General features: G+C 35.4%; 1 protein-coding gene across 1 annotated transcript; it reads right to left on the reverse strand.

Annotated features, from left to right (window-relative positions):
• Window positions 1-7833: 7833 nt before the first annotated feature.
• Window positions 7834-59882, reverse strand: LOC308433271 (solute carrier organic anion transporter family member 6C1-like; the record flags this gene model as incomplete). Its single annotated transcript, XM_080933272.1, has 10 exons — window positions 7834-8025; window positions 14604-14757; window positions 19969-20164; window positions 23079-23223; window positions 32616-32725; window positions 35646-35764; window positions 51969-52065; window positions 53605-53796; window positions 57069-57329; window positions 59558-59882. The coding sequence occupies 10 exons, from the start codon at window positions 59880-59882 to the stop codon at window positions 7834-7836; spliced, it is 1791 nt and encodes a 596-aa protein (XP_080789398.1).
• Between the last annotated feature and the right edge of the window lie 12207 nt (window positions 59883-72089).

The raw sequence follows: 72089 nt of genomic DNA on the forward strand, positions 1-72089 counted from the left end.
TTTGGGCTTTGGATTTTTGATCTTTCTATGAATTTTATCATGAAGGGGTATTAAATTTTTTCAAATGCTTTCTCAGCATCTAGTGAGATTATCATGTGTTTTCTCTGAGTTTGTTTATGTAGTGGATCATGGTGATGGGTTTCTTATATTGAACCATCCCTGCATCCCCGGGATGAAGTCTACTTGATCATGGTAGATGATTATTTTGATGTGTTCTTGGATTCAGTTTTCAAGAACTTTGTTGAGTATTTTTGCATTGATATTCATGAGAAAAATTGGTAATTCCCTTTCTCTTTTCTAATTGTCTTTGTGTGATTTAGGTATGAGTGTAATTGTGGCTTCAAAGAACGACTTGGGCAGTGTTCCTTCTGTTTCTATATTTTGGAATAGTTTGGAGACTATTGGTATTAGGTCTTCTATAAAAGTCTGATTGAATTCTGTACCAAACCCTTCAGGTCCTGGGATATTTTTTTCTTGGAAGGCTTTTGATGACTGGTCCTATTTATGTAGGTATTATGGAACTGTTTAGATGATTTATATAGTCTTGATTTAACTTTATTATCTTGTATCTGACTAGAAATTTGTCCATTTCTCCAGATTTTCCAATTTTGTTTGTAGAGGCTACTATAGTAGAATATGATCAATTCTTGAATTTCCTTAGTTTCTGTTGTAATGTCTTTCTTTTCATTTCTGATTTTGTTAATTTGTGTACTCTCTCTGTGCCCTCCAGTTAATATGGCTAAGGGATTTTCCATCCTGTTGATTTTCCACAAAAAACAAAACAAAACAAAAAAAAAAAAAAAAAAACAGCTTTTGGTTTTGTTGATTCTTTGTATAGTACTTTTTGTCTCTATTTTGTTACTTTCTGTTCTGAGTTTGATTATTTCCTGCTGTCTATTCCTCTTGAGTATATCTACTTCTTTTTGTTCTAGAACTTTCAGCTGTGCTATAAAGCTGTTAGTTTCTTTTGGAGGCACTCAGAGGTATGAGTTTTCCTCTTAGTACTGCTTTCATTGCATCCCATCGGTTTGGATGTGTTGTGCTTTCATTTTTATGAAATTCTAAAAAAAAAAAAATCTTAATTTCTTTATTTCTTCCTTGACTATGTTATCATTGAGTAGCACATTGTTCAGCTTCCATGTATGTGTGGGCTTTTGGTTGTTTTTGTTGTTATTAAAGACCAACCTTCCTGCAGGGTAATATGATAGGATGCATAGTATTATTTCAATCTTCTTATATCTGTTGAGGCCTGTTTTTTGACTGACTATATGGTCAATTTTGGAGAAGGTACTATGATGTGCTGAGGAGAAAATATATTCTTTTGTTTTAGGATGAAATGCCCTATAGGTGTCTGTTAATTTCAATTGGTTTATAACTTTTCCTAGTTTCGCTGTGTCTCTGTTCAGTTTTTGCTCCCATGATCTGTCCATTGATGAAAGTGGGGCATTGAAGTCTCCCACTAGTATTGTGTGTAGTGCAATATATGCTTTGAACTTTAGTAGGATTTCTTTTTTGAATGTGGGTACGTTTGTATTTGGAGGATAGATGTTCAAGTTTGAGAGTTAATCTTGATATATTTTATTGTGTGATGAGTAAAAACTGTCCTTCCATATCTTTTTTGATACCTTTTGGTGGAAAAATCTACATTATTCGATATTAGAAGAGCTATTCCAGCTTGTTTCCTGGGACTATTTTTCTGTAAGTTTTGTTCTCAGCCTTTTACTCTGAGGTGGTGTCTATTTTTGTCTCTGAGATAAATTTCCAGTAGGCAGCAAAATGCTGGATCTTTGTTACCTATCCCATCTAATAGTCTATGTCTTTTTATTGGGGAATCGAGTCCATTGACGTTAAGTTATTAACAAATAGCGATTGTTGTTTCTTGCTATTTTTGTTGTTAGAGGTAAACTTACACTTGTATGCTTTTCTTCTTTTGCTTTTCTTGTATGATTTTACCCCCCTTGGGTGTACTTTACTTCCTTGTGTTGGATTTTTCCATTTATCATCCCTTGTAGGGCTATATTTGTGGACAGATAATGTGTAAATTTGCTTTTGTCTAGGAACATCATGCTTTCTCCACTTATGGCAATTGAGAGTTGTGCTGGATCTAGTAAGTTGCCTGGCATTTCTGTTCTCTTAGGGTCAATATGATGTCTGTCCAGGATCTTCTAGCTTTCATAGACTCTGTTGAGAAGTCTGGTATAATTTTGATTGGTCTGCCTTTATATGTTGCCAGTACTTTTTCCTTTACAGCTTTTAGGATTCTTTCTTTGTTTTGAACATTTGGGTTTTTGACTATTATATGTCAAGAGGAGTTTCTTTTCTGGTCCACTCTATTTGGAGTTCTGTAGGCTTCTTGTACGTTCATGGTCATTTTGTTTTTAAGGGTAAGCAAATTTTCTTCTATGATTTTGTTGAAGATATTGACTGTGCCTTTATTTGGGAGTCTTTGCCCTCTTCTATACCTATTATTCTTAGGTTTCATCTTCCCATTGTTTCCTGGATGTCCTGAATATTTTGGGTCAGGAGGTTTTAAGTTTTTGTATTTTCTCTGACTGTAGTGTCAATGTGTTCTCTGTTGCCTCTGCTCCTGGAATCCTTTCTCTTGTAGTCTGTTGGTGATGCTTTCATCAATGACTCCCAGTTTCTCTCTTAGGTTTTCTATCTCCAGCATTGTCTTTTTTGTGATTTATTTATTGTTCCTATTCCTGTTTTCAATTCTGTCATTTGTTTGGTTGTTTTCTTATAGTTTTTTTTTGAGTGGTTTTTGTGTTTTCTTTTTAAGGGCTTCTTCTTGTTTATGTGTCTTCTCATTGTTCTCCTGTAATTGTTTAAGTGAGTTTTTCATGCTCTTCTCAAAGATGTCCATCATCATCATGAAGTACAATTTTAAATCTAAGTATTGTTTTTCTGGTGTGTTGAGAAATCCACTACTTGCTGTGGTGGGAGGATTGGGTTCTGATGTTGCCAGGTTGTCTTGGTTTCCATTGCTTAGGTTCTTTTGTTTTTCTCTTGCTATCTTGTTATCTGTGATTATAGGTGATCTTGTGTCTCTGTCTGGAGCCTGTCTCTCCTATGGGTCTGAGGTCCTGTCAGCTTATGAGTATTTGGCTCTTTGTGGGCAGGCAGTGAGTTCTCATGGCAGTGACTCTGTTCTATGTCTTTGTACTCAGTGGGAAAGCACTTGAGAAGCTCTTCTGTGAGGTCAGCTGTCTGGGGGCAGGTCCAGAGTCCTGATTGTGGTCACCTAGCCTTCTCTATGGGATGGAAAGAACCTGATCTCAGTGTTCACCAAGCTATCTTGCAAGATTGTTCTGGGGATTCACCTGTCTGCTTGTGGGTCCTGTCTTGATGGTAGTCACACAGCTCTCTCTCTAGATTGGAAAGGCAATTTCAGTCTTCTTTACAGTCAAATAATCCTCTAATGTGTGAACTTTATCTTGGTTATCCATTCTGGGATGTTGTAAACACTGGTGATGTCACAGCACATCTTTCTCTCACAAGACTATTTTTTTCTTAAATGTAGTCTTTCTACTGGAGTAACATGGAATCTGAATGAGTTTTTGTTTTGCATTTAATTTATAATTAAAAATGCTTGAAACTTTTGGATTTTTATTGAATATCTCTACTTTGTATTTATTAGATATTTATATTCCTTTTGTAACATGTCTATATATTACATTTCCCCATTTGTTGAATGAATTATCTGTGCTTCATTTTTCTGACTTCATATATTCCGAGTGTAAGTCCACTGCCAGATGTATAACTAGAAATAATTTTGTCCCAATCTGGTGAATGTTCCTTCTTTCCATTAATCATTTGTTTTATTGTGCAGATTTTTATAATACAAAAAAATCCCACTTGCCACCAATTCCTCTTGGTTGCTGACCTGTTTGGTCCCTTTTCAGAAAGACATTGCCTATGTTTATATTCTGGGATGTCTTTAAAAATGTCTTATTTTATGTCTTACAATGTCATTATTTTTTCTTTTCAATACTTCTCATTGTAGAAGCACTGACTCTTCTCATTCACATATATCTTTGTTGTCTCACTAATTTTGAGGCTACTTTGAATGAGATCATCTCCTTCATATATATTTCATTCACTAACTCTATACAAATTCACAACTTCTTAAGTATCAGCTGCATATTACTGCTCTGCTATTAGTGTTTGGATAAAATACCAAGGGTACCTTGCTATGTAACCCAGTCTAGCTGGAACTAATAATCATTCTGTTTGGCACTTCTAAGTTATAGAAAGATAATTATGCATACACATAGGATCAGATCATCTGTAAATCATGATACTTACTTCTTGTTCATACTCTGTTATTTCTTCTTCAAGTTTTCATGAAAAAAAAAAAAGATTTCTTCTGGCTGAGGTTTCAAGCCTTACATTAAGTACTAACAGAGTTGACACTCTTGCTACTTTCTGAATTGTAATGAAGATAATCTAATAAATTCATTTATACCAATGTTGGTTATTGGCCTGTAATATAAGATTATGCCAGAAAGTTTTCGCTATTTCTAGTTTCTCCGGGATTTTTACAAGAAAATGTTGAATTTTGTCACTAAAATTTCTTTAATTTAATTGATAATTATTATTTTATATTTGTCTCTGTTCTGTTACTATGTTTATGTATTCATAAATGCAAAATCTCCCTTTTACCTTGAAAAGGAAATTGGCTTGAAATAAAATATTGTTGAGGTTTTTGGCTTAGTTGTTTGTTTCATTTTATTTTAAGGAAATATCTTTGCATATACCTAGTCTATGTACTTTCATATATTCTTCCTAATTTTTATAAGTAATATGTAAATTGAAAGGTATCAATTTCCTGTCTTTACTTCCTTGGGCTATAAATATTCAGTATCCTTCTATGATCCTGTGTTATAGTGTATGTTTGTAATGTTGACTTATTTATTGGATATTTTATGTATTGACATTTCAAATCATCTCACCTTTCCATTCCCCTCCAGCTCCTGCTTCTTTTCTCCTTCCTCTGCTTTGTTGAAGATGCTTCCATTCCCACCTAACCATTCCCACCTCAAAATGCTAGTACTCCCCTATACTGGAGAAATGAGCCTTCACAGGACCAAGGGCTTCTCATCCTGTTGATGGCAGACAATACTATCCTCTGCTACATATGCAGCTAGAGCAGTGGGTCCCTATAAGTGTGTCTTTGGTTGGTGGTTTAGTCCCTGGATATCTGCAGGTTTCTGGTTGGTTTATATAGTAGTTCTTCCTATAGGCTTGCAAAAGCCCTCACCTCATTCTGTCCTTTCTCTAACTCCTCCAATGTATTCCTAATGCTCAGTCAAATGGTTAGCTCCATGCCTTCTCATCTGTATCAGTATGGCTCTGACAGAGCTTTTTATAAGAAATCCATATCAGACTCCTATCAACAAGCACTTCTTGGCATCAGTAATAGTAACTGGGTTTGGTGGCTGCATATGGGATGGATCTCCAGGTGTGGGAGTCACTGGATGATTTTTACTTCAGTCCCTGCTTCATAATTTGTCCCTCTATTTCCTCCCATTAGTATTCTGTTTTTCTGTCTAAGATAAACCGAAGCATCCACATTATGGTCTACTTTCTTGAGCTTGATATGGTCGGTGGATTGTTTCATAGGTATCCTGAGCTTTGGAGCTAATAGCCACTAATATCCACCAAGGGTATTTTTTTGTGATTGGGTTACTTCACTCAGGATAATATTTTCTAGTTCCATCTATTTCCTAAAGAATTTCATGTAGTCATTATTTGGAATAGGTAAGTAATTCATTATGAAAATGTACCACATTTTCAGTATCCATTCCTCTGTTGAAGGTCATCTGGGTCTTTTCCATCTCCTAGGTATTATAAATGAGGCTGCTATGAACATAGTACAGCATGTTTTTGTTATATGTTGAAGCATTTTTCAAATAAATGCTTACCAGTGGTATGGCTGGGTCCTCAGGTAGTACCATGTACAATTTTCTGAGGAACTGCCAGACTGATTTCTAGAGTGGTTGTGCCAGATTGCAATCCCACCAACAATGGAGGAGTGTTCCTTTTCTCCACATCTTCACCAGCATCTGCTGTAACCTGAGTTTTTGATCTTATCCATTCTGACTGTTGTGAGGTGAAATCTCAGGCTTGTTTTGATTTGCATTTTCCTGATGACTAAGGATGTTGAACATTTCTTTAGGTTCGTCTTGGTCAGTTGTGTTCCTCTCTCAAGAATTCTTTGTTTAGCCCTGTACCCCAATTTTAATAGAAATATTTAGTTCTCTGGAGTCTAAACTCAGTGCCAGCATGTTTAGGTGGGCATGGTTAGGTAGGAATGGCAGCATCTTCAACGGGAGCAGAGAAAGGAAGAAAGAAGCAGGGGTTGGGGGGGGGAAGGTGAGATAATTTGAAATGTAAATACATTATATATATAAATATGTATATATATAAATGTATGTATGTATATGATATTAGCCATATACCTGATGTAGGATTGGTGAAGATCTTTGCTTAATCTGTTGGTTGCCAGTTGTCCAACTGACAGTGTCCTTTGCCTTATTGAAGAGTTTAGTGCAGAATTCTATCAGACCTTCATATAAAACATAATATGAATACTCTTCAAACTATTCCACAAAATAGAAACAGAAGGAACACTGTCTAACTTATACTTCGAAGCCACAATTACACTCCTCATACCTAAATCACACAAAGACCCTACAAAGAAAAAAACTCCAGACCAATTTCCCTCATGAACATCAATGCAAAAATACTCAATAAAGTTCTTGCAAACTGAATCCAAGAACACATCAAAACAATCATTCGCTGTGATCAATTAGGCTTCATCCATGGGATGCAAGGATGGTTCAATATATGAAAATCCATCAGTGTAAACCACTATATAAACAAAATCAAAGGGAAAAAGAAACACACGATAATCTCTTTAGAGGCTGAGAAAGCATTTGACAAAATTCAACATCCCTCATGTTAAAAGTCTTGGAAAGATCAGGAGTTCAAGAACCATACATAAACATAGTTAAAGCAATATACAGCCAACCTAAAACCAACATCAAACTAAACAATGTGAAACAACAAATATTAGGAAGCAATTCCACTAAAATCATGGACTAGACAAGCCGGCCCCCTCTTCTCCTACCTATTCAATATAGTACAAGAAGTATTAGCCAGAGCCATTAGACAAAGAAAGGACTTCAGAGGGATAGAAATTGGAAAGATAAATGTCAAAATATCACTATTTTCAGGTAATATAATATACGTAAGTGACCCCAAAATTTTCACCAGAGAACTGATAACTTCAGCGAATTGGCTGGATATATAATTAACTCAAACAAATCAGTAGCCTTTCTCTATTCAAAGGATAACAGGTTGAGAACAAAATTAGGAAATCAACACCCTTCACAATAGTCACAAAGAACATAAAATACCTTGGTGTGACCCTAACCAAGCAAGTGAAAGATCTGTATGCCAAGAACTTCAAGTCTCTGACAAAAGAAATTTTAGAAGATTTCAGAAAATGGAAAGATCTCCCACGTTCATGGATTGGCATGGTAAAGGTAGTAAAAATGGCTTTCTTGCCAAAAGCTATCTACAGATTCAATGCAATCCCAATAAAAATTCCAACTCAATCTTCACAGAGTTGAAAAGTGCAATATGCAAATTCATTTGTGATAACAAAAAAAAACCAGGATATATACATAACTTTTAGCAATATAAATATTTTTTCTTTTATATTTCTACTATAAAACAGAAAATTATTTGCTGTAAAGATCTGGTTCGTTTTTAAATATATCATTTTTATGCATTAAGTATTTAATAATTATAAAAATAATATACTTACTTGAGGATAACTAAGGAGACAGGAACACTACACATATTTGAAAAAACAGTTGCAGAAAAGTAAAAGGCAAAAAACAAAGGTAATGTATTACATTGGGTATTACATGTTCCACCATGTGCATCAATAAAATTTCCCTCATCATCTGACGTTGTCAAGCCTTCTTTAATGCAAGAACAATTGAAGTACACCTATTAATATAGAAAACAAAACAGTATTTTAAAAGAGTCAGAAGACAGTAGCCTTATTATGATAAGAATACAAACTAAATAATATCCAACAGAGACATTATAGGGTTTTGTTTGCTTTTATAATATTTTAATGATATTAAAATATAATCATTTCATTTTCCCTTTCCTCTCCTCTTCTCAAAGTCTTCTATGAGTCTCTATTTCCAAATTGAAACCCATTTTTAAAAATTGTTTTATGTATTATTTTACACACACACACACTCACACACACACAAACACATAAGAGCACGTACTTGCAGACATGCACAGCACATGTAAATGCAAATTCCACAGTCTGCATAATATTACCTGTATGTACACTTTGTGTTTGACCATTTGGAATTGGATAAGCAGTTGGTGTGCTCTTCCTGAAGAAACCATTTATTTATTTATTTATTTATTTAGTTAGTTAGTTAGTTAGTTATCTATCTATTTGTTTATTTGTAGTTCAGCATTCCTTTATGAGGGCTTTACTTTGTAGTCTGTAATATAAATCTCTTTGCCTCTGTATCCACAGTATTGGAACTAGGTACATGGCTTCACACCCAGCTTTGAATGCCTGCTTTTAATAATTATTCTCATGCTAAATCTATCACAAATTATTTATAAATGCAAAATTATCTTGAAAATTAAATGTCAGTGAATTACTGTTTATTTAGGTGCTTCTATGTATACAATTACATAAATAAGAAAATTCTCCAAATTTCAGCAATAGTAGTCAAATTATGTTAGCTTTACATTTATTGCACATCAATTTTAATTAACTATAGTGTTATTCATTTTACTACTTTTATCTGAAATTTAAAATTTGGGGAATAATAAGACTATAAAAGATTCTGTAATCATGTTAATAATCTGTTTTGTCATGAACAGAGTTGATTTTTATTAAGCAAAGTTGAAAGATTGAGAGATTAAATTTTTTAAGAGCATACAGAACTGGAGAGGCAGAAACACATACACACTTACCAACACATTGTTAATATGAACTATAAACCACATAACCCATAGTGAAATACAGCAATCATTAAGAGTCTCCCAACCAAAAATAAAGTAAAATAAAAAGAAATAAATACTGATGTATTTAGTGTACCAGACTTTCAAAGAAGAATTATGAAAATACAAAATCCTTAAATTATTTCTCAAAGTAGAAACATAATAAACACTGGTCAATTCACAATTCATTTTGGGGCCAGAGTTACTCTGATACCAAGAGAACAAAACAAAAGAAGACAAATGAAAAAAACCCAAAAAAGTCAAAAAAAAAAATTGGGGACTAATTTTTCTTGTGAAGATAGTCATAAACATATTCAACAAAGAACCTGCAAACCAAATCCAAAACCACATTAAAATGACCATCTATCATGATCAATTAGGCTTCATCCCAGAGAGACATAAAGCAGCTAATGTAATCAACTATATAAATGAAATGAAAGAAAAAACAGACAATATCATCTCGTCACATGCCCAAAACAGTTTGACAAAATCTAACAGCCTTCATAATGAAAGATGCAAAGATACTAAAGACAAAAGGTAGTTAATAAACTTATAGACAACATCAAACTAAATGGAGGAAAACCAAAGCAATTTCATTAAAATCAGGAACCAGATAAGATTTTCCATGTCTATTCCAAAGAATACTTGTACACACACATGGAAGGAGATCAAGGAATTGCAAATTAGAAAGAAAGAGGTCAAAGTATATTTATTTACAAATGATATGATGGTGCTCTCAGTGATCTGAAAAATTCTATAAGAAAACATTTACAGCTGATAAACACTTTCAAAATGTAGCTGGATAGACCCAGGCATATAATCACATAACTATAACCACCTGATTTTTAATAATAATGCCAGCCATAAATGCACACTAAAATGAAGAAAGCAACATCAACAAATGGTGCTGCTCATACTGGATATCTTTAAGTAAATAATGTCAATAGAGGCATATTTATTACCCTGTATGAAACTCAAGTTCAAGTAGATCAGAGACCTCAACATAAAGCAAGACATACTAGACAAACTACATCTTATAGAAGAAATAATGCACTGACACAGGAGACAATTTTCTGTATAGAACACAGTGCAGGCACTAAGATCATCAGTTCATAAGTGGGACCTCATGTAAATTAAAGTTTTCTATAAGAGAAAGAAAACCATCTACTGAATAAAGAGGCAGTCTACAGAATAGGAAAAGATTTTTATAGACTTCATATCTAGTAGAGATCTAGCTGTAAAAAAATTTGAACAACTCAAAATTAAGTATCAAACCCCAAAATAATCCAATTGAAAATGGCTGAGATGCTTTTAATGAAATGTTTGCCATCTTTAGCTATCAAAGAAAAGCAAATCAAAACAACTTTTGACACTTCATCTTATACATGCAAGAGTCGCTAAGATAAATAAGTGACAGCTCATGGTGGTGAGGATGTGGGACAAGGGGAACATTTCCCCATTGCTGATGGGAATGAAAGCTTGTAGAGTCACAAGGGAAACTGTTATGGAAGTTGTACAAAAAAATAGGTAATCGACCTACCTTAAGACACAGCTATACGACTTTTGCCTATTCTCAAAGGATGTTCTATCCTACCACAAGGACAAGTGATCAACTATGTTCATTGGGGTTTTATATATAATAGCTAGAAACTGCAACTATCCTAGCTGTAACAGAATAAAGGGTATGTGGTACATTTATATAACGGAGTGTTACTTAGTTTTTAAAAAGTGTTATAATGAAATTTGTTGTCGAATGGAACTATAACTAAATCATCTTGAATGAGGTAATTTATACTAGAAGGGCAAATAGGGTACTTGTTAATTCTTAAGTGTATATAAACTGCTAAGTATATGATCATCAAACTACAATTCACAGACTCAGAGATGTTAGGTTAAAAGGAAGAATATGGGGTAGATGCATTGACCTCCTTGAGAAGAAGAAATAAAATAAATTTTGTGTTTAGATAGAATGCAGGCAAGAAAGGAGCAGGAGGAATCATGGCTGTGAGAGTGGAAGAAAGAGTGTGGGGAAAGACGGCAGGAATTGGGTCATATTGGGGGGGTGCGTGTTGTAGAAATCTCCAGTAGAGAGTTTCTGAAATCTGTGAGGCTGAACCTACTGAGGACTCCTAGTAATGGAAGTAACGAAGTTTGGACTGGCTTGTAGCCAGGCAATCATTCCAGTGGTGAGACTGACTTGCATTCCTTTGATTTGTTGGCTGAGGGAGTTCCATCTTAATCTCAAACAACACAGGTTAATGCTGGAACAAAAGATCACTCTAAAAACTAACAGTGTGGCCAGTTGCTAAGGAAAAACGCCCACATAGCTCTTTGAATGCAAAGGGATTTACTTCTACCTCTAGTCCAGAATTTCTCAACATATGGGTCACAATCCCTTTTGAGTTGAAAGACCTGTTTATAGGAATTTCGTATTAGCTATCTCTCATACCAAATATTTACATTACTATTTATATCAGTAGCAAAATTACATTTCCAAAGTACAAAGAAAATAATTTTGTGGCTTCAGGGGATCATAATATGAGGAACTGTATTACACAGTTCTTGCATCATGTTATATATTATAGTCTTGCATATTTTGGTCCCTTTTGTACCAGATGATATTTTTGTCAGTTATTGACAAACTGAATTGGGATACAACCCAGCCACAAAGCTCTCAACCTACAATCCTGCCAGCTACCGTGCTGGGGGCAATGATGATGCAGGACTTGTGATAGTAATCCACCAATGTTTGGCTTAACTAGAGGCCCATGGCAGAGGGATATCCATGGGTTACACTGCTGGCATGTCCAAGACATGGAGACTAGCCAGTGACCTAGGCTAGAAACAAGCATGACTGGCAAAAATAAAAAAGTTAGTAAGTAAGTAAGTAAGTAAGTAAGTAAATAAATAAATAAATAAACAAATAAATAAATAAATGATTTAATGAATGAATCCTAATGATATTATGCTATATTCATAGATTAGAGCCATTGTCAGTTATGATCAGAAAGGCCCCCTTCATCTGTAGGTAGGGGTAGCATAGAGAACTTCAGCCAGATATTCTATGGGAGAGAGAGTCTAAATTAAAGGACTCATTAGGGCCCTCCACTGGAATATAGGAAACCACTGCAGTAGAAGGAGAGAAAACAATTGCAGGAGTTTGAGTGGATGGAAGATACCAGGAGAACCTGGACCACTGAGTCTAATGTCCAGGATATATATGATTCCAGAGAAGCTGGAGTGGCAAGCACAGGGTCGGCATGGGTCTGTACCAGGTCCTCTGTGTTTGTTTTACGAGCTAACAAGAACGCATAACAGTGGGAGGTGTGGACCTCCAGTGGTTTTGCCTGCTCTAGGGACTCTTTTCATCCTCTTTGTTTTCTGTGTCCAGAGTGAATATAGAGGATTTTGTCTTATTATATTTTATTTTGTCCTATTTGACTGTTGTCTCTTACCAGTCTGCTCTTTTCTAATGAGGAAACAGAATGGGAATGGATCTGGGGAGTGCAGAAGTGAGGGGAACTGGGAGGAGTAGACGGAAAGGAAACTGGGCAGGATTTACTTTATGAGAAAAAAATATAGGTTTTTTTTTGGAAAAGAGTTGAAAACCTTTTTTAAAATGTCAGAAGCCATAACAGGACAAGCTAATAAACAGCAAGTGATCATCCTGAAGTGGTCTGCCTCGGATTATTATATGATCTGCAACTGATTCACCTTTATTAAACAAGGCTATAAGAGATTCATTTTAGGAAATATTCCTGCTATTAAAATGCTTTTCCTGTTATTATTAAATATATATAACAATAATTAAGTAATATCACACCCCTTTAGAGAATATTTGTGCAGATCTACAAAGATGTACTGTTTTGTAATGATGGTATAGAGACAAATAGATCCTATAAGAATTCCTAAGATTATAACTGATTATTAAGTTCTTTCATAGTGAGACTGCTGTTAGGTTATTTCTAATAGTCAAAATTGCAATGAGAACTGTTGGGATTTTGTAAACCCCACCCTCAATTACCTGGGAATAGCCAGGTATGCTCCTCCCAAGTGACTTGACACTATAAAAGGAGCTGCTTGCCCCCTCCTCTTTCTCTGGCTCTCTCTTGTGCTTTTGCACTTCTCTCTCTCTCTCTCTCTCTCTCTCTCTCTCTCTCTCTGCCTCTACTACCCTATTCATTTCTCCATGACCTGAATAAACTCTAAACTCTCTTCTGTGTTATACCTTCATGTGGCTGGTCCCTTGGGGGGAAGGGATTCCCAACATGGGCCTCCCAGAGGCCTCTCCCTTACCACCAGACCTTACCACCCATCCATAAGCCATATCCCCCCAACTCTCTGCATCCTTTTCCTAACATTGGTGCCTGAAACCCTGGCATCTTTGAACAACAAGAACTCTTCCAGTCTCCCAGGTGTCACCAGTTAATTGCTCTTAAAAAGTAACCAGACTCTTTCCTACTGAGAACACATTCCAAGAGGTTGTAAAACAATTAACCAATGGTCATAGAAAAGAAATTAACAATTTATTATAGGTGCTAGGACGTAGGATAAAATATTGACTGGGTTTATCTATACAAAACTTCACTAATAACTTAGTTATGGTCTTAAACCTTCAGTGAACCTGTGTAGCGGAGACAGGTAATAAATGTTTAGCCAGATAATTACTGCTAATGGATATGTATGTAAACATTCTCTGTTGTAAACTTTTATTTCAATTTATTATTTGTAACATGTAACCATGTATTCTGAAAGATATATAAATACTGAGGTCAAGAGAGAGAAGAGGGGGGGAAGGATGGGGAGAGAGGGAAAGAGGGAGGGAGGGAGGGAGAGTGAGGGCAGTTGTGAGAAGTGGCAGCAGTCCTGGAAGTAGGAACATTCAAGTCACTACCATGAGATTATAAAATAAAATTTTAGCATATTCAATTCGGTTAAGTTATATTGTTCCCATTCATATCAGTTCTCTATAGCTCTTAGTTTTGTAGAATATATATACACATATATTCTACACACACACACACACATACACACACACACACACACACACACACACACACACACATATATATGTCATACATATATAGTGAGATCTGGTACACTACCAAAAACTGGGGACTAGGGATATAGCTCAGTGATAGAGCATTGGTTCAATGCCCCTAGTTTTAATAAATCACATCCATATCTGAATTGATATATAGCAGAAATAGAGAAATATCAGAAAAATACAGAGTAGGCATTTTGAATCTCAGCAGAAAGCACATTTGAAAGAAAGATGACTCAGGCTTGAACTGGGTGGTGCATGTGTGTGTGTGTGTGTGTGTGTGTGTGTGTGTGTGTGTGTGTGTGTGAAAGAATTGTGATCAAAGTACAGTGAGTGCTGCTGAAAAAGAATTTGGTAAACAAAAACTAGGTTTTATTTCCATGTTGTTAATGTTAATTATAGAACATATAAAAGCTAAATTTTGGAAAGGTAAAAGTAAAATCTAGTCCCTATCTACAGATTAAGCACCTTACCAGAGAGGAAGGAGCATAGGGAAATTTACCTTCTCGTTCTGGTATACTTTAGTAGTCTTGCAACCTGCAAAGCAGGGAGAAAAATATTCTTTTTCATCTCTTCCACATATGGAACTGTAGAGGGAAGTTGTGCAGTCACAGTTCTCATTGCACTCAGCAGTGAGGTGTCCAATTTTACCATAGCTGTGAAGTTGAGATTGGGTACAATTAATTCCAGAATTTCAATTGTTAAATAAGTGTATCAGGTACCCAAAAGAACTGTCAATATGCTTATGGAAATATTCTCCACAGATTTGCTAAGGTATGAATGCATAATAAATTGTACATTTAAGAAGGTACCACTCTATAGTCCCAGAGACATGGCTTAGCTATTAAGACCACTTTTTGCTTTTTCAGATGAGCAAAATTTCATCCCCAACATCCACCTGGTTGTTCACAATCATCTGTAGCTCCAGTTCCAGGGAGTCTGATGTCCTCTTATGGTCTTTTCAGGGACAAAGCATGCATATAGTACATAAACCTACGTGTGGGTGAAAACTCAAACACATAAGCCAAATATTTAAAAAATGAAAAAAACCTTTTAAACATACCTTTTGTAGCAGAAGTAGGATATTTAAATTGTATGAAAGTTGTTAATGTAACTACTTCAGAATTGTTTTATATGCAAATACTTTGCTCAGATGTATATATGTATACCCTGTGAATACAGCAGCCAAGGAAGCAAAAGAAAGTCATCGGATCTTTGTAGACTAGAGATAATACCGTTATGATCCTCCATGTGGGTACTGGGCACCAGACCTGGACCTCTGAACGTAGAGCAAGTAGTCTTAAACAGTGAACCACCTCATTAGCTACCTTAAAAAGAAATCTTATAAAGAGGCTGACAGTTTTTTAACATAGGCTTTTGTTGAGCACACAGAGACTCCAGTGACCACAGATAAAATCAGGGAAAACAGACATGTTCAACACAGATTTTTCTCTCAAAGAACCCATGTATATCTGGTCTTTCTACCCAGAAGTCTGCAAATTGGATGGACTGCAGGCATAGTGACTGTGTTATCTGTTGGGGCAGACCATATTAAGCTCTCTCAGCCAGAACTGAAGGTAATCTAAATGCTCCTTACATTACCTGTAAAGATATCAGCTTGACAGAGTTCCCACAGTTAGAACCAGAGGTGACTAATTGCTTATAAAATTTCTACACTATATGTAGGGCCATGACTAGGCCCGATCCTTTCTTCTGTCCTTAAACTACAGCCTATCTCTATAATCAGTTTCTATGTGATCATGCTTCTTTGTGCACTGGGGATCACATTGTACCAGGAAATATTTCCCCCAGATAATTCTGTTGTTTGAGTATACTGATATCAAAGCACCTGGTATCAGACACCCTGAAATTTGATCCAGATTGATGAAGTCAATCAGAACCAAGTTTTCATTCTCATCTCTTAGCAGTTTATTTTTCTTCCTGCTGTGATACCTACAAGAACCTCCCTTTATTGGGCCAAATCTAAAGCACAGGGCCTCTGAGAATGTAAGAACATTTTCTTTAAATGGATATTAGGCTTTAAGGATACTTAGGGCTCTCACAGAAAAGCTTTCTCTACCTTTAGAAGAGTGGTACTAACTTCTCAGTCTTGGTGACAAAACACTTTGTACATTGATTAAAATGTTTGTTAACATCCAGAAAAATACAATATTTATAGTGATAGCTAATATGAAGAGATCCCATTATAAGGGAGATAAAATCCCTGTCAATTGTCCTTGAACAATTCAGAGAGGTAGGAAAATAGGTGGGTGGGTGGGTAGATGTATGAGTAGATGGATGGACGGATGGATAGACAGACAGACAGAGAAATAGACTAATAAATAGAAAGACGATAGACAGACACACAGGTAGAATTTTCCTATCATATCTATAAAAGAGGCAGAATAAACTCCACACCTCCTAAAGTTCCAGGACAGCAACATAGGTTCAGGGCTCACCCTCCTCATGACCTGACCAGACCTCAGAGATCTGCAGTCTGCCTACTGTCAGCCCTTCCTGTCAGAACCCATTAGCTCAGAGCAGCTACACATGAATTACAAGCAATGACAGGTGGAGCTCCAGCACCTGCAACATGAGCTTGTTTTTTTTTGTTTTTTTTTTTTTTTTGTTGTTGTTTTGTTTTTTTTATTTGTTTGTTTTTTTCTCATACCAGGAAAGTATGTCTCTTCATGACAGAAAAAATATCAAAAGAGCCCAGCTTCAAGTACAGTAATGATTACTATTTTAGGAGGTAAAGCACTTAAGCTACTGCTGATTAAATTTCCTGAGGTACTGGTCGTTGGGTTTATTGAGGATATTCTGTCCTCCTGCTCTTCAAATCAGTGTTTCAGTTAGAATTTAGCAGTTATGGTAAATAAACTAAAAGAACAAAATTAAAAATTTGGGGACAAAATCAATTAGATACCATCTTACTGCTAATTCTACTGAAGATTTAAAACCTGCTCTTAGGTTGTTTTCTGGAGACAAGTGATTACAATTTGAAAGAAATGTAACACCTAAAACACAGCAGCCAGACTGAGGCTCTCCATTAACTGACCTCATGTATAAGTTAGCATGTGAAGGGCAGGGATGCACTGAGAACAGAAACCGACCTAAGCTGAGAGAAACACTATTGAAAAGGGTTGGGACTGTAGAACGGGGATAGTGAATGTTGACACTTGGCATGATGTTCTAGAGAATGGAGTTCAGTAAACAGAAGTTGGAAAGGATGGCAAGTGAATAGTTTGGATACAAAAATTCCAAACATACAAAATGGCATCAGGTGCCCTAGCATTTGATACAAGTTGAGGAGATCCACCTGAAGCAAGAAATTTTACTCCAACCTCTTTGTGGTTCATTCCTCTAATTCCATGATACCTGCAGGGATGTCCTCAGTTCATGGTTGAATTTCTACTAGCAATATATAGGAGCTTCAACTGTTAGCTACAATTCCTTGTAAGAGTATGATTTCACTGATCTAGCCATCCGGATATGGGAGAGTTTGCTACTGACTAATGACAGTGAATTCATTGCCATCCGCATATTTTCATGTATGTATAGTTATTATTTGATGGCATTCTGGTTCAAATCCGTTGTCTATCTTGTTATGTTGTTTATTTTCTCATTACTAATGAAACCACTATTAAACGTTGCATATGATCAGAAACAAGTCTTTTTTATATATTGTTTTTAAATGACTCTTGACAATCTGTGGCTTTTTTTTTTTTTAAAGAGTCCTTGAAATCCAGAAGTAGTGGCAACTTTAACTCCAGGATTTGAGAGGTGGCAGCAGGTCCTTAAGCTTGAAACCAGCCTAGTATATGTAGTGAAGTCCAGGGAAGCCAGGTGCACATAGCAAATCCCTGTGTGAACCACGCCCCCTTGAAAATAGAATAGAAAGTCTCTGAAAAGGCAGGTTTCAATTATTATTAAGTCCAATTCACAAGTTTCTTCCTGGATTATTAGTGTTATGTCTTGTGAAAGAAATCCTCACATTCAAGATCAAAAAGATTTTACTCATATTTTCAGAATAAATTGTGCAATATTGTATTCATTCACAAAAGACATTCTACCTAATAAAGCTCATACTCCAGCAGTCCAGTTTCTTATACTGTGGAAGGAAAATCTCTATTGTCTCTAATGTCCCTGTATTCTTCCAGATAGAAACATTTCTATACATTTTTGTATCAAATTAATGGATCATGTTTATATTAATAAAATATAATTTATTAATAAAAATCAACAAATTTAGTCCAAAAAATTAAATAATTTTATCTTCTGTAGTAAATTTTGTCTTACTTTAAGGCAGAGATATAATTTCTATTTTTTTTTTTTTTGTGCTACACAATTGTAAGTCAATGGAGCTCTTACATATTGGATACTTATGTAAAACTAGAAGTGGTGTCTTAGATTCTATTTCCAGCTGTACATGTAATTTTTCCAGGGATATATTTTTAAAGAGTATACGCTCTTCTCAGCTTTACATGGATGACATTTCTTGTATTCATAATGTATCCCTTGGCTACCTGTTCTGCATCTTCTAAAGATCTGTAGTCAATACCATTGAATTTTTTGGCTTCACAATTTTCTTTTTTGTCTCTTGAGCTGAATCTTCCAAATTGTTTTTATTTAGGAAGCATGTATTTTCCACTTATGATGTTTTAGGATTTGCCCTACTAATACATATAGGCACTTTAATGTATGTGAAAATTATTAGGAAAAGAAATGATATCATTCTATTATACTTTAAATGCATTTTTAAAAGATATTTTATAACTGATAAAAATTTTTCAAATGAATTTGAAGAGAAGTGCCATGTTTAAAAAACTTAATATTCGTTTATGTGAATACTTGAAATGCTTTTGCTTAGGCATTAATTTAAATGAGTAATATTTTTCTTTATTCTTAAATGTTTTTTTTTTAACCTTGAATATTTGGGCAATTTATTTGGACATCTTATTTTTTCATCTGCAAATAAATTAATAGAAATGGGATGTTTTTCATTTATTTCCTGCTGAAGAAAAGAAGCAGTTAATTTTTAGTATTTTCTAGTTCAGTGACTGTTCAGTTGACAAGCCATTAATCATCTAGGTCCAGGCTCTCCAAATTTTTATTTTGGAAATATTTCTCTATTGCCCATTATATTCATCCTACAAGATTAACAATTATTTTTGCACAGGTAAATCTTTAATTTGTATATTTTATAAAATGATTATTTTCCACTACAGGTATATCTCATTGCTATGTCTACAAACTCATCACCTTTCTGAAAGTCACATAGATGAATCTGTAAGAGAAGCAGGGTTAGCATCATGTTTTATAGCCTCACGGTCATCTCCAGTGGCATTGACTGAGTCGTAGTTATTCATACGCGATCCCAGTGAAGCTGAAAGTGCTATTATTCCCTTTTATCTTTTCACTTGCTCAGTCCTTTGGTTTTCAGTTGCATTTATCTTATACAATATTTAATATTAACTCATGATGAGCCCTTTGAACTTTGTATATTCAATCTAAAATGTCCATGTTCATGATCAAATATACTTTAAATCTACTCTGATATCTATCAGGTAGAGAAATCAGTTCAAAAACATAACATTAAATCACATTATACATATTCTAGTAACATTTTTTTTACTGCCTACATACATTAATGCAAAGTTTTGATTACAAATGACTAATGAATGCATGATAAATAAATATATATCTATGAGATAAACACATTTAATATGAAAAATAAAAACATATTTTATACTTTGTATAATTAATAATTCCAAAAGTTACATATATTTATACAGTTACTGAAATATCAGTCTGGAAAATATTATTTCAGTACTGATTAAAAATATAATATTCAAATTTATATTTACCCATCATAATCCTCATTGATCCCAGCAAATGTCGTCGTTTCACACTCTACAAAAAAGATTAATAAGAAAAGCAGAATGGAGGTAACAGTTGTCAGTAATGTAAATTTCAACTTGTTTTTGTCAGTCATTTCCAATCTATCAACAATTAAACCTCCAAGAAAATTGCCAAGTACACCTCCTGGAAGTACAAATAGTCCTGAGAAATGAAAACAAAATACTGTTAAACATAATCTGCTGAAAGCACAGAAAAATTACACATAGATGTCATTCCCTCACCTATAGATTTATAAACAAAACAAAAAAAACCTAGATAACATGGTATTTCTACAAGAACACATGCTCCAATATATTTATAACTGCCTTATTCATAATAGTCAGAAGCTAGAAACAACCCTCAACTAAAGCATGAATACAGAAAATACAGTTTGTTTACACAATGAAATACTATGCCTCTATTACAAACAAGGAAACAAGGACATCATAAAGTTTGTAGGCAAATGGATGGAACTAGAAAATATCATTCTGAGCTAGGTAACCCAGACTCAAGTACAGAATACCCATGATACAACCCACAGATTATAAGAAGTTTAAGGAGAAGGTAGGCCAAAGAGAGATATATCAATCTCACTTAGGAAAAGGAACAAAATAATCACAGGAGACTGATGGAAGGAGGTATCTGAGTGGGAGAAGGGGGAGGGGAAAGGAGGATAGAAATAACCAGTATCTAGGGGTTCCCAGGACTCAATGGGGGTGATCTTAGCCAAAATGTACAAGAGTGGAGAGAGAGAACTTTTAGTGACCACCTCAAGTAGCTAGACAAGGCCCCCAGTCGAAGAATGGTGTCACAAACTCACAGTTAAAATTTTTGGTCCTAAATTGTTCTTGTCTAAGAAAAATGCAGGGACAAAATGGAACAGAGACAGAAGGAAAGGCCATCCAGTGACTAGCCTACCTTGTGATTTATAGGTTTATATATTTTATTTTATTTATTTAAAAATTTTATATATTTTATAAGAAACTAAAACTCATATTTGCCACTATTACTGAGAGTAAATCATGTGGTCAAACAGAAAATAATTCCCAGAGAAAAATCTACTATTTTTTAACTAAATGGGTTATACTATTAAATCAAGTTCTAATAATTATTATTATACCAGAGATTAATGCATCTCATAACAATTGCTGAAGAATTTTCTATCTACAGTAGATTGAGACTAACACAGAGGCCCAAAATGGCCAAGATACAGAGAAGGAAACTGAAGAATGCTCAGCTCTGAATGGAACATATGCACAGCAAACCTAAGGTTCAGGGATCACAGAGGAAGAGGAATCAGAAAGAGTGTAAGAAGCCAGAGCAGTGGATAACCACAGAGAAACAGTGTCTTAACATGGAATTAAGAGTTGGGCAAACAAATTCATGCTCTGGCCATAAGCTATTGGCAATTTATAGCTGCTTGGATTAGGAGAGGGTACTCTCTGTTAAGTCTACCTTAAGGTATTGCTAGGTTTCTTTTAAGAGTCTATCTTGAGTTACCACCAGTCAAATAATTTTCTTGAGCTATAGACCTTTGTAATTGGTTGTTTTAGGACACAGTTCTCTGGATAATGGAGAACGTTTCATCCAGGAGACTTCCTCAGCCACATGACAAAATGAAATACTTAGTATGGGATGCTTGACAAAACCAAAGCTTTGGCATAGAACACTGAAAATTTGCAGATGGATAGTCAGTCCCATTTGGGGATGGACAGGAGTCTAAGTCACTGCTGTAGATACCCAAGTTGGCTCAAAGTTCATCCTTACAAGTCAGAATAGAGCATGCGATTGTTAATATTTTATTTTGATCCGATTGCATATACACAAAGAGACTAGTGTATAAACATATGGAGAAGCCAGATAATAAAAAAGAAAATAAAAACAACTTAATAATCTGCTAATGATCAAGACTTCTGCACTTGCTGATACTTGGGTTTTGTTTTGTATTGTTGGTTTTCTGCACATAAGTTATATTTACTCTTTCTTCCCTTTCAATCCTTGTGTTTAAGATTAATGTAAATAGATTAATGTCAATGCACTTTTATTTTTTCACTGGATATACATGCTGTAACATGCCTGATTGACATTTATAGCCTCAAATTAACTATTAGGTTAGTTACATTTCAATTATTTCTAGAACATTTTAATACTTCTATTCACAATGTGTTTTAGAGCCACATTCTCAATATAATTTTAATATTGAAAAAGTATACAATAGCAATTACTGTTTACTGTCGAAACATAGAACAACTTTTACGAGTATGCATAAAAACATATCTGTGAAATTAGGCATTATGATGTTTAGAAGAATTAAGATAAAAGGTAATTCTATATATCATAGTATTATAATAGATGAACAGTGGAATCTCTCTGACAGTAAAAAAAAAAAAAAAAAAAAAAAAAAAAAAAAAAAAAGAATACCACAGCAAAATTACATTGCATCAAGTTTGAACCAGTGTGAATCTGAAAAACAGAGTTTCAGGTTAAAGAAACAGAAGAATCAGTAAGAAATATAAATGTTTAATAAAACATTGAGGACAGACACAGAAACAAAATTGTATAGGAGGACCTAAAAGAATGATACATTATGGCTTGAGTTGTTTCTGAAAGGAGAGGGAAAGGGCCTGGGCATGTGTGGGACTGAGATGGCAGGAAGATGGGAAGCAAAATAGCAAAGTGAAATTTTATTTACTAAAAATATTGATGTAGCATTGAGTACTCATCAAATGATACTCAAGTACACTGCATTACCCATCTTCTGCTTACATGACATTTTTCATACATTTCATAGCCATATCCATATATCCATATATCCATATATCCATATATCCATATATCCATATATCCATATATCCATATATCCATATATCCATATATCCATATATCCATATATCCATATATCCATATATCCATATATCCATATATCCATATATCCATATATCCATATATCCATATATACATATATACATATATACATATATACATATATACTTATATACATATAAACATATATACATATACAAAATATTCATATTGTAAAAAATTTTAAAACATCAGTATAAGAAGAAATATCTACCTGTGAGCACAGAGGCAATTCCAGGCGTTATTAAAAACTGACTTTGTAAATGGTGGGGCAAAAAGAATAAAGATGCATGAAAAGTCAAACTCTGTGAGACTTTGGAGAATGCCTGGGTCATCAACAAAGGGTTCCTCAACATATACTGAAACAGAGAACAGACCATATTACATTGATTTTATCTCATCACATGCAGAACTGTCTTCCTTTAGTCTAAACCTAACATTTCATATTATGAAATTCAAATTATATAATTACTCAATAGACATATTCAATAATAGACATGTAGCTTGATTTCTCTCTAGAGCAAATATACCTTTTAACTATGTATCTGTTTGCTTATTCAAAGTGTTTCTCAGTGCCTTATTAGATACATTCATAGTTCTCATTTCTCTATCTCAGTTAGTGAGTATTACTTTTTCATTAGGTGATTTCACTGTATTTATTGGTTTGAATAAGATTAAACATTTATGTAATATTTAACTCTACAAAGTCACAAAACTCATTACATTAAAAACCTGTATGCATGTACTCTTTTCAACACCTGTGGCAGAATAGCTTTAGAATCGTCTATTCTTGGAAGGGGTTTAGGAATGAGAGGTTAACCGGTAATTCATTTCAAAATTTGGTCCAAAATTTTCTTCAGGTTTTATCTTTATATAACACCTCAATATCAGAGAATTCCATTTCTTAAAGAAAAATCTTATACTCTAAGATTCATCTGAAAAAATTGTAATGTTTGTTAGGCCCTTGTAATAGTCATTAAGTCACTGAGAATGGGAAGACGTTGCAATTGCCATCAGAATACAGCTGAGTATTCAAAAATCTAACCATTAATACAGCTAATATGAGATCAAAAAAGCCTCCAGCTAACTCTGCCCTTCCTTCAGACTGAGCTGTTCAATCATTGCATGTGCAGCTCAGAAGGTTTAGACTTGTCTAAATTTTACACTGATAAGGTAAACAGTTTTGTGTTATGGTACTAAGTTTTGTCGTGCAGCAGTAGCATAGACTGCCATGGATGAGGTAATTTGAAGTATTTGACGATATTTGTCAGATTCTACATCTTCATAAAGACATATGCAAGATAATGTGTTTTGTGTTTCTATGGTTTCACATATAAATGTGAAGTTTGGAGCTCAAGAGATGCCTCAGTTGTTAAAATGCTTCTTTTTCTCAAGGACCTCAACTCAACCCCGATAACTCATATGTAAACGGTGCCAGGCAAAGTGTTACAAACTCATAATATCAGTGCTGAGAGAGGAGGATACAGGGTTAGTCCCACTGAGGCCTATTAGGAAACTAGTTTAGTCTACATAGCAAGCTCTGGGCTGGCACGTTTTACAAAAGAAATTAAAAATGGATAATTCCTGAGGAGGAACACCTGAAGTCATCTGGACAGCACATGTAGGTGTACATATTTCCATGTGAACCTGAACATACATGAACATCTACATACATGCGAATAAACATGAACCATTGTATCTCTCCATATAATTTACATATTCAGTGTGTTTGTGTGTGCTTTTCTATTATATGTCCTTATGGTTTGAGATGATTTGCTAAGAATTCACTATTTATTGTATTATATTCTTACATTTAGGTACACATTACTAATGTACTGAACTGCCTACAAATTAATTCATATATATACAAAATATCCTTTGGGAACACTGAAGAACTGTTTAAATCAGAGTAATACCAAAGAATAATAATCAGCATAAAAATAAATACACATACCCCAAACTATTGCAGTATATTAACAAATGCAATAATATACAATTAACCTACTAACCATAAAATGATAAAATAAATGTGGCAGATGTGTACATACATCTATATGTGTATGTTCATGCACATGCATAAATAAATCCATATGTATATATGTATATACATATATATAATTGAGTATTATTTGCTATATAGATGAATTAAATCTCATCATTCTTAAATGATTAATTATATGTAAGTGAAGTGAAATGCATTATGTTAAGTTTAAGAGAAAGACAAATCCAAAATGCTCCCTGCAGTATCAGGGGCTAAGGAAATAGTTTGTGTATAGAATGCTTATTATAATAGTGGTACAGAAGTAAAACTGGAAAAGATGAAAGGTTGCAGAAAACCATGCTAGCAGTAAGGATTTTTTGTACGGTGGGATCAACATGATCAACAATCATAAGCTATGATGCCTCATTCCCACTTAGAAGGGCAGAAGGAAGTGACCACAAGTGGGGAAGGAGGGATCTAGAGGAAAAGATGATGAGAGGGAGAGTGGAACATGACTTAATCTTGGGTCGGGGGTGGGGGAGGACTCAAGCCCAGAGGGCGAGCAGAAAGAATGGAAACAGGCAACCTCAGGAAGTAGGAGGTTTGAAGGACTCTCAAGAATGTACCAGAGACCTGGGAGGTGAAAGACCCACAGGACCCAAAGGGGGAGCCTAGATGAAATGTCCTACAGTGGGGAGAGGGAACTTGTAGAACCCACCTCCAGCAGAGAGACAAGGCATCAAGTGAGGGATAGGGTGGCTATCCCACAGTCAAAATTCTGACCCATAATTGTTCCTCTTTGAAAAAACTGCAGGGATAGAAATAGAGAAGAGCCTGGGGGGGGGGGGGAGGTCCAGGGACAGGCACAAAAGGTGATCCATCTCAAGGCAAGGCACCAAGACCCGACACCATTACTGAGGCTATAGAGTGCTCCCAAAAAGGGACCTATTATGAATGCCCCCTCACTCCGAAAATATCCTACAAGCAGCTGAAAGAGTCAGATGCAGATATTTGCACTAAACCAATCAACAGAAGCTGCTGACCCCTGTGTTTGAATTAGGAAAAAGCTGGAGGAAGCTGAGGAGGAGTGGCAACCCTGTAGGTCCAGCAGTCTCTAACCTGGACCCCTGGGATCTCTCAGACACTGGATCACCAACCAGACAGCATACACCAACTAATAAGAGGCTCCCAACACATATAAAGCAGAAGACTCTCAAGTCTGGCTTCAGTCAGAGAAGATGCATCTAAACCTCAAGAGACTAGAGGCCCCAAGGAGCTTAGAAGTCTGGCAGGGTGGATAGAGTAGGAATGTTCTTGTGGAGACAGGGGGTGGAGTAAGAAGGAGGTATAGGATGTGGAATAGTCTGAGGGTGGACCGTGAAAAAAATTTTCCTTTTTCAAGGAAAAAAATCTTGATTGTAAAAATTTTTTTTAAATGTAAAAAAAAAAAAAAAATCAAAAGTATTATCTTCAAGATTATACTTTACATAAAAGTTATAAGGGTAGGATGAAAAGACACTAATTTTTCATAATTCAATCAGTGCTTGCAATTTTCAGTAACTGAGATATCATAATGAACTCTATTAATATGAACAGTACACTCATTTTATTCAAAGAAATTTACATACTACAAAACTGAGCACCGATTCTTAGACTTTACAACATATTGCTAAAAATTTGAGCTTAATATTTAACAATGTAAATTATTTATATTTCATTTTTGCATTGTTAAATAATAGGTGTATGTAATATTTATATAAAATTAATATGAAATAATTAATACCTGATACTCTAGAACTGCAAACCTGATACTCTAGAACTACAGTGGCCAAAGGAGGGTTAATGTTCAAGTATAGCCTGACCTGAACAATAGAATGCAACTTCCAAACATGGAATTAAGTGCTTGAGGAAGTGTAATCAGTTATTAAAATAGATAAGTGAGTTCATAAAGATAAGCATTTAGAAAAGAGGAATAGATGAAAATCTTATATAATTTGATATATAAGACAATGAAAGCAGTCCCTGCTGTGACCCTAGCTCCTGTTCAGACAAACCCTGACAATGTCAATTCAGCCCATACAAGAAAGGTAAGCTCAGTTCTGTTCCATTGATCTCCTTGCCTGTCTCTGGACCAATACCATGCAGTTTTTATGACGATTGATCAGTAATACAATTTGTGGTCAGGGATGGTGATTCCCCCTGACATTCTTTTACTTTTGAGAATAGTTTTTGATATCCTGGATTTTTTTGTTATTCCAAATGAATTTGCAAATTGCTTTCTAACTCTATTAAGAATCAAGTTGGAATTTTGATGGGGATTGCAATGAATAAGTAGGTTATTTTGGCAAGAGATCCTTTTTTACTATATTAATCATGCCAATCCATGAGCATGACAGATGTTTCCATTTTCTGAGGTCTTCTTCAATTTTCTTTTACAGAGATTTGAAGTTCTTGTCATACAAATTTTTTACTTTCTTGGTTAGAGTCACAACAAGGTATTTTATATTGTTTATGACTATTTTGAAGGGTGTTGTTTCCCTAATTTTGTTCTCAGTATGTTTATCCTTTGAATAGAAGAAGCCTACTGATTTGAGTTTATTTTATATACAGCCAGTTTACTGAAGTTGTTTATGAGCTCTAGGAGTTCTTTGGTGGAGATGCTGGAGTCACTTAAGTATACTATCATATCATCTGCAAATATTGATATTTTGACTTCTTCCTTTCCAATTTGTATCCCATTGACTTCCTTTTGCTATGTAATTACTCTGGCTCGGACTTCAAGTACTATCCGGAACAGATAGGGGAAAAGTGAGCATCCTTGTCTAGTCCCTGATTTTAGTGGGATTGCTACAATTTTCTCACTGTTTAGTTTGATATTGGCTACTGGTTTGGTGTATATTGCTTTTACTATTTTTAGGTATGAGCCTTGAATTCTTTATCTTTCTAAGACTTTCAACATGAAGAGGTGCTAAATTTTGTCAAATGCTTTCTCAGCATTTAATGAGATGATCATGTGTGGTATTTTTTTCTTTGACTTTGTTTATATAGTGGATACATTGTTGGATTTTGATATATTGAACTATCTTTGCATCACTGGGACAAGCCTAGTTGATTATGGGGGATGATTGTTTTGTGTGTTCTTGGATTCAGTTGGCAAGAATTTTATTGAGTATTTTTGAATTGATGTTCATGAGGAAAATTGGTCTGAAGTTCTCTTTCTTTGTAGTGTCTTTGTGTGGTTTAGATATGAGCATAATTGTGGCATTGAATAATGAGTTGGGTAGTGTTCCTTCTGTTTCTATTTTGTGGAATAGTTTGAAGAGTATTGGTATTAGGTTTTATATGAAGGTCTGATAGAATTCAGCACTGAACCCATCTGATCAGTCCTGGGCTTTTTTAAGTGAGAGGCTTTTGATGATTGCTGATATTTCTTTAGGGGTTATGGGACTTTTTAGATGGTTTATCTGGTCCTGATTTAATGTTGGAACCTAGTATCTGTCTAGAAATCCATTTCCTCTAGATTTTAGAGTTTTGTTTAGTATAAACTTTTGTAGTAGCATCTGATGATTTCTTGAATTTTTTTTTCAGTTTTTGTTATGTCTCCCCTTTCATGTCTGATTTTGTTAATTTGGATACTCTCTCCATGTCCTCTAGTTAGTCTGGCTAAGGATTTAGATTTCTTTTTCTCAAAGAACCAGCTCCTGTTTTTGTTGATTCTTTGTATAGTTCTTGTTTTTTCAACTTCATTAATTTTAGCTCTTTTATGAATGTGGGTGCCCTTTACATGGAGTGTAGATGTTCATATTTGAGAGTTCATATTGATAAATTTTTGTTTTGATGAGTAAAATTGTCCTTTTTATTCTTTATTTTTTGATAATTTTTGGTTCAAAATCTCTTTTACTCCATATTAGAATGGCTACACTAGCTTGTTTCTTGGGACCATTTGCGTGTTTCTTGGGACCATTTCCTAACGTTTCACTCTGACACAGTGTCTATCTTTGTTTCTGAGATGTGTTTCCTGTATGCAATAAAATCCTGAACCTTGTTTATGTGTCCAGCTTGATAGTCTATGTCTTTTTACTGGGAAAGTGAGACAATTGATGTTAAGAGATATTAAAGAATTGTGATTATTTTCTGCTGTTTTTTTTTTTTTTTTTTTTTTTTTTGTTAGAGGTAGAATTATGTTTGTGTTGTTTTCTTCTTTTGGGCTTTTTGCAATGAGATTATTTTTCTTGCTTTTCTTATGGTATAGTTTCCCTCCCTATGTTGGAGTTTTCCATCTATTATCTTTTGTAGTGCTGGATTTGTGGACAGATATTGTATAAATCTGGTTTTCTCTTGGAATACCTTGGTTTCTCCATCTATTGTGATTAAATATTTTTCTGGATAAATTAACCCGGGCTGGCATTTTTGTTGTTGTTGTTGCTCTCTTAAGGTCTGTATGACATCTATCCAGGATTTTATATTTGTCATAGTCTCTGTTGAGAAGTCTGGTATAATTCTGATAAGTCTGCCTTTATATGTTGTGGAGAGCTGCGAGGTGCCGCGCCCTGACGATGGCACTGGTTTCACCTTCCACCTCCCTGATGGTGAGTGCTCTCAGTCCTAAACAACTCCTTATGTGGCTGTGCCTGTTCAGCCTCTGCATTGAAGCAGCCTATCTGCAGGGCCCATGTGGCTTATAGGGGTTGGCAGGCGCAAGGGGATTTAAACCTGTGTGGGCGTTCCCCTGGCATCAGAGGCTGAGGCAGAGGCAGAAGCAGAAGCAGAAGCAGAAGCAGAAGCAGAAGCAGAAGCTTGTTCAAGGATCCTGAATAAACTGCTTGAAGAAGATCTTCCCCGGGTCGTGTCTTCCTTGCTGGTCGAGGTTGGGTGCGACAATATGTTACTTGTCCTTATTACCTTACTGCTTCTAGTATTCTTTCTTTATATTGAACATTTGGTGTTTTGAATATCATGTGACAGGTGAAATTTTTTTTCTGGTCCAATCTATTTGTACTTTTGTAGGCTTTTTGTATGTTCATGGTCAATTCTTTCCTTAGGTTGGGGAAATTTTCTTGAAGATATTTAGTGGGCCTTTTTGTTGGGAGTCTTTGATCTCTTCTACATCTGATATCTTTAGGTTTGATCTTCTCATTATGTCCTAGATTTTCTGGATGTTTTGGTTTAGGAGCTTTTTATTTTTGCATTTTCTTTGCCTGAAATATTTGCGCCTATGTTTTCTATGGTATCTTCTGTCCCTGTGAAACTTGCTTCCATCTCTTGTAGTCTGTTTATGATACTTGCATCTGTGATTCCTGATCTCTTTCTTAAGTATTCTATCTTCAGGGCTGTCTCCTTTTGTGATATTTTTTATTGTTTCTATTTCTGTGTTCAATTTCTTCATTTGTTTGGTTGTGTTTTTTCTATAACTATTTAAGTCATTTTTGTGCTTCCTCTATAAGGGCTTCTGTTTGTTTACCTGTAGTCAATGTAGTAGCAGATCTGCTAAAAATCCATGCAACTATAGCCACTGTTGTTTCCACAAATGAGCACAAAAACAAGATTAGAGAAGGTAGTATCTTCAGCAAATGTTTCTGGAAAAACTGGGCATCTGTCCGTAGGTATAAGAATAAAGTCTGTTGGCTGCATATAGAATGAATCAGCCACCAAACTCAGTCACTATTGATAATGCCAAGAAGTGCTTGCTGACAGGTGCCTGATATGGATAACTCCTCAGAGGCTCTGCCAGAGTCAGACTGATACAGAGGAGGATGCTTGCAGCTAACCATCATGGGGACCTTAATGAAAGAGTTACTGAAAGACACTACGGACAACAATATCCACCAACCAGAGCCCCCAAAGCTCCCAGGAACTAAACCATCAACCAAGGAGTATACATAGGGGGATCCATGACTATAGCATCATATGTAGCAGAGGATGGCATTGTCTGACTTCAATAAGAGGAGAAGCCCTTGGTCCTGTGAAGGCTCACTTCCCCAGTGTAGGGGAATACCAGGGTGTTGAGGTGGGAGAGAGTGGTTGGGGGGGCATTCCTAATAGAAGCAGGGGGAGGGGGTATGTGAGAAGTGGGAACCCAGAAAGGAACTGGAAAGGGGATAACATTTGATTTGTAAATACATAAATTATCCAAGAAGAATTAAAATAAAGAAAACATACACAGGCCAAAATATTGACAATCAAATCATAAATAAATGAAAAGTATAAAGTTTGATCTTTGTCTGTCATCCTTCTTTTAAAAAATGTTACAAATGGAGCAATGACCTACCCTAGTATTATACCTGAACTTATGAAATTACTAAAGGATAAAATAAGAAGATAATGAAAGGGATTATTAAATATGATTTCAAGGACCTTGGGAAATAATCTAAACAGTCAAGGATGTAGAATCTCATGAGATCAAAATATTTTTTTTTTGCAACAGAAACCCTTAATAGAGTGAACTGACACCACACTAAATCTTCCCAAATATTTATGTGAGATGTGGTAATAATATACAAAGAGCAAAATAAACCTACACAAGGCAAACAACCCACTTAACAAATGGTCTAAGAAACTGTATGGAGACTTCCCTCAGCATAGGCCTAACTCCCACTCTCATCTTCAACACTGTAGCAAAAGGGGGTAACATTTCTTTGCTGTCTATCCTGATTCCTACATGCCAAGTCCTTCAACAGAAGAATAAATAAGAGATATGCGATATATTTACACAATGAAGTATTCCTCTGCTTTTATAAAATGACAATATAGAATTTGCAAGCAAATAGATGGAACTAGAAAAACATTATTCTGAGTGAGGTAACCAAGATCCAGAAAGATAAATATTGTATTAAGTTAAATTTTATACACTGATATGCAGAGACTCACTGTTAAGTAAATGATAAACCATCTACAGTCCTTATACCACAAGATGTTAAGTATCAAGGAATGGACTAGGGGCAACAGAAATAGCTAATTAATAACCTGAAAGAGAGAAAATGAAAAATGATATATTTTAATTGTAAAACAAAATATTTTCTAAAAAGGAATGAGGTGGTTTGAGTAAAAGAAATGAACAATGAAATAATAAATATCCCTAGGAACAAGGAAATAACTAAATATTGTGAAGATATGCAATTCTAATGTGAGTTAGGAAAATTCAATTGATGGTATTTTTAAGATTCTTGAAAGTGTTATTAACAGTGGAAAACACTTTAAGAGTGAAGGAAATATCTGGGTATAAATTACTACCATACAATCTATATGCCAGAAAGAATGTCATAAATTGAAAAAAATATTCAGAATAGGAATAGAGCATTGGAGGGTCTCCCTGTGTATCCCTATGTCTGTAACTACTCTGATTGACCTGTTTTAGCATATGATAAAAATGCATTTGGTTTCAATAATGTTTTGTGTGTGTGTGTGTGTGTGTGTGTGTGTGTGTTTACATGGGGGGTTATGTGTTGACACATAGAGTTCTTCTAATACATGTTATTTTGTTAAATGTAATATTTATTTCTTCAGAGACAATAAAAATTTTATCAAATCAATTAAAAACAAATCAAAATTATACTAGTGCCTTATTTGTCTCTAGAACTTGATGGGTATTTAGCATGATCAAAGAAGGAGGCTATTTCTATTAAAATGAGAATATATAATTTAACAATTTATGTAAGAGACTACAAAGCTTTCACACAAATTTAAATTAAACACCTTGTTATATTCTTAACTGTATAATAAATTTACATGGGCCAATTTAACTGGCTTGATAAAAGAAATATTTTACTTTACCCAAATAGCACAAAAGAAACCCTTCAAATGGGGTGGAATTTCCTTGTTTTTAAGTCTCCAGTCAAAGCTGGGAGGATCCTTTCTTTTTCTAAGTCTTAACTTGTGTGCACCTATAGATCACAAAGAAAATAATCTTTTTTAAATCTCCAAGTCAATACAAAAATATACATCATGGATTTGTAGCATTATAATAATTGCGTTTTGTCATGGAATGGCAAAGGAGTTATATTAAACACATTAAAATCAATGTGTGTTTTAGAATCCTAATTCTTCAACAACATTACAGCTTTGCAAGACACAATTCTTTGATAATGAAAATTTCTCACACTTGACCTGCTGTAATCCTGCAGTTGACCACAATATATGTCTCTTAACTGCTGAAAGTATGGTACCTATGGCTGGATGAACTCTTAATTTAATGTAGAGAACCTATTAGCCATACTCAATGAATAACATTTGATGACACAGCTTGAAATTCCTCCCTTATGATACGTCATTTATGCATCATAAAATATTTTGTGGTAATAAATGTCATTACCAAGTTAGAACTTTGTGATATAACACACAGTAATAATGACAGTAATAAATGCGATTATAATATTTTGTTCTTGAATACAAACCATTACATTCTCTTACTTGACATGATCTTACTCCCTGTTCTCTCTTACCCCTTTATCTTTTCTTCTCATGCAGCCCCTTTGCCCGTTATTTCCTACATGTCTAAGTTAATAAAGCTTTTTCCCTCAAGTGTTATGATTCTTCTTCACATCTGAGTGAAGTGCCTTAGGTAACACATTTTCCTCACCTAGTAATTAGTTGTTGTGTTCTTGGAAGAGTTTAAATCATGGATATTGTGAGTAGTAAAGTAAGAGTAATGAAGGTTAAAATTTCCTTAGATGATGTTTTATTGGCTCTTCCTTAATGACAGAGGCTACTCTGGGTGGTGAGAGATCGGGTCTCAAACAGCTTCAATTGGCATTTCTCTGGTTGCTAAAGTTGTCAAACACTTTCATCCTTGTATGTTATCATACTAAGCAGTTGACCTCATGACTGTGTTCATGCACATATGTCTTCATGCTCTGTTCTTATTTGTCCCCTCTCCCTGTTGCTGTCCCCACATGTCGTACCCGCCCAGCCCCGCTGATTCCTCTCCTGTAAGGCTTCAGTTCTCACGTGTTATCTGTACTTCATTGTTGTCTATCCAACTTCCCTTCAGCTCTCTTCACACCCTCATTTTGTCGCTTCTCTAGCTGTCACACCCACAATGCCCCTGTGCACAAGCACACACACACATACACACACACACACACACACACACACACACACACACACACACATACTATACAAACACATGTGCAGATACATGTGTCTTTACATGTACATCCCACATGGGGAAGAAAAACATTTGACTGAGACTTTCTGAGTTTCACTGGTTTGAATTAACAAAAGAATCCCCTCCTCACAATTTCATTTTTCTTTATGGCTGGATAAAATTCCACTGTCCATAGGAACTATGTTTTTTTTTTTTATCTCATTCAACTGTTTATAAAAGTCTAGATGAGTTCCATATTCTAACACTTGTAATGAGTTTGGTAATAAAGAAAGACTACTGAGGCATACATATGCAAGACTCATGGAGCTAGGTCATAGATTGTCTTAACTTCAGGTTTTTAAAAGTATTTTATTATGTATAAACTTGTGTGTGACCAAGTATGTGCACACAAGCAATTGCCTGTGTGGCCCATAGATACATGTATTTTGACCAGACTCATGTCCTGTGAAAAACTAGCCTGTATTCTCAACTACAAAAACATCTCTCGAACCCCTCAGTTTCTGGAATGTTTTCAGAGGAACGTCCAGAGGAACTGCAGAAGTTTATATTTCCATCAGAATTGAGCAAAGGTTTATTTTCCCCACATTCTCTTGATATTTATTCTCACATGGAGATGGAATTCCAATGCAGATTTAATTTGTACTTGCTTAATGGTAAACGATGCCAAATATCCTTCAAATATTTATCACCCATTTGTATTACATTAAAAACTGATTATGTAGCCAGGTGTGATTAGTACAAAGCTTAAATCAATCACTTCGGAACCAGATGCAGATGATCTTTGAGTTTATAGCCACCATGGAGCAAGTTGTAACACAGCCAGGGTTACCGGGAGTAACCCTGCCTTAAACAAAGTATGAATATTTTACATTGGTTTTGAGTGATGAGATTTCCTTTACAGAACTATTTCTCTTGTATGCTAAGTGTGTGTCTGTGTTATACTTTCATCCTTCATTTCCATTTGTGTTTCTTTAAGAACTGAACATGAACATTCTGGGTTTTCCTGACCCCTTTTCCTCTTTCCCTGCTTGCTCTTGCCCTTATCACTAGCAAGTCCATTCCTTCACTGGCATCAGAGCTGACTTCTTTGCAATTTCAGTATGTATTGAAGAGCAGCTGAGGCATCTAGACTGATGGACTAAACAACTGCTGAGCGTCATTTCATGAACACTGTTGGATTAGCTGCAGCAGAGCCTTTAAGTCATTCTAATGAATATATATATATATATATATATATATATATATATATATATATGTATGTATATGAAATACAAATACATATGAAATATAACTATATATATGAAATAAAGATTATATATGAAGAGAGAGAAAAGAGGGAGGAGGAGAGAATTCATTCTATAAGTTCTGTTCTCTAGACAATCTGATTAACAATCAAGAATAAATAGATTTAAGTATACATTCATATTCAAAAACACCTATGCACTTTACAGAAAAAGAGATTATTGAAAAGAAAACACAAATATATTAAAGTAAAATTATAGTTCATAAATATAATATTTGAATGTGATACTGTTTGATATGTTAATAGCAATAACCACACTATGATAATATTTCTCTGTGACAGAGCAATACCAGCAGGAAAGCATATTCTTAAGGAAATGTAGTTTATCTCTGCTTCCAGAATGGTAGTTGAGAGCAAAAGTAACTGTAACTAATTATATTATTTTTATACTCACCAGGTAAACTAGCTGGATAGCATGATATCATTAAAGATATAAAAAGGGAGATTGCTCCAGCAAACAAAAAAGTTTTCCACCACTCACTCTGCAACAGTAGATACAACTTAGCAGGTTCACTTGAAGAGAGAAAAAAAATAGAAGAACTTTGAATTAGGATCATTTACAAAACAAATCATATTTTTGGGGAGAACTGGAGAGTTTATTTTTGTTAATTTGCATTCACTTGTAATCTGTCACTGTTAATTTAGGGGCTCTTTTTAGAAACGAGTTCCTGATTACTATTCAGTGTCACTGTTTTGTTTTTCCTCCCATCGGAGCCTCACTTCTCCTTTCCCTTTTCAGTGACATCATTTGGTAGCAGAAGGTTCTCTTTGTTCCTATTTAGTTTGTGTTTGTCTTTTTGTTTTTGATTTTTTTGTTTTGCTTTGTTTTTAACCTTAATTTGTGATTCTAAAAATCCAAATCTTGCATCTGGAACTCTGTTGTGAGTAGTTTGCACAACTTTCCTTGTTTATGGCATCTAACCCTGTGGTCACATGTCATCTGAAATCCCTTCCTTCAGGTCCCTTCTTTTAAGTGTACTTGGTACTTCTGTGGTCTTTGAGATTTTTCTACTGGACACATTTGCATTCTTCTTAAGGTTTCTTTTGCTTTTTAAGGAGCTGGCAAGTTAAGAAGGAGACATGAGATACCATGTGTGCTGGAGTGTGCTAAATTTCTTTTTCACAGTGTCTATGAACTAACAGTATGTCTCCATTTTAACCAATACTTAACCCAATAGTATATTTTTCAAAGTTACCAAAGGGTTTTCTTTTTGGTTCAAATCATTTTTGAAAAGATCTACAGTAGTCTATGAATATTCCACTACTAATATTTTAAGATTTACACCCATGGAGAAATGCCCTCGAAAAATACTACTTTTCCTAGATGCCCTTGAAGCATATATAAATATATACTGAAAAACACCCCCATACATAAATGATACTAGCCAGTTATTGTATGAAAGATGCTCACTTCTACAGAAGTTTGTTCTAGAGGATCTCTTTTCATATACTACTTGAAAAGTTTATTAGACTTTCATAAAATGTTGAAATGTTTACAGTGTTATTTACTGGTAAGGCAAATGCTCATATTTTGAAGGTGTTATTTAGGAATACAGGTATGTACCTACAATCACATAGGGTCACAATCTTCATTTCCACAATATGCTGCTCATATATGTTACTATGTAACATCCATAGGCTCTATACCTTACTTTCATGTTACTATACATTTACTGATGTTTAATTATTGTGGTAGTGAGGATTGAACTCAGGGTTTCCCACATGCTAAGCAGCTTTATAATTAAAGAACACCCTACTTTTCCTTTAGAAAGACTTCAAGTTCACTTTTAAGCTAAAAAGCCTCACATTAATCCTCCAAACCTTTGAGAGTACATGGATTACAATGACCCTAACTCCCTGTACTTGAAATACCCAAAGCATGTTTCTTAGTAGTTCAAATTCACTTATATGTGTTTAATAACACATCAGATGTGTCACAAACTATGTACAATTGTACACCTAGTGCTTGGGTTTGGTGGCTGTATATAGGGTGGATCCCCATTAGAGGCAGCCTCTGAATGATCTTTTCTTCAATACCTGTTCTTCTATTTGACCTTGTATTTTCTCCCATGAGTCTTTTGTTCTCCCTTTTAAGAAGGACTGAGGCATCCCTATTTAGCCTTCCTTCTTTTTGAGCTTCATAAGGTCTGTGAATTGTTTCTTGGGCATTTAGAGCTTTCTGGGGCTAGTATCTGCTTAATAGTGAGTGCATATCATGTGTGTTCTTTTTTGACTGGATTGCTTCACTCGGGATGATAGTCTCTATCTAATTCCATCCATTTGTCTACAAATTTCATAAAGTCATTGTTTCTAATAGCTGAGTAGTACTCCATTGCATAAATGTAGCACACTTTCTGTATCCATTCCTCTGTTGATGGACATCTGGGTTCTTTCCAGCTTCTGGCTATTATAAATAAGGCTGCTATATGGCCACCAAACCCAAGCACTATTTCTGATGCCAAGAAGAACTTACTGGCAGGAAGCAGATAAAAATGCCTCCTCAGGGGCTTTGCCAGAGTCATACAGAGTATAAAACATGCTTGCAGCTAACCATCAGACTAAACACAGGGAACCCAATGAAGATGCTAAAGAAAGGACTGAAGGACCTGAAAGGGGTTGCAACCTTATGGGGAGAACATTATCAACTAATCAAACCATCCAAAATTCCCATGGACTGAAGTACCAACCTTTGAGCACACATTAAGAGACATATGATGTCCTTCAGTAGATGAATGGATACAAAAATTGTGGTACATTTACACAATGGAGTACTACTCAGCCACCAGAAACAATGACTTAACCAAATTCTTAAGAAAATGGTTGCATCTAGAGAATATCATCCTGAGTGAGGTAACCCAGTCACAAAAGAACAGACATAATATGCAGTCACTGATAGTGGGATGCTAACCCCAGAGGCTCGTACTGCCCCAGAAACAACTCATGGACTGTGTGAAGTTAAAGAAAAAAAAACAAAACAAAACAAAACAAAACAAAACAAAAAAGTCATGCTCAATCCTTCCACACCAGGAAAACATTGACTAATTCTGGGTTACATCCTGTTGTACATGTACTTTTTGCTCATTGTAACTAGTAAGACCTTAATGCAGAGTATCAATCCTTAAAAAAAAAGAAAAAAGAAAAAAAAGCCAAGCACTAACACAATTGTATTTGTATACATTTATGCAAAAATGTTTAATTTTTTTTCTTTTATCTTTGTTTTTTAAAATAAAGTTTTAAAAAAAAGAGAGACATATGGCTCCAATTGCATATGTAGCTGAGGAAAGCAGTTTCTGGCATCAGTGTGAGAAGAGGTCTTTGGTAGGGGGTTGGCATGTTTTTCCAGTGTAAGGGAATGCCAAGGCAATGGAGTGGAGAGGATTATTAGGAATGAGTGTACATTCATGAAGACAAGCAGAGGAAGAGGAAGTATGGGAGTGGGGTGGGGGAAGATGATAACATTTCAAATGTAAATACAGAGAATATCTGATAAAAATGTTTAAATTTTAACACCTAAAAAAAACTGAGGCCTCTATTGAATGCCAGTCTTTAAACAATTGATTAAATACAAGCAAACATTTTGATCATATTTACCAGATATGTTTTGAAATCAAAGTACTTTCCTCATGCTCAAAATGAATAATTGAAAATATAAAACTGTTTTGATTCTACTATAGAAGAGTCAGTAAACTCAAAGGCCGTTGTACTACTTTCCTACCATTTGTTCAACACCACATAATAAACCTTTGAACAGCATTAAAAAGACAGGAGAAAACATCACAACAAGCGGTTTTCTTTTATGGGAAGGGAATAATGCTTCCCAATTTAACACATATGTTTAGTTGAAATCTAAAGTGCTTTAGTTCTTATCAAAATGCCAAATTTACCAAAAGAGTGCATGTTTATTTTAAATAATTCTGTTTTCTTAGACTCTTTCAATACATTTATTTATTTATGTATATGAGTGCTTTGCCTGCATACATGTAGTGTACCATATACAGAATATAGAAAATTCTGTCAGACATCCTGGACTTGCGGTTACAGATGTTTCTGAGCCTCCATATGAGAGTACTAGGAAGCCAGCCCAGGTCCTCTGAAAGAGCAACAAATATCCATTACTGCTTATACACATTGTCATCTTCGAAGTGTGTCTGAGTGTGTATGAGGTAGAGGGGATGCTTGTACACAATAAGTAAAATCTACAATAAAGTTTTGAATATTTAAAAATAATGAGTTTTTAATACTGAAATAAAAATATGTAATGGAATGAAATAGGATATTAAAAATATTTGACATGCAGTCCACAAACCACATGAAGCTCAAGAAGTTGGAAGACCAAAGGAGTCAGAAAAAGGACTGAAAGAGTTGGAGGGGTTTTCAACACAACAGGAAGAACAATAATATCAACAAACTAGAGACTAAACTACAAATCAAAGAGTACACATGGAGGGACCCATGGCTCCAGCCACATATGTAGCAGAGGATGGCCTTATGTGGCATCAATGGGAGGAGAGGCCCTTGGTCTTATGTAGGCTCAATATTCCAGTGTAGGGGGATGCTAGGACTGAGAGATGAGATAGATAGAAATTTGTGGGTGGTGGGACACTCTTCTAGAGGCAGGGGGTGGGCAAAGAGGATTCCAGGAAGGAAACCAAGAAAAGGGATAACATTTGAAATGTAAGTAAAGAAAATATCCAATAAAAAGTGTAACTATGAGGATATTTAACTATAAGATTTCTTACTGTTAATAATTGTTTTTAAACTGCATAAATATAAGCAAAGAAAAAATTCACTATCATTTCAATAGCATAAAAAATATTGTGCTGTATTTATCATGTTGCTCTACAATAAAGCTTGAGGTCAGGGATGGTGAATCTCCCAGAAGCTCTTTAATTGTTGAGAACAGTTTTAGCTATCATGGGTTTTTGTTATTTCAAATCAATTAGCCAGATCTTCTTTCTAACTTTATGAAAAATTGAGTTGGAATTTTGGTGGCGATTGCATTGAATTTGTAGACTACTTAGGGAAGAATGACCATTTATACTATATTAATTATACCAGGCATGTAGGTAGCACAATGGAACAAAATTGAAGACCCAGAAATAAACACACACACACATAAAGAAATGTTCAACATTCTTAGTCATCAAGGAAACGCAAATCAAAATAACCCTGAAATTCTACCTAACACCAGTCAGAATAGCTAAGATAAAAAAAAAAATATCAAGTGACAGTATATGTTGCTGAGGATGTGGAGAAAGAGGAACACTTTTCCATTGTTGGTGGGTTTGTAAACTGATACAACCACTCTGGAAATCAGTCGGGATGTTCCTAAAAAATTTGACAAAGTACTACCTGAGAATCCAACTATACCAATCCTGGGCATATACCCAAAATGTGCTCCAACACATAACAAGGAACCATGCTCTATTATGTTCATAGCAGCCTTATTTTAATAGCCAAAAGCTGGAAAAATCCAGATGTCCTTCAACAGAGGAAAGGCATTGTCTGGCATCAATGAGAAGAGAGACCATTGGTCCATTGAAGGCTCATTTTTTTCAGTGTAGGGAAATGCCAAGGTGCTGAGGTGGGAGAGGGTGGTTGGTAGTGGGAGCACCTTCATGGAGGCAAGCATATGTAGCAGAGGACAGCATCGGCTGGCTTCAAGGAGAAGAAAGGCCATTGGCCCTGTGAAGGCTCAGTACCCCAGTGTAGGGGAATGCAAGGGAGGGGTGATGGGAGGGAGTGTGGTGGATGGGGAAACACTCTGATAAAGGCAGAGGGAGGGGTTGGGATAGATTCCAGAGGAGAAACCTTGAAAGGAGATGACATTTGAAATGTAATTAAAGAAAATATCCAAAAACAAACAAACAAACAAACAAAAACCTGGTTGTGGGGAAAGCAGATGTCCATATGCAGAAAAATGAAAGTAGACCTTGCTCTATCACTCTAAAAATTTGTGAAAAGATGGAGTTCTCATAATCATCTGGCACTTGTAAAACATAGTCACTAACATAGTCTGTGGGACTGTGGCCTACTGATGACTGTACACTGCTAACTGTAAATTATTAAAAAAATCTTTTTTGATATTTAAGCTATAGTGAAAAAAAAGATCTGGCCACTTTGTGTTTTTAATAAAAGCCATGGAACAAAGGGATCCAAAGATAAAAAAAAAATTCGTGAAAATTGGTAAAAGGTCTTTCTCTAAAACCTGCAGATTTGAATGTAGCAGAGAAACGCTGAACAAAGGCAATTTCAGGGTAGAGGTTCAATCAGGGACTTGTATCACACTGGTTAGGCAGCTTCTCTCATTTCCTGATGCTCTTCCTCCAACATCTCAGGAAATCATTCGTCTTTCTTACTATTTTTTTATACTGATGAAGTGACTGCACATCATCAAAGCCTGCCATGCAACATTTCTAACTGATGTGATAGTTAACATATTTTTGTATTGACTAAACTTAAGATAATTATTAATTTTATTGACTTCCAGTATTGGGTTTCTTCTAAGGATGCAACACCAGGTGCATACAGCTTATATTATTAGATTACATTTTGGTACTCCAGATTCTTAAATTATTTTAGCTTAAATTTGTGCATTTTTAATTTTTTATACTAACCTCAGTTCGAGTAACCTACTTTATTATTTCTTGTGTGATAAATTTGCTTATCTTTAAAACAATTAAGTATACTTAATTAGAAAATTGGACATAGTACTACCTGAAAATCCAGTTATTCCACTTCTGGGCATATACTCCAAAGATGCTCCAACATATGGTAAAGACAATGCTTCACCATGTTCATAGGAGCCCTATTAATAATAGCTAGATGCTGGAAGACCCCAGATGTCCTTCAACAGATGAATGGATACAAAAATTGTGGTACATTTACACAATGGAGTCCTACTCACCTATTAGAAACAATGACTTTACGAAATTCCTAGGAAAATGGATATATCTAGAGAATATCATCCTGAGTGAGGTAACCCAGTCACAAAAGAACAGACATAATATGCAGTCACTGATAATTGGATACTAGTCCCAGAATGCTCTGAATACCTAAGAAACAAGTCACAGAGTATATGAAGCACAAAAAAGAAGAAAGGCCAATATGTGGAAGTCTCAGTCCTTTATAGGAAAAAGAAATAAGTCTATAGCACCCTCTCATAGTGTTATACACCTAGACCTTAAATCATTAATAATTCAAGAGCTACGAATGCAGCCTGGTGGCAATATTAGTATTTAAAAATGATCATGTTTAATCTTTACACACCCAGAAAATTTTGACTATTTTCATGTTACATTTTGTTTTATAGGAACTTTATGATCATTGTAACTAGTAAGTTTTCAATGTATACTATCAAACCTTTAAAAACAAGTACTGACTAAAAATATATATTCATATAGTTTTATGTAAAAATTCTTATAAAATCTGTACATTTATCTCTGTTTTTTGAAATAAATGTGTTTAATTTAAAAAGTATACTTATTTTTTTCAGTCAACGCTACAGATGTATTTTGGAAATCATATATATACATACTTACACATAGCTATGTATCACCAAGTAATGAAAAAGAACTGTTAATTTGAAAAACAATGAGGAGTATCATAGAGTGTGTGGTAAGAGAAAAGACACTTTGAAACAATAAAATTGTATTCTGATCTTATAAAATAAAATAAATGTCATATTTCTATGGGTTTTCTGAGAAGTGTGTCAGTAGGTAAGTCTGGACTCTTACTTGTTAGTTAATTTCTTCATTGCCTTGAGAATACTTCCATTACCTTTTATCTCTGAGAGCTAGGTTAGAGTATGATTTACATAGAGTTGTTTGAACATAAGTCTGTTTCATGACATTTGATTACATTGTGCCTGAATACTTATATCCTTTTCATTTTAGTGATTTTTTTCCCTTTGGGAAGTATTTTCATATTTTTGACATATTAAATGAAGTGTCTTGAATTCCAGTGTCACATCATCTGTTTTTTTTTCCCCACACATTCCCAAACATCTTCTTATTCCACCTCAGTATTTTTTTTTATATATCTTTGCCTGTGTATTTTCCAATAGCCTACTACAAGCTCCTTACCTCTTCTTTTCATTGTACCTATTGTGCTGAGGATGCTTTAATTTTACTCCTGGAGGTTTGCATATCAAGATAAATTTTGTTTTGCATATCCATACTAATTTTTTATGAATGCATAAAATCATATGTCCATATTTTCTTATCAAATCTATCTCTCTCTCTCTCTCTCTCTCTCTCTCTCTCTCTCTCTCTCTCTCTCTCTCTCTCTTTGTGTGTGTGTGTGTGTGTGTGTGTGAGTGTGTGTGTGTGTATAAACCATTCCCTGTGGAAACAAGAAGTACAGATAGTTGTGACCCAAGTCACGTCTTGTCCAAGAGTAGTATGCATTTTAACTGCTGATATTTATCTTTAGCACCTTATTTTCAGAAACTTTCTCTTGAGAAAATTCCAATATTATGGTACAAGTTTATATTACCACCAGTAGTGAATAAAGGTTTTGCTTTCCCCACATCTTCCTGAGCATTTATTCCCTTGTCTATAGTTATTCTAATTAAGACAAAAGGGGACTCAAAGGCAGGTTCAATTGGCATTTTCCTGGTGAAAAAGAATGTCAAACATTTCTCAAATACTCTTTGTCCATTTGTACTTTTTAAGGGAATACATTATTTGAATTTTACATGTGTTCTACTAGTGAACACGTAGACTTCTCTCTGGCCATATTTGTTCTCTGCCTGATTGTTCCTGCCCTTGTTAACAAATTCATCAGTTCACTGGTTTTAGAGCCAACTTCTTCAAGAATCCACAACATATATTGAAGACCATCCGAGACATCCAGCCTCATGAACTAAACGACTACCAATCTTCCATTCATAAGAAGCCATTATTGGATAAGCTAGAATGTATATCTGATATACATACATATATGTGTATGTATATGTATATTTGAGTGTCTGATTTATATATATAAATATACATATATACATATCTATAATCCTATATATAAGTATAATAAAACATATAACATATCATTTATTTAATGTATAATAAATATAAATACATAACACACATAAATAATATAATATATAAAAGATACATTATATAATATAAAATATAAAATAATCTACTATCACATTATTAATAATTAATAATGTTAATAACTTAAAATGATCAGTTAATTTAATTTATTTATTTGGTAAATTTTATGTGTTTGTATTTTCTATCATGAATTTTAAGAATGATCTTTGTGGTTAATCACCAGCACCTCTATACAATAAGGCATCTTGCTGGGTCTATTTTTATCCTTTTAATATCATTTTTTTGTCATTTACTTTTCAGAAATTCTAATCAATATGTTTATTTCTATACATTTATTGCCAATTTTACTATTTAAAAGCTTGATGGTACCCTAGATTCATCTTTGCCAAGAATCTCTTCTTAATGTAATGTAGGCTTTTCAGCAAATCAATGAATATACAGATGCAAATATTCCCATCAAAGTGTTTGCAAGCTGAGTACAAGAGCATCCCTAAAGAGTTCATAATCCATGATCAAGTAGGCCTAATCCCTGTGATGCAGATATCATCCTCATACTTAATCCAATTATGACAAACTGAATGTCGAAAAGACATGACCATTATATTAGATCCAGAAGAGGACTTGGACAAATGCCACCATCACATAATGATAAAGGCCCTGGGGATTCTAGACATATAAATGACAAGCTTCATCACAACAGAGGTGATTTACATTAAGCTTACTCTATCATCAACCTAAATATAAAGAATGGCAAAGCATTTCTACTAAAATTAGGTACAGGAGCAAAGGACTCTTTTCACACTCACTCATTTTAGTACCTGATCTAACCAATAAGAGTAAGATAACTGGTAGAGGCAGAGCAACTGATGGGTGGGAGATCTGAGCTGCCAGGGAGCAGAGAGATCTCTGCAGAGTGCACACGGAAAGTGCACCCCCTGCCTTGCCCTGCCCTGCCCTGCCTGATCCAGCGACCAGGAACAGAACTTTGGAACTTCTGTTCCCACCCGGTGACTCTGAGGCATAGAACAGGGCTCGGCCCATCTGCCATCTGGACCGGTGGAGATCCAGGGACAAAGACCAGATACAAGGGAAAGGCAAGAACGTATCGCTGACAACAAAATGGCAAGAGGAAAGCAAAAGAGTATATCCCAAGGAAACCAAGACAATCTAGCAACACCAGAACCCAGCTCTCCCATAACAGCAAACATCGGAATTCCAAACACTCCAGAAAAGGAAGACACAGACCTGAAATCATACCTCAAGATGCTGATTGAGATAATTAAACAAGAACAGGAGGAAAAGCAAAAAGATTTAGAAGCTTTTAAAGAGGAAACAAGAAAAACACTCAAAGAACTACAGGAAAACAAAACCAAAGAGATGAAGGAATGGAAGAGAGAATTAAAAACGGAAATTGACACAATAAATAAAACACTAAAAGAGATAACTCTAGAGGTAGAACACCTAAAAAAGAAATCAGGAGTCACAGAAGCAAGCATTTCCAATAGATTACAAGAGATGGAAGAGAGAATCTCGGGGGCAGAAGACAACATTGTAAACATAGACAAACCAGCCAGAGAAGATGCAAAAAACAAAAAGCTCCTAACCCAAAATGTCCAGAAAATCCAGGACACAATGAGAAGACCGAACCTAAGGATAATAGGAATAGAAGAGGAAGAAGAGTATCAACTAAGAGGCACAGTAAATATCTTCAACAAAATCGTTGAAGAAAACTTCCCTACCCTCAAGAATGAGATGACCACGAGCATAAAAGAAGCCTTCAGAACTCCAAATAGGTTGGACCAGAAAAGAAATACCCCCGACACATAATAGTAAAAACATCAAGTGCCCAAAGCAAAGAAAGAATACTAAAAGCAGTAAGGGAAAAAGGTCAGGTAACATATAAAGGCAGGTCAATCAGACTCACACCCGATTTCTCAACAGAGACTATGAAAGCTAGAAGAGCCTGGACAGACATCATGCACACCCTAAGAGAGCACAAGTGCCAGCCCAAGCTGCTATACCCAGCAAAACTATCAATCACCATCGATGAAGAGATGAAGATATTTCAAGACCAATCAAAATTTACACAATATCTGACCACAAACCCAGCACAACAACAAATTATAGGTGGAAAACACAATACAAAGAGGGAAAATACAGCCTAGTAAAAACAAGAGAATTCCTAAACAAGAAAACTAAAAGAAGAAAAAGACACAGACACAACTCAAAACACAAAAGCAATAATAGCAGGAAACAGCAACCACTATTCTTTGATATCTATTAACATAAATGGACTCAACTCCCCAATAAAGAGACATAGGCTATCAGACTGGATACATAAACAAAATCCAGCCTTTGGCTGCATACAAGAAACTCATCTCAGAGACAAAGACAGACACTATCTCAGAGTAAAAGGGTGGGAAAAAAACTTCCAAGCAAACAACTCTAAGAAGCAAGCTGGAGTGGCTATTCTAATATCGAATAAAGTAAAATTCCAACCAAAAGTTATCAAAAAAGATAAGGAAGGACACTTTTTACTCATTACCGGGGAAATCTGTCAGGAGGAACTCTCAATACTTAACATATATGCTCCAAATAAAAAAGGACCCATATTAATAAAAGAAACCCTACTAAAGCTCAAAAAATACTTTTCACCCCACACAATAATAGTGGGAGACTTTAATACCCCACTCTCACCAATGGACAGATCATGGAAACAGAAACTGAACAAGGACACTGCAAAACTAGCCGAGACTTTGAACCAATTAGGATTAATAGATATATACAGAACATCTTATCCTAAAGTAAAAGAATACACCTTCTTCTCAGCACCCAATGGCACCTTCTCGAAAATTGACCACATAATTGGACACAGAATGAGCCTCAATCAATATAAAAAGACTGAAATACTCCCATGCACCCTCTCAGATCACCATGGTCTACGGCTGGTCTTTAACAACAACAAAGACAACAAAAAGCCCACATACACATGGAAACTAAACAACGCTCTGTTGAATGATAGCAGGGTCAAAGAAGAAATAAAAAAAGAAATTAAGGACTTTCTAGAATTCACTGAAAATGAAAACACAACATACCCAAACCTATGGGATGCAATAAAAGCAGTACTGAGAGGAAAAGTCATAGCCCTAAGTGCTTCCAAAAAGAAACTGGAGAGAGCTTACATCAGCAACCTGACAGCACAGCTAAAAGCCCTAGAACAGAGGGAAGCAGATATACCCAAAAAGAGTAGACAGCAAGAAATAATCAAAATTAGCACAGAAATAGACCAAATAGAATCAAAAAGGACCATTGAAAAAATCAACAAAACCAAAAGTTGGTTCTTTGAGAAAATCAACAAGATTGATAAACCCCTAGCCAGACTAACTAGAGGGCAAATAGAGAGTATAGAAATTAACAAAATCAGAAAAGAATGTGGCAACATAAAAACTGAAACTGAGGAAATTCAAGAAATCATCAGATCCTACTACAAAAACTTATACTCCACAAAATTGGAAAATCTGGAGGAAATGGATGAATTCCTAGACAGTTACAAGATCCTAAAGTTAAACCAGGACAGAGTAAACCATCTAAATAACCCTATAACACCTAAAGAAATAGAAGAAGTCATCAAAAGCCTTCCAACCAAAAGAAGCCCAGGTTCAGACGGGTTCAGTGCAGAATTTTATCAGACATTTATTGGGGATATAACAACAATACTCTCCAAACTATTTCAAAAGATAGAATCAGATGGAATGCTACCTAACTCATTTTTTTGAGGCTACAATAACCCTTGTACCTAAACAACCCAAAGACCCTACAAGGAATGAGAACTGCAGACCAATCTCACTTATGAACATTGATGCAAAAATACTCAACAAAATCCTTGCAAACCGAATCCAAGAACACATCAAAACGATCATTCATCATGACCAAGTAGGCTTCATCCATGGGATGCAGGGCTGGTTTAATATAAGGAAATCCATCAACATAATCCACCATATAAACAAACTCAAAGATCAAAATCACATGGTCATCTCACTAGAAGCTGAGAAAGCATTTGACAAAATCCAACAACCCTTCATGTTAAAAGTCCTGGAAAGAACAGGAATCCAATGTCCATACTTAAAGATAATAAAAGCAATATACAGCAAACCAACAGCCAACATCAAACTTATTGGCGAGAAACTTGAAGCAATCCCACTAAAATCAGGGACTGACAAGGCTGCCCACTCTCCCCCTACCTATTCAACATAGTACTGGAAGTCCTGGCTGGAGCAATTAGACAGCAAAAGGAGATCAAGGGGATACAAATCAGAAAGGAAGAGATAAAAACATCACTCTTTGCCAATGACATGATAGTGTACTTGAGTGACCCCAAAAATACCACCAGAGAACTCCTACAGCTGATAAACAAGTTCAGCAAAGTGGCTGGATACAAAATTAACTCAAACAAATCAGTAGCCTTCCTATACTCAAAGGAAAAACAGGTGGAGAAAAAAATTAGGGAAAAGGTACCCTTCACAATTGTCACAAAAACTATGAAATACCTTGGTGTGACTCTAACTAAGCAAGTGAAGGACCTGTATGACAAGAACATCAAAACTCTAAAGAAAGAAATTGAGGAGGATCTCAGAAAATGGAAAGATCTCCCATGCTCATGGATTGGAAAGTTCAACATCTTAAAAATGGCCACCCTACCAAAAGCAATCTCCAGATTCAATGCAATCCCCATCAAAATTCCAACCCAGTTCTTCATGGAATTGAAAAGATCAATGGGCAATTTCATATGGAATAACAAAAGAGCTAGAATAGCGAAATCCATCCTCAACAACAAAAAAAACATCTGCAGGAATCACTATCCCTGACCTCAAGCTATATTACAAGCCAGTTGTTCTCAAAACTGCATGGTACTGGTACAGAAATAGGCATGTGGATCAATGGCATAGAATAGAAGATCCAGAAATGAGCCCTCATGTATATGGTCACCTGATTTTTGACAAAGGTTCCGTAAACATTCAATGGAAAAAGGACAGCCTATTCAACAAATGGTGCTGGTCCAACTGGCACTCAGCATGCAAAAGAATGAAAATAGACCCCTTCTTATCTCCTTGTACAAATCTCAAGTGTAAGTGGATCAAAGATCTCCACATTAAACCAGATACACTGAAACTATTAGATGAGAAAGTAGGGAAAACCTTAGAACACATAGGCACAGGAGAAAATTTCCTGAACAAAACACCAATGGCTCAAGCTCTAAGGTCAAAGATTAACAAATGGGACTTAATGAGATTGCAAAGTTTCTGTAAGACTAAGGACCTTGTCAAGAAAACAAAATGGCAACCAACAGAATGGGAAAAGATCTTTACCAACACCACATCAGATAGAGGCCTAATATCCAAGGTATACAAAGAACTCAAGAAGCTAGACACTAGAGAATCAAACCACCCTATTAAAAATGGGGTACAGAGCTAAACAAAACGTTCTCAGTTGAGGAACACCGAATGGCTGAGAAACATCTGAGGAAATGCTTGACATCCTTAGCCATCAGGGAAATGCAAATCAAAACAACCCTGAGATCCCACCTCACACCAGTCAGATTGGCCAAGATCCAAAACTCAGATGACAGCAGATGCTGGCGAGAATGTGGAGAAAGAGGAACCCTTCTCCATTGTTGGTGGGGTTGCAAGCTAATACAACCACTCTGGAAATCAGTCTGGCGATACATCAGAAAATTGGATATAGTACTACCTGAAGACCCAGCTATTCCACTTCTGGGCATATACCCCAGAGACACTTTAATACCCAACAAAGATATATGCACCACAATGTTCATAGCAGCTCTATTTATAATAGCCAGAATCTGGAAAGAACTCCGATGTCCTTCAGAAGATGAATGGATACAAAAATTGTGGTACATTTACACAATGGAATACTACTCAGCCACCAGAAACAATGACTTAACCAAATTCTTAAAATGGCTGCATCTAGAGAATATCATCCTGAGTGAGATAACCCAGTCACAAAAGAACAGACATAATATGCAGTCACTGATAGTCAGATGCTAACCCCAGAGGCTCGCACTCCCCCAGAAACAACTCATAGACTGTATGAAGTCCATTAAATAAAGAAATCAAAACGAAACAAAAAATATTTACAAAACAAGAAAACTTTGACTATTTCCATGTTACATTTTGTTTTACATGTACTTTACGCTCATTGTAACTATTAGGTTTTCAATGCATACTGTCAAGCCTTTAAGAAACTCAAATACTGACTAAAAAATATATTCATATAGTTTTATGTAAAAATTATTTTAAAATCTGGAAAAGTACTGACAGAAATGTATAATTTTAAGCAAAAAATGTTTAAAATCTGTACATTTATCTTTGTAAAATAAAGTTGTTTTTTTTTTAAAAAAAAAAAAGTGTAAGATAACTGAAGGGGACCAAGATGATACAAATACAAAAGGCAGACTTCAGTCTTTATTTCCAGATTATATAGTTTTATTACAAATAAAAGACCCTAAATACACCATGAAGATACCCCTACTAATAAGCACTTGTAGCAGAGTAGAACACAGAATCATTCAAAATTCAGCGGCTATTCTATACATAAATAACAAACAGGCCAGAAAAGAAATCAGTGAAATAAGACATTTCACAATAACCTCAAAAATATCTTGATTGAGAAACTTGAATAATAAAACCTTAATACATTAAGAAGAACAGTAGATGAAATCCTGCCTTCTCATGGATCAAAATAAATAACAGAGTGTAAATTCCCATCCTAACAAAAGCAAACTGCTGATTCAACAAAAAGCCCAACAAAATTGCAACACCATTCTTTAAAAATAAAAATTCAATTTCATATGAAGACACACACACACACACACACACACACACAAACACACACACACAAATAAAACTAAAAAATAGCCCTAAATAAGGAAGTGCTGAAGTCATCACCATCTCTGAGTTCTACTTTTACTAGACTCTATCATAGTGAAAACAGCATGTTATTGGCTTAAAAATGGTGGTGGTAAAAGTGGATAGCTGTAAGTATGAGAATGCAAATGGATCCATAACTGTTTTTTGCATAAAACTCAACCCCAAGTGAATCACTAACATCTAGCTGGAGCCTTGTCACCCCAAATAATTGATGACTCCACTTCATATATGTACTTATTTTATAAAACTTCTATTGTAGTATGTTTCTGTAGGAGACATAATTTTATGTCTTTTCTTTCTCTTATCTCTAGGTATATAGCACTATGTGGGTAGGGAGAAAGCTGGGAAGAGTTTGGTACAAGGGGAGAATATGATCAGAATATATTACATGAGAAAAAATTTGATTAAATAATAACCAAGATAAAACTTTGTATTTAACATGCAAAGAATTACTATTATTGTAGTGTGTTGGATGACTATTCCATATTGTTAACAACAAAATAAAAAACATTAATAAAATTTTAATTAATCATACTGATTATACTTCAAACAAAAAGATCAAATGAACAGTATAAATGTACTTATGTTTACATATATGTGCACATCAGCCACATTTGCCTATATTTTCTGTGTATTATTTATGCACCTTTGTAACTATTTAACAAGTATGCTCCCCAATATGAACAAAATACAAAAGGAAATAATATGACTTACACTGTAGCTAATTTTTCTTTGGGGGGAGTCATAAAATTCCTCATTCCTCCAAGAAGACCAAGAAGGTATCCCATCAGATGTGCAGATTGTCCAAAAGCTTGAAAATAAACAGAGAACCAAACAGCTTCAAAATCTAACTTGGTCATATAAAATACATGTTAACTATCTGTGATAACTGAAAGTTTTTCATGCTATTCTCTAGTACTTGACAGATGAAAGATGGATAGGAAAAGACAGAAAGACACGGGAGTCAGTGTAAAAGAGAATAAGAGAGTTCATTGTGAATACTTCTGGAATTGATCCTAAAAAATTTCAGATTCATAGGACAGGAACCTGGTGAGAAATTCATGCAAGAGTTGCTGATAGTTTTATAGTTGAAGCTACTCATGAGCCACAATTGCTGCTCATTTGGAAACAATCTGACATTAGGACTCTACATTTCTTGACCTGGGGCTTGTTATTAACACAAAGGTCAGCTACTTTACTCAGTGTCTACTGACTGTGAATGTTAATCATACCTAAGAGGATGCCAGAGAACCATCTAGACTACAGTCTAACAGTACAACTAAATTGCATATCATCTTTTCTAATATTGGGTACCTATATAACTTGGCTAACATTATGAACTTGATTATAGCTCATTTAATTTATAAATTTTGTGTAGCATAAATATATTTATTCAAAATGAGCACGAATAAATGATATTCCTTTAGTATGTCACAACAGACATTTTCAAAGTAAGTATAAAACAAGCTTATATTTAAAAATATTATCTAAAATCTTTGTGAATATATTTTTTCAATCTGACCTACCAGGACCAAAATCTATTTCTGGTAGCAAAGTAGATTATTTGGGAGTAAATAAACACTTACTTAATGTAGGACACCGTTTCCATACAACATTGCAAAGATGTGTGACCCTCTTCTCCACTACCCCAAACTTCTCTCTCTACCCTCTCCTTTACCATCCACAGTCCTCTCCACTCTCTCAGGGAAACAGAAACAAAGACAGACAGAAATATTTGAAATGGAAAACATACATATGTTTTTATTTACAACTTGTTTTTGTCTTTTTTTTTTAAATTGGATATTTACTTACATTTCAACTGTTATCCCCTTTCCTGGCTTCCCCTCTAGAATTCTTCTATCCCTTCCCACTCCCCCTTCCTCTAGCAGAGTGTTTCCCTCATCTACACACCCACTCCCTTTCTAATCCCCACCCTAGCATTCCCTTACACTAGGGCATAAGTCCTCTCTTCTTGATGCCTGATAAGGCCATCCTCTGCTACTTATGAGGCTAGGGCATATTGGTCCCTCCATGTGTATTCTTTGGTTGGTGGTTTATTCTCTGGGAGCTCTAGAGGAATCAGTTTGGTTGATAATGTTGTTCAATACATATTCTTTCTATTCCCCTAATGCTTTGTAGTAACTTTTAAATACCTTAACACTATTCTAAATCTCATAATTAAATGTATCAGTGTAATTTGGAAGTTATGCAAGCAAGTCATTTTTACTCAGCACAGTTTTATCACAGGGTCAACAGTACTTACCTATCAGTTAAACCCTACAAAAATTAACAATTGTTAAAAATGGGCCATACATAATTCGATTTAAAAAAAAAAAAAAAAAAAACTTGCCTAGATAGTAGCCGGCTGAACTTGTGGGAATGTGGTCAAAAATAAACGTTGTGCCAAGGATGTGAATTGGCATCCCTGCTATTCCTTGGATACACTGCCCAGTGATGTGGAAATAGATACATTTTGCTCTGCTCGGAGATGGGCTTTCACCACAAACTATACTTCCATTTCCATTTCCTTCTACGCACAACTCTTTTGAAAGATAAAAAATAGATTTTACTGAATTGAGTTCAAAATTAAATGTACAATTAATTTTCTATTGCTACCAGCACTATGCTTTTGTCATTCGAATAGTCATACAATCAATTCCTCATTATGTTCTAAATACAAATACCACACTCAAAGAAAATGGGTGGAAATACTGGAAGAGATACACAGATAATGAAATGGTATAGTTATCTATATGCATATGATTAAATGTACACAAATATTCTTATACATATTCATACATGTATAACGTATATAATACTAATTTTCTAATACTTTGCATCCTGTACTTCAGACATTTAGCTCCAGAAAAAAAAATCACTTGCAATTCCTTAGATAGTACACCATTTGTGTTTAATTCCATGTTTCTTTTTTTTAGCAATCATTAGATTACATGTATGCTATTACTTTGACTAAATATTTTCCTATTTTAGATCCTTGACCTTCTATAATATACTATTATGTTTTGCATATAAAATAACTCTCTAAAGTCTCATGCATTCAATACTACATTCTCTGTTATTATCTGGAGAATTCCTAGAAATGTGTGTGTGGGAGAGAAGGAGCTCCTGGTTTCTGAAAGCTATAGATTATCGCAGAACCTTCCTATCCGCATTAGGTTTATTTTCACCAGGAGGTCAACAGTTTTATGCCTGGCTATGGACTCAGAGTCAATGGAGACTAGCAACCATGGAGGTAGCACTTTAAGGACATGAGTTAAAAACACATCTTTCTTACTTTTATGCTGTCTCATATCTGACATTTTCATAGCAACAAGACAACTAAGTGTACATAGGGTAACAAAGACATAATTTTTAAATTATAAAGATTTCTTTTGTTACTGGGTAGTTGTGCTCCCAATTGATCTTAAAATCCTTTGGATCACCAGCTATTTCTTAAATTGCTTACATGGTTGTAGGGTTTGTGTATTTATACTTATTAGATTGGCAGAAATAAGCATGTAATAGTAAACCAAAACTATTACGACAATCTCTGTTGAAATCTGACAGATGCTTGTAAAATATTTTTGTAGAAACCAATAAAATGAAAGTACAGTCTATTATACCAATGAAATAATATTTGGTGTACTTTGTGCAGAGTAATACATAGCTCAAAGGAAAGTGGTACAATGCCCTAAAATTGTGAATTTAACCGAGCATATTATTCCTTTTTTGTTTCTGTAAATAACATATACTGTGTTAGATGGGCATTTTTATGACATTTTCATAAATGTATATGATGTATTCAAATTGATTACATATCTTTGCTCTTTCTGTCTGCTTCAGGGTCCCACTGATTGGCTTCCACTTTGCCACTAGATCTCTTTTTTACATTCATAGTTTTATTTTTTAATGACTCAGTGAGTTGTATTAGAATTCTTCACTGGATAAAAGCAGAAGGTTCATTTGTAGGATTGTGTGCTCACCTTTCTAGGGACACTACTGATCATCTGTCTTTCTCTCCTCTCTCCCTCTCTCCTTCCTTCTCTCTCTCTCTCTCTCTCTCTCTCTCTCTCTCTCTCTCTCTCTCTCTCTCTCTCTCTCTCTCAGCAATATCTACCTATATATACAGAATATATATATATATATATATATATATATATATATATATATATATACAGAAATGCATTGTGACTTGTGAGTTAATTTTCCCTCCATGATAGGTGGTTAACAGATGCTTATAGGTACTCACAGCTTCCATGAGTTGGAAGACTACAATGGCTACTTCATACCTAAGGTCAAGGTTTCACACTACCTCTCATAACCTCCATCCCATTAAACTCTTTCCTTCTTCTGTGTCTTCTGCAATGTTGTGTGGTCCTTGCAGAACCCGTTTATGGCTGAGACTATACCATTCACTCTTTCGTAATTCTTATTCTTCTAATCTTTACGGCGAATGTCTTTGAGTATATTATCCAAATAATTCTTTAAAATCCTGTTGGGGTGTTCCTGTTAACTATTTCAGTATCTCTGTACTATGTGTTTCTTCTGTAATTATTGTTGGCACTTCTTTGTATATATTTTCTCTCTTTTGCACCATGCAAACTCTCAGTAAAATTACAGTTTTGATGAATAGACTCAAGAAGTCCTTCAGGATAAAGAGTCATAAAACATAAATCATCTTGAGCCCATTTACTTCTGCTTTATTATGGAAAGTTATACTTACTAGTTAGTCTATCTACTCCTACAGACCACACTTCTCAGCTTTCTACTGACTACACGTTTTGAGACTTAACAGTGAAAAGTAATTCTTCCTTGAGCATATTGAAGATTACCAATGATGTAATATATCAGTAGCATAAACCCTAAAAGCAAGACTGTGAAAAAGTGGTGTGCGTTTCATATTACAAATACCAATTAAAACCCTAATTTCAAAATAAGTCAAATTCATAAATCAAAATATATGAAGTGCTCTTTCATATACTTTTGTATGTAAACAATATTTCAACACATGATAAAAAGAGAGGGATTTGGAGTTGGAGGGGTCTTCAGGAATTCAGAGATCTGGGTGTTCTTACAGAGAGCCTGGATTCTATTTCCAGCAGCTAAATGGCAGCTCAAACCCACCCATACCTCCAGTTCAAAGGAATCTTGACAACCTTTCTGGCCTAGGCAGGTATCAGCATGCATACGGTGTCTATGCATGCATACACTCAAACAGATAAAATAAAACACTTACATTCTATTCCCCAATTACATTTTAACCTGTACAAATAAAAGGCATCAGTTAATTTGAGGATGACTGTGAGGAAGTAAACAGGATTGGAGAGAGGAACAGATATGAGAGTGTTTAGGAAAATAAGACATGGGAGTGATAAAAGATTGTGGAATCAACCTTGAACAATGTCACAAAGCCATGATCATTGTAAATTCCAAAGTTAGTCAAAGAGTGTACAGCTTTTGAAAAGGGTTATTTTTCTAGTTGACCCTGCATTAAGTATAGGCTTATTCCTGCATTTGAACTTATATGGGTGTGTGCTATGAATAAAATGGGATAATTAAAGTATCTGGTAGGAAATAAAATGACTTTTCAGACTTCTCTTGAGATTTGTAACATTCATAGAATTATATAAAAGAAATAATTTTGTAAATTATTTAGCAACATTGCTTCTTTGAGTCATCTCTTTCTGAGAGCTAAAACAAGCACACAGTAAAGGATACACAGATATACCTCAGTAGCTGGTCCCAAATTCTGTAACCAATGCTTTAAGTCAATATTGATTTAGCACAGAATAACACACTTAGAGAAAACCTCACCTATCTTTTGTCTTCCAGGTTTTATTATTTCATACTTAGAAAAAGGAAAAGCAAAGAAAATTGATGCAAGTCCCATTAATATGCAGGAAGCTGCCACCCATTTTGTCCTGTTCCCTTTACTTCCAAAATGTGCTATAAATATTGCTACTACGAAAGACACAATGTAATCACTGAAATCCATGAAATACGACTCCATCTTCGACAGAGATAATTGAGCCTGATATATGTTTAAAATCATATCAACAAAAGCAAATATTGCACCTAGAAAAACAAAAAAAGACAAAGAATAAGATTCATAATAGACAAACATCACCATTATAATTAAAGAAATCAATATAGTGATTCAAATTTATTTTTTTATATCCTTATCTTTATTTCAACACTTTTCTACATTGGCTAGAATACAGCACTAATGACAAATATACACCAAGCACATAAGACAGCTATAAATTTAGAGCATAAAATGTTATTCTGATATTGTTTTGGCTTTCCTTTTAGCATTAGGTAATTCCCAGTGAAAAACTCATGTTTCCAAGGCTTTTGTTATGAGGTGAATTATTAACATTCTAGAAGATTTCCTGTGTGATACTCTGGAATGGGTTCAGTTTAGATCCAGAGAGGCCTGGTGATACCTCTCATTGTTTGGCGTTTCTGCTTCCTTGACTAACCACTTTGCAGAGATTAACTCTGTAGATCAAGAAAATTATTTCTCCCAATCCAAGGAAGAAAAAGATTTGAAAACTGCAATGTCCCATTTATTGCATGTCAAAGGCAGGTCCATTTCATAATGAGTGATAAACAGAATAAAACCATAGTATGTTAAATGCCATGAACTCATCTGCACAATACTGCTGGAACAATCAAACCTTTCCAAAAACACAGGAAAAATCATTTACTTTAGGAATGCACAAAAGAACATAATTGTGGATCATAAATCACAACACATATCCACACTTAAAGGAGAAATCACCTTTTGTGGCTCACATGACTTAGCAGGGCTAAGATTCTATAACACATAGTAACAATAAGTTATTTGAAACTACTGACTCTGGAAAACTCATGGGGATAGATTAACTTTCCAAGCTCAAATTTATTTTATGCTATTGTGAATCATTAAAACCTATAAACAAAAATAAATACATTGGCTTAAATGAAATATTTTACCTGAATATGAAAAGCTATTTTAAGTACTCTGTTAGTGGTCTTAGCGATCAATAACATTCAAATCATTTGTCTCTCTTTTAAATGTACCATCTACCAATTTTAAAGAAGTAAATAATAAACAGGATAATCAATATTTGCATATTTTCTTTAAGCTGAAACTATAAGGACATTTGAACCCAGTTTTGATTTCCAAATGTATTCTTGCTCCATAACTAGAATTCTGTGCCTGAAGATTAATCTTTCTGTACATTTTCAATCTTAAAAGAAAAAAAAGTAATGTATATATTCAATGTAAATTGTTCTTAGGAACATGAAATAAATGGCATTTTTCTGTATACAATCACCATGTGTCATATAAAAAAGAAAAAATTCATAGTAAGGTGGAAAATAACTTGATAAAAAGAATAGATACAAAAAGATTTGCATTTTTTGGAGTGAAAATAGAAAATAGTTACAAATTAAAACTCATGGTGTCTCTTTAAAGAGACAGGATCACATGTCATTCCTGAAGCAACTAGAGCCGCTGTTGCCCAGTTACCCCAAGCTCTCCTTGGATTGCAGAGATCCAGGAATCCACATCCTTCCTAGAGCTCCAGAAGCTCTGAGAACCAACTGGTCCCCTGCTGCTCTACAGCCCAGGGTCACAGGCTCACAGTGTCACCCAAATCGGAAAACCACAGAAGATTCTGTCTACACTTTTGATCCTTACTGCCCCAGCCTCTCACGGGCAACCTCTAAGTGTGGATACCAGCAGGAAGCCAGTGGGCAAATGTAGTTCCCAACTTATTACAAAAATTATAAGAAAAAAACATATAACTAAAATAATAGAAAGAGAACTACATGGAAGAGGAAGAAGACAAGATGCGGAAACAAACGCTCGTGTTTCTTCCTGTGGCCTGAATGAACCACTTGAAGTCTGACCACCCAAGCCTTAATTCAAATATGAGGAAACCCACTCCAGGCAGAACCTTCTTTGTAGAGACTGTTTCAAACTTGTGAGCAGAAATCCTGATGGCAGTGCTGTTTTCAACTTAATCTCCAAAAGATTCAACCCGAACTTAAGTTGATGATTAAATAATATTCACTAACTCAACACCACCTTCTCATCAGTTCTGAAGCTGTAAACTCACAGTAGGGTACCCACCCTGTCAAGCAGGGAGACAAAGACTGAAGGCAGTGGCAGAGCAATTGGTTCCTTAACTGATTTTCATTCATGTTTGGAAAACAAGTCAGAGGTAATCCACCCTCTCCTCCCCACAGCGTGTCAGCCTCGTGTTTTCCTCAGAGACTCTTCTCACCTAAACAACCCTGCTCCTCCAACTTACCGTGAGTTAAGACCGCTGCAACATACAGAGTCAGAAAGGACTTAATGTTGTTGAAACGCTGTAAACAAGGGAAAACTAGAGGGCCCAACCCGAATGCCTCCTCCTTGGAAGCACTATATTTTTGATTTACTATCAACAGTTCGTCGCCTGTAAGATTCTTTTTCCTTTTTGGGAGACTTTTAAACTTCTTCTTAGCAGCTGGAACTGTTTTCAGATACGTTCTTACTTTCTTGCCTCTCTCAGTTTCCTGTTTGTGCTCGTCAACCTTCTTTATCACCACAGTCTTCCACTTGTCACCTGGATGTTTTTTCTGGACGTGGGCCATGGCTTATCCGAAGCAGCTACGTAGATACTGAGGGTGTGTTTAAGGGCACCTTTGTGTACTCTGGTCTCAGGTGACTTATGCTGTCCTTAAGAGAACTGCTACTCCAACCTCTGCAGGGAACGTTATTTCGAGTACAGGGAGCCAACGTCCCTACAGAATGATGCGGCAGAAGTTCCAAGGCTGCATTCTGTCTTCTCTGTGTCACAGAGAAGAAAAGAAGAGGAAGGGATGGAGAGAGAAGGAGAAGAGAGAGGAGATGAATATGATCAAAACATGATGAACAAAAAGTTTGAATAAGCAATAAAAATATTATCAAAAGAAACAGAAAAATAAATGTGTAAACCAAGAACCAGAAACCAACCATCAGTATCTGAAGGCTTCCTTCAGTGTGGCGTCTCTACACCTGGATAATCTCATATAATACTAATTCACTGTAGTAATAAATAAGTAAGCAAGTACTTGTTTTATATAACAATGCAATTTCAGAGCAGCTTACTTCTTCAGATCGTCCTGACTCACAAATATGCTGAGGGTGTCTTTCCATCCCAGATGAACTTATCTTCTCTCTTTAGATGTAGACATGTTGCCACCAGGAAAAAGAACAACTGACTGAATGCAGGCAACTAATATGCATTTTGCTGACACTACACTGTTACCTAAATGCAGAAGGAGAAACATACCTATTCAAATACACAATTACTAAATACATTGTTTCTAGTATTAAAATAAAAATCTAAGAGAATATTAGTACTGCCTACCAACAACAGCCAATCTAGATCTTATCAAAACAACACTTTGGGGATCTAGTATAGGCTAAATTTGTAATCAGCAAGTGAAATCACTCTAAACAGTAAGAAGCTATTACAAAGCAGTGCAGAGAGTAAGGATACACAGATGGAACAAACCATAGGAAAATGGAACATGAGAAGCAATTGAAGTTTTAATGACTGGATTATTTAGAATTTCCCAAAGGTTTTTGTTTGTTTTTATGCTGTTGTGAAAGGTGTTGCATTGCTGATTTTTTTTTTTTTTTTTTTTTTTTTTTTTTTTTTTTTTTTTTTTGCAGTCTGTCCTTTGTATACACAAAGGCTCCTCCTGATTTTTGTGTGTTGATTTTGTATCCAACTGTGATGCTAAGCGTGTTTATCAGCTGTAGAAGTTTCTTTGTAGAGCTTTGAGTTTTTCCATATATAGAATCTTATCATCTGCATGTAAAGATAATTCGATAACCCTCTTTCTTTTTTCTATTGCCTTGATCTCCTTCAGTTGTCTTATTGTACTAGCTATGGATTCAGGTACTTTGCTCATCAGACAGGGAGAGAGTGGCGTCTTTCTTTTATTCTGAATTAAATGCAATTGTGTTATGTTTCTTCCTGTTAATGCTGATGCTAGCTGTGGTAGTGCTGTAAATTTCCTCTGTAAACAGAGATACATCCCTTGTTTCCCCAGATTTTTCAAGAGTTTTATCACGAGGACGTGTGGGATTTTGTTAAAGGCCATTCCTGTTTCTAATGAAATTGTCATGAGATTTTTGCCTTTTAGTCTGTTTATGAGGTAGGTTAAATAAATTGAATTATATGTGATTTTATTTTCCTGTACCTCTGGAATAAAACCTAATTGTTCTATTAGACAGTCTCTTATTTCATATGTTCTTAGATTCAGTTTTCAAGTATTTCACAGAGGAGAATAATTTTTATTTCGGAATCCATAGCTTCTTGGAGGCACATAATATCCTGTGAAGGGTAACTCCAGTTAAATCTTACATGAATCTAGATACAAAGGTAGATAGAAAATAAATAAAATGTAGTGAAAGAAAGAGGCTGATAATTTTTGTATCAGCCTTATGGCACTGAGTAGCCTCTTTTTTCTTTTCTTTTTTTTAACAACTTTATTTTACAAAAAAAGATAAATGTACAGATTTTAAGCATTGTTTGCATAAAATTATACAATACACTTTTGTCAGTACTTTTTTTTCAAATTTTAAAAAAAATTTTACATAAAACTGTATGAATATATTTTTAGTCAGTACTTGATTTTTTAAAGGTTTGATAGTATGCATTAAAAACTTAATAGTTACAATGAGCATAAAGTACATGGAAAACAAAATGTAACATGGAAATAGTCAAAGTTTTCTTGTTGAATAGAGATTTTTTTGTTTTGTTTTGTTTCTGGGGCAGTGCGAGCCTCTGGGGTTAGCATCCCATTATCAGTGACTGCATATTATGTCTGTTCTTTTGTGACTGGGTTATCTCACTCAGGATGATATTCTCTAGATGCAGCTTTTTCTTAAGAATTTGGTCAAGTCATTGTTTCTGGTGGCAGAGTAGTATTCCATTGTGTAAATGTACCATAATTTTTGTATCCATTCATCTTCTGAAGGACATCTGGGTTCTTTCCAGCTTCTGGCCATTATAAATAGAGCTGCTATGAACATTGTGGTGCATGTATCTTGTTGTATATTAAAGTGGCTCTGGGATATATGTCCAGAAGTGGAATAGCTGGGTCTTCATGTGGTATTATGTCCAATTTTCTGAGGTATCGCCAGACTGATTTCCAGAGTGGTTGTATTAGTTTACAACCCCACCAACAATGGAGAAGGGTTCCTCTTTCTCCGCAACCTCGCCGGCATCTGTTGTCATCTGAGTTTTGGATCTTAGCCAATCTGACTGGTGTGAGGTGGAATCTCAGGGTTGTCTTGATTTGCATTTCCCTGATGGCTAAAGATGTCAAGCACTTCCTTAGATATTTCTCAGCCATTCTATATTCCTCAACTGAGAACGTTTTGTTTAACTTTGTACCACATTTTTTAATAGGGTTATTTGATTCTCTGGTGTCTAGCTTTTTGAGTTCTTTGTATACCTTAGATATTAGGCCTCTATCTAATGTGGAGTTGGTAAAGATCTTTTTCCATTCTGTTGGTTGTAATTTTGTTTTCTTGACAATGTCCTTAGCCTTACAGAAACTTTGCAATCTCATTAAGTCCCATTTGTTAATCTTTGACTTTAGAGCTTGAGCCATTGGTGTTTTGTTCAGGAAATTTTCTCCTGTGCCTATATGTTCTAAAGTTTTCCCTACTTTCTCATCTAATACTTTCAGTGTATCTGGTTTAATGTGGAGATCTTTGATCCACTTACACTTGAGCTTTGTACAAGGAGATAAGAAAGGGTCTATTTTCATTCTTTTGCATGTTGAGTGCCAGTTGGACCAGCACCATTTGTTGAATAGGCTGTCCTTTTTCAATTGAATGTTTACTGCTCCTTTGTCAAAAATCAGGTGACCATATACATGAGGGCTCATTTCTGGATCTTCTATTCTATTCCATTGATCCACGCCTATTTCTGTACCAGTACCATGCAGTTTTTAGTACAATTACGTTGTAATATAGCTTGAGGTCAGGGATAGGGATTCCCACAGATATTCTCTTGTTGTTGAGGATAGATTTTGCTATTCTAGGTCTTTTGTTGTTCCATATGAAATTGCACATTGATCTTTTCAATTTCATGAAGAACTGGGTTGGAATTTTGATGGGGATTGCATGGAATCTGTAGATTGCTTTTGGTAGGATGGCCATTTTTAAAATGTTGATCTTTCCAATCCATGAGCATGGGAGATATTTCCATTTTCTGAGATCCTCCTCAATTTCCTTCTTTAGAGGTTTGAAGTTCTTGTGATACAGGTCCTTCACTTGCTTAGTTAGAGTCACACCAAGGTATTTCATAGTTTTTGTGACAATTGTGAAGGGTACCTTTTCCCTAATTTCTTTCTCCACATGTTTTTACTTTGAGTATGAAAAGGCTACTGATTTGTTTGAGTTGATTTTGTATCCAGCCCCTTTGCTGAACTTGTTTATCAGCTGTAGGAGTTCTCTGGTGGAGTTTTTGGAGTCACTTAAATACACTATCATGTCATCAGCAAAGAGTGATGTTTTTATCTCTTCCTTTCCGATTTGTATCCCCTTGATCTCCTTTTGCTCTCTAATTGCTCCAGCCAGGACTTCCAGTACTATGTTGAATAGGTAGGGGGAGAGTGGGCAGCCTTGTCGAGTCCCTGATTTTAGTGGGATTGCTTCAAGTTTCCCACCGTTAAGTTTGATGTTGGCTGTTGGTTTGCTGTATATTGCTTTTATTATGTTTAAGGATGGAACTTGGTTTCCTGTTTTTCTAGAACTTTTAACATGAAGTGGTGTTGAATTTTGTCAAATGCTTTCTCAGCATCTAGTGAGATGACCATGTGATTTTGTTCTTTGAGTTTGTTTATATGGTGGATTACATTGAAGGATTTCCTTATATTAAACCATCCCTGCATCCCAGGGATGAAGCCTACTTGGTCATGATGAATGATTGTTTTGATATGTTTTTGGATTCGGTTTGCAAGGATTTTGTTGAGTATTTTTGCATCAATGTTCATAAGTGAGATTGGTCTGAAGTTCTCTTTCCTTGTAGGGTCTTTGTGTGGTTTAGGTACGAATGTTATTATAGCCTCAAAAAATGAGTTGGGTAATATTCCATCTGATTCTATCTTTTGGAATAGTTTGGAGAGTATTGGTGTTATTTCTGCAATAAATGTCTGATAAAATTTTGCAATGAACCTGTCTGGACCTTGGCTTTCTCTGGTTGGGAGGCTTTTGATGACTTCTTCTATTTCTTTAGGTGTTATAGGGTTATTTAGATGGTTTATTTGGTCCTGGTTTAACTTTGGGATCTTGTATCTGTCTAGGAATTCGTCCATTTTCTCCAGATTTTCCAATTTTGTGGAGTATAAGTTTTTGTAGTAGGATCTCATGATTTCTTGAATTTCCTCAGTTTCAGTTGTTATGTCTCCACTTTTCTTTCTGAATTTGTTAATTTGTATACTCTCTCTTTGCCCTCTAGTTAGTCTGGCTAGGGGTTTATCAATCTTGTTGATTTTCTCAAAGAACCAACTCTTTGTTTTGTTGATTTTTTCAATGGTCCTTTTTGTTTCTATTTCGTCTATTTCTGCCCTAATTTTGATTATATCTTGCCTTCTACTCTTCTTGGGTATTTCTGCTTCCTTTTGTTCTAGGGCTTTTAGCTGTGCTGCCAGGTTGCTGATGTAAGCTCTCTCCAGTTTCTTTTTGGAAGCACTTAGGGCTATGCGTTTTACTCTCAGTACTGCTTTCATTGCATCCCATAGGTTTGGGTATGTTGTGTTTTCGTTTTCGTTGAATTCTAGAAAATCCTTAATTTCTTTCTTTATTTCTTCTTTGACCCTGCTATCCTTTAACAGAGTGTTGTTTAGTTTCCATGTGTATGTGGGCTTTTTGTTGTCTTTGTTGTTGTTAAAGACCAGCCGTAGACCATGGTGATCTGAGAGGATGCATGGGAGTATTTCAATCTTCTTATATCGACTGAGGCTTGTTCTGTGTCCAATTATGTGGTCAATTTTCAAAAAGGTGCCATGGGGTGATGAGAAGAAAGTTTATTCTTTTACTTTAGGATGATATGGTCTGTAGATATCTATTAATTCCAGTTGGTTCAAAGTCTCTGCTAGTTTTACAGTGTCCTTGTTCAGTTTGTGTTTCCATGATCTGTCCATTGGACAGAGTGGGGTAATAAAGTCTCCCATTATTATTGTGTGGGGTGAAATGTATTTTTTGAGCTTTAGTAGGGTTTCTTTTATGAATGTGGGTGCTTTTTTATTTGGAGCATATATGTTAAGAATTGAGAGTTCCTCTTGACAGATTTCCCCGGTAATGAGTAAAAAGTGTCCTTCCTTATCTTTTTTGATAACTTTTGGTTGGAAATTTACTTTATTCGATATTACAATAGCCACTCCAGCTTGCTTCTTGGGGCTGTTTGTTTGGAAGTTTTATTCCCACCCTTTTACTCTGAGATAGTGTCTGTCTTTGTCTCTGAGATGAGTTTCTTGTATGCAGCCAAAGGCTGGATTTTGTTTATGTATCCAGTCTGATAGCCTATGTCTCTTTATTGGGGAGTTGAGACCATTTATGTTAATAGATATCAAGGAATAGTTGTTTCTGTTTCCTGCCATTATTGCTTTTGTGTTTTGAGTTGTGTCTGTGTCTTTTTCTTCTTTTAGTTTTCTTGTTTAGGAGTTTTCTTGTTTTTACAAGGCTGTAGTTTCCCTTATTGTATTGGGTTTTCCACCTATAATTCGTTGTAGTGCTGGGTTTGTTGTCAGATATTGTGTAAATTTTGATTGCTCTTGAAATATCTTCATCTCTCCGTCTATGGTGATTGATAGTTTTGCTGGGTATAGCAGCTTGGGCTGGTACTTGTGCTCTCTTAGGGTCTGCATGATGTCTGTCCAGGCTCTTCTAGCTTTTTCACAGTCTCTTTTGAGAAATCGGGTGTGATTCTGATTGGCCTGCCTTTATATGTTATCTGACCTTTTTCCCTTACTGCTTTTAGTATTTATTCTTTGCTGTGGGCACTTGATGTTTTTACTATTATGTGTCTGGAGGTATTTCTTTTCTGGTCCAACCTATTTGGAGTTCTGAAGGCTTCTTTTATGCTCGTGGTCATCTCATTCTTGACGGTAGGGAAGTTTTCTTCTACGATTTTGTTGAAGATTTTTACTGTGCCTCTTAATTGATACTCTTCTCCCTCTTCTATTCCTATTATCCTTAGGTTTGGTCTTCTCATTGTGTCCTGGATTTCCTGGACATTTTGGGTTAGGAGCTTTTCGTTTTTTGCATCTTCTCTGGCTGGTTTGTCTATGTTTAAAATGTTGTCTTCTGCCCCCGAGATTCTCTCTTCCATCTCTTGTAATCTATTGGAAATGCTTGCTTCTGTGACTCCTGATTTCTTTTTTAGGTGTTCTACCTCTAGGGTTATGTCTTTTAGTGTTTTCTTTATTGTGTCAATTTCTGTTTTAAATTCTCTCTTCCATTCTTTCATCTCTTTGGTTGTGTTTTCGTGTAGTTCTTTGAGTGTTTTTCTTGTTTCCTCTTTAAAAGCTTCTGGATCTTTTTGCTTTTCCTCCCGTTCTTGTTTAAGTAACTCTATCAGGATCTTGAGGTATGATTTCAGGTCTGCGTCTTTTTTTCCTGGAGTGTTTGGAATTCCGATGTTTGTTTTTATGGGAGAGCTGGGTTCTGGTGTTGCCAGGTTGTCTTGGTTTCCTTGATATGTACTCTTTCTCTTTCCTTTGGCCATTTTGTTTTCAGTGATATGTTCTCGCCTTTCCCTTGTATCTGGTCTGTGTCCCTGGATCTCCACTGGTCCAGGTGGCAGATGGGCCCAGCCTTTCTTTTCTAATAAGAAGTGTTTAATTTATTAGTAATAGTTTTTGGAATGTTTCCATGGCACCAAGTAAGCTTCTTCTTCTTCTTTTTTTTAAAAGAAATAAATGTTTTGACCTTATTTAGATACACACTTTTATTCTGGCACAGCTTAGTCCTTGGAATGAGGGTCAAGAACCCCAACATGGCTCAATTCCACAACAGCCAATCATCTTAAAAGTCAAATGATCCCACCGATGTTTGTATGCCTAATCATCACCACTATAGCCTGCCTTTTACAAAATGTATAAAAACTGTACTAATGAGAAATTCAGAGTTGCTTCTCCTCTGGATGTAAGTCAACCCCAGTGCACTAGACTTATAAACCTCTTGATTTTACATTGATCACCAATCTCTTTCTTACTTATGGGAGTATCCAGGTAGATAAGACTCAATTTGGGTCTTACAGTAGATAATAGTTAGATGGATAGATAGATAGATAGATAGATAGATAAATAGATAGATAGATAGATAGATAGATAGATAGATAGATAGATAAGTAGGTAGGTAGGTAGATAGATAGATAGATAGATAGATAGATAGATAGATAGATAGATAAGTAGGTAGGTAGGTAGATAGATAGATAGATAGATAGATAGATAGATAGATAGATAGATAGATGGATGGATGGATGGATGGATGGATGGATGGATGGATGGATGGATAGATAGATAGATAGATAGATAGATAGATAGATAGGCAGATAGATATACATTGATACAGAGATACATAAATGAGAAAAGGATGAAAAGAAAGACAGTTGATGGAATGTTTGAGGAAGCCATAGGAAACCTACTATTAAACATACATAATACCCATAAACTTAGTTATCCAATCCATTCCTCCTCTCTCATACCCTAACTAAATTTTCTCCACTTAAATCTCCCTCCTCATCACTCAACTTCCCCTTCTTCATGTCACCTGTGTTACACTATTACCCTTCTGTCTTCGGGTTTTACTGCTGTGGACAGACACCATGACCAAGACAATATTTTGTGTCTAACTTACATGTTCAGTGGTTCAGTCCATTGTTATCAAGGCAGGAGTTTGTCAGCACCGAGGCAGGCATGGCACATGTGAATATCAGAGTTCAACATCTTGTTCAGAGACAAGAAGAAGAAGCCTGTGTTCCAGACAGCTAGGAGAAGGGTCTTAAACTCATGCCCATAGTGACATACTACCTCCAACAAGGCCAAACATTATACAAATATGCCACATCTCCAAATAGTGACACTCCTGTGCCAAGCATGTTCAAGCCACAACACTTTTGTTTGTAAGGTCTTTTTTCTCTTTCCCCAGCAATGATCCCTTTTTAGTTTCCTGGATTCTACATGTACCCTAAATTAAATACATAAGTCAAGATTTGATGTTAAGATCTGTTAATGCCAGAATCTGTTAATCTGGAAACTCAGAACTCTAGAGGGATAGGCCATCAGATTTCTGTGAGTCTAAGGCTAGTCTTCATAAAAACAAACAAACCAAAATAAATGTTCGTGTATCCATATATGAGTAAAAATATGTGATGATTGCCTTTCTAGATTTTGTTACTTCACGCAGTTTCCCAGATCCATCTATTTATCTCACGATTTCATTTTTTTATATTTGAATGAAATTCTTTTCTTTATTTTTATTGGATATTTTATTTATTTATATTTCAAATGTTATCACCTTTCCAGGTTTCCCATCTGAAAACCCCCATCCCATCCCCCATCCCCTGCTTCTATGAGGGTTCTCCTCCACCCACCTACACATTCCTGCCTCTTCCCAACCCTACCATTCCCCTACACTGGGGCACTAAGCCTTCACAGGACCAAGAGCCTCTCCTCCCATTGATGTCCAACAAGGCCATCCTCTGCTATATATGCAGCTTTGAATGAAATTCTATTGACATATTTTTACCATCCATCAATCAGTCCATAGACATCTATTCTGTTCCATGCCTTAGCTATTATGAATGACATTAATGAACATGGCTTAGCATGTGTCTCTGTTGTATAAAATTGAGTCTCATTGTTTTTAACTGGATATTTGATTTTCTTAGTCTTGATTTTACTTTGGTGAAGGATGTACATCTAAAGGGTTTTTTTGTTTGTTTTTTTTTTTTTTTTTTTTTTTTTTTTAGTTTTTGTTTTACTTCCTCACTATCTCTCATTACAATAGAAACAGGGTAAAACTGGTGATGAACTAAATATAATTAATATAGTATAATGTAGTGAGATAAGATGAAACCTAACACATTATAATTGGTACCATTTCATTGGATTATATTTTCATTGATTTTATTCTAAAATAGTGTATAACATTTGGTGAAAAGAGATTAGATCTTTTTTGTTTTCCTGTTTGTGTTGGTTTTTTTAAATTATAGACATTGCACACCTACCTGTTCCCGCTCCCACAGTTTGTCATTTTATTCCTTTTTCCTCTTGCCTCCAAGAGTATGTTTTCTGCTAACCAGGACTTCCCCTTCCTTGGAGCCTCAAGTCTCTCAGAGTAGCACATCTTCTCCCTCTGAGGTCAGACTAGGTAGTCCTCTGCTATAGATGTGTCCAGGGTCTTGGATCAGCCCTTGTATACAACTTGGTTGGTTGCTCAGTGTCTGGGAGCTCCCTGAGGTCCAGGTTAGTTGAGACTGCTGGTCTTCCTATTCGATAATTCTGCCCTTCAGCTTCTTCAATGCTTCCCCTAATTCAACCATAAGAATGCCCCACTTCAGTTCAATGGTTGGGTGTAAGTATCTGCTTCTGTCTCAGTAAGCTTCTGGCAGGATCTCTCAGAGGACAGCCATGCCAGACTCCCATGTGTAAGCCCATCATAGTGTCAGTAATAGTGTCAGGCCTTGGTGCCCTCCCATGCGATGAATCCTAAGTTGGATTGGTCCTTGGACTGCCTTTTCTTCAGTCTCTTCTCCATTTTTGTCCTTGCAGTTCTTTTAGATAGGAATAGTTCTAAGTCACAAATTTAAACTGTGGGTTAGTAACCCTGTACTTCTGCTTGAGAATCTATCTAATAGAGTGGACTCCTTTAGCTCCCTCTCCTCATTGTTGGGCATTTTGGCTAAGGTCACTGGCATTGAGTCCTGAAAGTCTCTCCTCTCTCTGGACTCTGATACATTCAAGAGGGTCCCCCACCTCTTACTCCCAGAGGCTGCATATTTCTTGTTATTCTCTGGTCCTTTGGGCTTCTCTTCTGACCCTATGCCCAAGACTCACTTCCCTACTAGACCGGATTCTTTCCCACATTTCAGCTTTCATCAAAATCCTCCTTCTCTCTCTGCCTCCCATGATAATTTTCCCCCTTCTAAGTGGGATTAAAGCATTCTCATTTGGTCCTTTCTGTTTATTACACTACCCAAGAGTAGACTGCAAGAAATAATCAAACTTAGGGCAGAAATAGACCAAATAGAAACAAAAAGAACCATCCAAAGAATCAACAAAACCAAGAGCTGGTTCTTTGAGAAAATTAAAAAGATTGATAAACCCTTAACCAGACTAACAAGAGGGCAAAGAATGAGTATCCAAATTAGCAAAAGCAGAAAGTAAAGTGGAGAAATAACGACTTAAACTGAGGAAATTCAAGAAATCATCAGATCCTACTACGAAAGCCTATACTCAACAAAGCTGGAAAATTTGGAGTAAATGGATGAATTCCTAGACAGATACAAAATACTAAAGTTAAAAAAAGACCAGGTGAACCATCTAAATAATCCCATAACAGCTAAAGAAATAGAAGCAGTCATCAAAAGCCTCCCAACAAAAAAAAAAAAAAAAAAAAAAAAAAAAAAAAAAAAAAAAAAAAAAAAGAAGCCCAGGTCCAGAAGAGTTCAGTGCCTAATTTTATCAGACATTTATTGACAACATAATACCAATACTCTCCAAACTATTCCACAAAATAGATGGAACGCTACCTAACTCATTTTTGAGGCTACAATAACCCTCATTCCTAAACAACGCAAACACCCTACAAGGAAAGAGAACTTCAGACCAATCTCACTTATGAACATTGGTGCAAAAATACTCAGCAAAATCCTTGCAAACATAATCCACGAACACATCAAAACCATCATTCACCATGATCAAGTAGGCTTCATCCCTGGGATGCTGGGATGGTTTAATATATGGAAATCCACCATATAAACAAACTCAAAGTACAAAACCATATGGTCATCTCACTAGATGCTGAGAAAGCATTTGACAAAATTCAACACCCCTTCATGTTAAAAGTGTTGGAAAGAACAGGAATCCAAGGCCCATACCTAAACATAAAAAAAGAAATATAGAGCAAACCAAAACCAACATCAAACTTAACGTTGGGAAATTTGAAGCAATCCCACTAAAATCAAGGACCCAAGAAGGCTGCCCACTTTCACCTACCTATTCAACATAGTACTGGAATTCCTGGCTGGAGCAATTAGACAGCAAAAGGAAATCAAAGGGATACAAATTAGAAAGGAAGAAGTGAAAACATCACTTTTTGCAGATGACCTGATAGTTTACTTAAGCGGCCCCAGAACTTCCACCAGAGAACCCCTAAAGCTGATAAACAAGTTTAGCAAAGTGGCTGGATACAAAATTAACTCAAACAAATCGGTAGCCTTCCTATACTCAAAGGAAAAACATGTGGAGAAAGAAATTAGGGAAAAGATACCTTTCACAATAGTCACAAACAATATGAAATACCTTGATGTCACTCTAAATAAGCAAGTGAAGGACCTGTATGACAAGAAATTCAAACCTCTTAAAAAGGAAATTGAGGAAGATCTCAGAAAATGGAAAGATCTCCCATGCTCATGGATTGGAAGGATCAACATTTTAAAAATGTCCATCTTACCAAAAGCAATTTCCAGATTCAATGAAATCCCCATCAAAATTCTAACCCAATTCTTCATTGAGTTGGAAAGAGCAATGCGCAATTTCATTTGGAATAACAAAAGACCTAGAATAGCG

The sequence above is a fragment of the Micromys minutus genome, assembly GCF_963924665.1.
Source record: "Micromys minutus genome assembly, chromosome: 19".
Classification (NCBI taxonomy): Eukaryota; Metazoa; Chordata; class Mammalia; order Rodentia; family Muridae; genus Micromys; species Micromys minutus.